This window comes from Talpa occidentalis, unplaced genomic scaffold (assembly GCF_014898055.3).
Source record: "Talpa occidentalis isolate TD23 unplaced genomic scaffold, MPIMG_talOcc4v2.1 talOcc4.4, whole genome shotgun sequence".
Classification (NCBI taxonomy): Eukaryota; Metazoa; Chordata; class Mammalia; order Eulipotyphla; family Talpidae; genus Talpa; species Talpa occidentalis.
In genome coordinates this window covers 137655139-137727227 of record NW_023604295.1, presented here as the reverse complement: position 1 = coordinate 137727227, position 72089 = coordinate 137655139, and the positions used below count along the sequence as shown (strand labels likewise).

At 39.2% G+C, this 72089-nt stretch overlaps 1 protein-coding gene across 1 annotated transcript; it reads left to right on the top strand.

The window, feature by feature from the left end:
- Nucleotides 1-34833: 34833 nt before the first annotated feature.
- Nucleotides 34834-61920, top strand: HPGD (15-hydroxyprostaglandin dehydrogenase). Its single transcript, XM_037526454.2, has 7 exons — nt 34834-34972; nt 35291-35414; nt 38729-38835; nt 42442-42538; nt 56294-56370; nt 58684-58847; nt 59752-61920. The coding sequence occupies exons 1-7, from the start codon at nt 34880-34882 to the stop codon at nt 59888-59890; spliced, it is 801 nt and encodes a 266-aa protein (XP_037382351.1). The 5' UTR covers nt 34834-34879; the 3' UTR covers nt 59891-61920.
- Nucleotides 61921-72089: the final 10169 nt, after the last annotated feature.

Sequence of the window (72089 nt, the reverse complement as noted above, 5' to 3'; positions counted from 1 at the left end):
ACCTTTGGCCTGTGAATGAAAGTGACAAAAGGCCCAGTAACGAGAGAGAAAGCATAATTGTGTTGATGATCTTATTCTATGTGCACAGAAGCTCTGTAGAAAGACGCAAACCTGGAGTTGGTTAGAATCAGGGGTCAATATATTATTGTGGCAAAGGGCAGTAGCTGTGGAGAGGTGACCACACAAAAGAAAAGTATGTGGGCTCCCAGATCTGGAAAAGAGTAACTAGAAAATATTATATGTTAGATAAGGACTGTTTAGTAAGGTGTGTTATGTGGATAAAGGTTGTTCACCTCTTCCTGGTACAGGAAATGTATGTCACCTTTACAAAGGGAAGTTGATGGCTGCTTTGAGCAGAATGAGGGGGGCATAGAGTTTTTCCCATGTCTACTATTTCTCAATGGCCTTCAGTTCAAAGGAATTCTTTTACCAAGTTGGCATATTGTGATAGCCTTCGATGGTAAGTAAGCACGTGACACATGTTCAATACCATTGTAAAAAGGAAAATGCTAATTAAAACCACAATGAGATACTACTGTACACTTACTAGATTAGTTAAAATTTAAAAAGAAAAATTTGAATGGACTATCCCAAGTGTGGGAAAGGGTGTCATACATTGCTAGTAGTATTTAAAATGACACAATCATTCCAGGAAAAAATATATTTTAGCAGTTTATTTAAGAGCATATGCACACTAGAGGGGAAGAAAAATAATTTTTCTCTACTGTTCTAAATTTTTGGCTAAGACTAATGAATGGTAGATTAACAAGAGGGAAACAGACACAATTTTATTAATATACATACCTCATGAATAGAAGGGAAGATTAGTAACTCTGAGGAGGCTTAGAACTCCAGGTTAAATACCATGTTCAGCAAAAATAAATGAATGAGGGCCTCCCCGGTGACGCAGCGGTTGAGCGCTGGGTTGAGAAGCTGCCCGCGGCCTCTGTGGCTCCAGTTCGATCCCTGGCTGCTCCCAGGCCACCGGAGGAGGGTCCCACATGGCGCACAGACCTCTCCTGCCGCCGGCTGCTCCCCTCAGCAGTGTACTTCGGTCCTCCTGCCTGCTCTGCTCCCCGCTCTGGCTCTGGTGAATTCTCTCACCCTCCCGCACTTCTGACTGTACCCAGTGCATGTATAAACAAACAAACAAATAAATAAATAAAAACATGCCTCTATAAAAAAAATAAATAAATGAAAGAAAGGCAGGGGAGAGCAGTTATACAAGAAACTACCAGGAAAAGTATGGTAAACAGGGTCAAGTTTTATTATGCAGATTTAAGTCAGTGCTTCCTCCATTGATAAGATTCTCTGTGATTTCCTGTCATCCATTACTTTCTGAGGAGAAGACATCCTTCCAAATGGAAATCGTCTTTATGAATGTACATTTTCCCTACCAAAGAGTAATTTCCAAACAACTTTCATAGCTTCCACCGTCTATTGCTTCTCAAAATAATCCTTATGCCACAGAGACAAATTTGGGAGTGGTGTATTCTGCTACTCTTCACTGACATATAATATACCCAAGGAGGAAAAAAAGTAGATGTCTACCCAAAGTCTGATATACATCACTGTTCATTGCAGTTTTACTAGTAATGATCAAAAACTGGAACTTTTATCAATAAAAAGAAAGATCTAACATTACCTGTAACAGCATAGATGAGCATCAGAATAATGCTGAATATAAAGCCAGACATTAAAAAGTATATACTTAACAATTCCACTTATACCACACTCTAGAAAATGAAACTAATCAGTAGTGACAGAAAAGATCAGATAAGCCTGTGCCTGGGAAAGAGAGTGGCAGGAATTGCGGAAGGAAGGAATTATTATGAGACTGGAGAACACAATGTGGGTGACGAATAGTTTCACTATCTTGATTGCGGCAATAGTTTCACAGGTGTATATGGTTGGCAAAACAGCAAATTGCATACTTGAGTGTGTGCACTGTATTGCAGGTTGACTATGCCTCAATAAAGCTATTTTGAAAAATAGCACCTCAGGAAAGTTCTACAAATGATTTTTTAAAATGGCCAGTCATACATAATGAAATAATATTATTTCTATTTTTTGAGAATGGTATGAGTTAATATAAATTAAAAATTGAAAGTTTCATTCTCCTGTTGGGGAAACAAAAGGAAGACACATTTCCTCTCTTTTGTTTCAAAAATAAATTCTTTGTCCTTTTCAAATGTCTGTATATCATTATAATAACTAAATAAGTCTTTGCTAGACTCAAACTAGGGAACGATATCTTAGGGTTCTTCAAGCCATCCTTTTGAAATATCAAGGGAGATAAGGCTCCATCTTCTCCTTCCTGGGAAAGGATGAATCTAGCTTCCTAGAGAGGTTTGCTCAAACTTATAATAAAAATGTTTGTTATTCCACTAGATTAGATAAAGCCCACTCAGAGGGTTTCTCCAAGGCTATGATAAAGTTAGGATGAATTCTGATGCCTAAAGGTACTATCAAATCCTCCTGAGGACTAATTGATCTGGAAAACTTATATAGAATGGGTTGTAGCTACTTGGGTGAGGTTCCTTACTGTTTTTACATCTCTTAACAAATGACTTGTGATGTGTATCACATTCTGGTTTAATATTTATTCAAGAATAAAACTAATTTATTTTCTACTACCTTTGTGGAAAGGTTTTCTGGCTTAGATAAGATTCTGCTTTTAGTTCTATTTCCCTAACAGGAGACACATTCACTCTTTTAAGTTTGAATTTTTAGGTTTAACATTTAACTAGAATGAAAGCAAAGTAAATCATTATATGGAACTTGATCAGTTGCCAAACGCGAATCATGACTGTTTTAAAAAGCATGGAAATAGTCTGAAACAAGTATAAGCACATCCCCTTTATCACATATATAACTCTGATCTGATTTCAGCAGTTTTCCCCACTAATGCTAAATCTTGATATATAAACATTTTATAAAAGAAAATACAAGAGAAGTTGAGTAGTTGAGGTTATTTTAGTTTATTTAACCTTTCTGCTTTATTTTCTGTAGAATATATCAGGTTCTGCATAGAACAGTTTTTTTTTTTAACAATGATTATTAGAATGATTGATGTTATACATTAGACACGATGAATTTGCTTGATTTCACACAAAGGCTGTATGTATTTGTATTCCAATTAAATTTTGCCTTAGACTGAGGCCATTGGGAAGTAACTAAACTCATTAAAGTTTGAAATTAATTATTAAAACAAACAATCCCTGTAGCAAATACATGTCAATTTATTTTTAAGCAATCATAATAATAAAGTGGAAGTATAGTCATTTACCTACATATTCAGAAAATAATCTCACCATTCACAGTAATCATCTTCTTGGTTTTCTAGTGGAGATCTGTATCAAGTTCCCACATGATTAAATTCTCTGATAAGATTAGAACCAGGTTGAAAACAGATCACATAAAATAGAATCAATACCAACTCTCTCCTAGTTAGATACAATAGCTAATATCTATGCCAAACAAACAACTGAAAGAGCAATTTTAAAATACAGATTACATGATTCAGAATCAATAGCAACATTTCACAATTAAATAACACAGCTAATACCTGTGCATAAACAACCACCTGAGAAAACAAAACTTCCATTAAACAGTAAGAAAATATCCAGTCTCAATTTTGATGACATTTGAATTTCCTTTAAAATCTAAGAGTCTGATTATTATTATTAATGATATATATACCTAAGAAGTAAAGCATAGAAAAAGTTAAAATCATGTTCCACTATGACAGATTTCATCACAGTTATATTTATTTAACCATGAACTTCCAAAGATTGTCTTGATTATTTACCTTGCATTTTTATTAAATTGGAAATATTTTTCAAAATTCCAGTCAAGAATAATTGGATCATATTTAGAAAAAAAATCATATTTAAACCTTTATCTTCTCTTTGGGCAACAAGCTTAGATTTCATCCATTCCAGTTCTGTTCGCACATAGCCAGTGCTTGACAGATAGGAATGAGCTCCATACTCAGCAGCTCATACTGTCCAAATAAACTAGATCTAAATTAATGATCTTGTTTTCATTAGTTATCATTTCACCATAATGTTTCTTTTCACAAATTTACTTATGATACCTTTGAGTTATTTCTACCAACTAGTATAATAACTTTATGACTTTGCCCTTTCCATTTTCTAGGTTATTATGATGAAAAAGGAAATGTGGGTAGATATCAATGTGGACTAAAGATATTGTCTAAAGAAAAGGCTCAAACACCATTGAGCTTCTCCACTGTCGAAATATATAGTCTATTTTTCATTTTGCACATCTTGAGTCCTGAATCCCAGAACTTTTATTCCCATGGTAAATCTTTATTTAACAAAGTATTAGCAACTTACTGCTATTAATAATTAGATAAACAATAGGAAATGATGTAATTATTGTTAGATAGATCAGCTCAGAACCCACTTAAAATAAAAATGTAATATGAGATAAACTAATTTTTTCCCAAGACTGATTAGGGAATTTTTATTAGATTATCTGCTGCTTTGAGCAGCCATAGAGTGAATTCCTCCTGGAACAGTTGTCCTCCATCAGCAGATGCAATGATTCACATCTTATGTAGGTGGCATCCTCTGCAATTAACCTAGAGACAGAAGTCTCGCACACTGAAAATGACTGAGAATATTCTTCATGGCTCATGAAGTACAATGAACTGTATAAAAATGCCAAAAAGAAGTAGTATACATACACTAAAATATGGAAACTACTAAGTTAGACTAAAGAAGAAAGCTCAAGGAACATCTATAGTGTGTCTATCCATCCTGTTTATTTAACCACTCCTTTTTTTAGATAGCAAGCAAATTCTTAGCAGTGAATTGGAGACAAAGGGGTATAATTTACTCCATTCTGTCTTCACAGTAAACATCATTCATTCCAATAGCTTTGGGGAATTACAAGAGCTGTTGAGGTCACATATATAATTTAGATGAGACACCAGTCAGATTCTAAAGTCAGGGAATCATGAATTGGATAATGTTACAATTTCACTATAATTCTCCTTCGAATGTCACTATTTTATTTACATCTTCTATATGATTTAGTATCGTCTCCCATTTGGTTAATAACATGTGTCCCTACTGTAAATGTGAGAAAGACCCAACATAACTGAGTAACTTACCCACACTGCTTCAGACGCTGTCTTACATAGTTTATCTAAAATAAGATAGTCGGGGGGAAGCAAGGGAAAATCAGTAGGGAATTCACCAAAGAAGGTATAGCAAACATAGGCATAGATTCAAGATCTGCCTTTTCCACTGTAGAGAGGAGACAAAATGTTCTCAGGATATACCTTTCTATATAAAACCTTCAGAATCCTTCTTATGAAACATTTTTTTCAAAAAAAGGGTCATATTTGGGGGTAGTATATTTTTGCTCCCCTATCGTCTTACAAAAAGCCACAATTCAGAAGTTCAGCAGTTTAATATTTTATGTAATCAGATTTTAGTCGTGAGACTAGATCAGTGCAATTTAACAGTTGTGTTCAATTTTTGGAGGCAGTTATATAAGTGAGTCCCAAAGTTAAGCTTAAATTGTTTATGGAAAATAAGAGACATTTCTTTAGAAACAAAATACCAACAAAAGTTAAAGATTGGAGAAGACCAAAGATCCATTTGGGATATTTGAGAGCAGACAGTACATAAGATTTCTAGATGTCTGCTGGGGTCAAAGCATCTTCACATGGGGTGAGGGCAGGAAATGGTGTCTCCATTTTCAGTTGGATGTTCTCAGGTCTTTAGAAAAATAGCAACAGTCCTGAGGATTACACGTGATCTTTTTGAGTCACCTCTGAATAGGCTGGTATCAAGTTGATAGCCACATGTTGCTGTTCAGTGACACACATCTGACTTATATGTAATAATACTATGCTACACCAATGAAAAAATTGAACTAATCAAGGTAACTAGGAAATACAGGTAATCAATGATGTCATGATAACTAACCCTAGTATTTGTTTTTTTGTGTTTTTTTCTTTTTTTTTCTTTTATTTTTATATTCCCCATACAATTGCAACCCCCTTATTTTGACCCCAATCCCCCCTTCCCCGCCCATAGTGTGTCTCTGGTTTATAGTTGTTTGTTGATTTTGATTTTTTTCTTTCTTATAGTTATTCTTTTTCCTGGTCCCTTATTTAGGTTTTCTAGATTACTGCTATGAGTGAGACCATCCGGTATTTTTCTTTTTCTTTCTGACTTATTTCGCTGAGCATGATCCCTTCCAGCTCCATCCATGTTGCTGCAAATTGCATGAGTTTATCTTTTTTGATTGCTGAGTAATATTCCAATGTGTACATGTACCACATCTTCTTGACCCAGTCATCTATTTTTGGGCATTTGGGCTGTTTCCAAAGCTTAGCTATTGTAAATAGTGCTGCTATAAACATAGGGGTGCAGGTGCTCTTTGGAATTAATGTTTCTGTGTCCTTTGACTAATCTTAGTATTTGAAAGCCACAGAGAACTCTGAAAAGGCATAGAAGGAAATATTCTTGGTGATTAAAGATTTGATAAAAAAGAAATAAATGATCTGTTCAATTACAATTTTTCCCCTAGAGGCAAAAAGAGAAGAACCAGCCATATTAGTCAAAAAAAAAATATTGGGTTTCCCTGGTGGTGCAAGGGGTTAAGCATCAGCACTATGAAGCAATCCAAAGCTACTGCAGCATGAGTTTAATCCCCAGCAAGGGAGGTGACCCACATGGCGCAACAGACCTCTCCTGTCTCACCCGCTGCTCCCCTCAGCAGTGTATTTCAGTCATTCTGCCAGTTCTGCTCCCCACTCTGTCTCTGGTGAATCCTCTTATCCCCTGCATCTCTGGCCTGTACCCCAGCTCTTGTATGCATAAATAAATAAATCTTTTTTTTAAAAAATCTGAATATATCAGTAGTGGACTAACGTAACTGAAACCTGAGGACAAATGAGGAAGCAATAATAACTTGCTTGAACGCAGAGTAAAAGGAACACAACTAAAAAGTTAGGATGAATGCCCTGAAGTAACAGTGAGCTTGACAGGAACAGTGTTTGAGGGAATGTGTAAAATCCTTTCCCCTAAGTTCTTCCACTTTCTCTCCCCTTCACTTTGTTTCAGATGTGGTTCTTCCTGAAGGAATGAAGATGAAGCTTCCAGAGCTATCATTCTTTAATGATACTTATCATACATATTAATCCAACTGAGTAAGTTTTCAATGCATATTTGAGATGAAGATAAAAAATTAGTTTTTTGAGAATTTATTCAATGTTTGTTTGCTTTTTGCTTTGCTTTTATCATAATATTTGATACCAAGCAACTTCCTTTACCTTTTTGAGTTCCAAGATTTTGAGCTACTTTAAGCTATGTTCTTCTGGAATTGCTGTCCATTCAGGTTCCATCAGAACCTGAAACAATTTCTCAGTAAATAAGAACTGGGAAGTAGGCCACAGATGCAAGATGAGAGGGTTCACCAGAGGCAGAATGGGGGGCAGAAAAGAAGGATCTACTGAAATACATTGCTGAGTGGGCAGGATGAGAGAGGTCTGCTGTGTGCCATGTGGGTAAGTTCCCTAGCCAGTGTTCGAACGCAAGTTGCAGTGGCTGCAGATAGCTTCCTAGTCCTGAGACTTAACCCCTTGCTCCACCAGGAGATCCTAATACAACTTATTGCAAAACAAAAACCAATGCCTCTCCAAACAAGAAAATCATTTACCAAGCATGACAAATCTCAAGGTCATGGGTCAATTTCAAGAAACTGCAATTAAACACTGGACAACCTCCTGTTATTATTTAAAGGAAATATGAGGTGTCCCACACATGGCACTGAATCCATAACATTTATCTTTCAGTTGTTTCACTGTGATTTAAATGTTTATTTCCTCTTTAAACTATATCATTCATATTTGCAAACAGTGATTAAATTGATATACTAATTTTGCTTATTTTTAAGTAATTATGTTGACTGGATATAGTCATGTTGGTAGTTTTACTGCACTATTTTTATATTAGAATGTTTAATGTACTATAAAATGTTCTGGGAAAAAATATCAATAACTGACCTATAAATACTCACCCTGTAAAATGAAAAAGTACTAATGGAATTTGCCTCTTAACAGTGTAAAAAATACCCAGCTGACACAAATAAAGGCCACTATCATAACATGCTGGACTCAAAAGAAAAGGCTGGTATAAAAAGGATGTGTTTGTTTATTCTCTTAAGAATTTCGATGTTCACTGTAATTGGTCAATCTGAATAGAAAACTAAAATGCATTTATTTCCTTCATAGTGAAAAAGTAGAAGTTAAAGAATCAGGTAATAAAAATCAGGTAATAAAAATCTTACCTGTCTACTATTGACTAAAATATCACTATCAGTTGAGAAGTTAGATTAATAAACATATTATTAAATGACTTATAAACTTGATGTCATTTTGTGGACATGTTATGATTTAGTCTCCATTTTTACTCTTTGTGCACCAAAGTGTCTCAAGTTATTTGTATCTTAGCTTTTTTTCCCCAAGATTGATTGATTGATTGATCGATTGATTGATTGATTGATTTATACAAGCACTGGGTACAGACAGAAGCGCAGGAGGGTGAGAGAATTCACCAGAGCCAGAGCAGGGAGCAGAACAGGTAGAGTGACGAAGTACACTGCTGAGGGGAGCAGCGGGCACAGCAGGAGAGGTCTGCGTGCCATGTGGGACCCTCGCCCGGTGGCCGGGGATCGAACCAGCACTACAGAGGCTGCGGGCAGCTTCTCAGCCCAGCACTCAACCACTGCGCCACCAGGGGAGGCTCTGTATCTTAGCTTTTGTACAGTAAGAGTCTTTGGGTAATTAATCCTGGGGGACTTTGCATAATGGTTTAACATCATCATTCCTGCTTTCATAATTTTTCCACACATCTTTCACACTGTCAGTACCCATCTTATAAGCCTATAGTGAAGGGATTTTTCCAACTGAACCTGAAAAGATTTCTCAATAAATAAGAAAATATGGGGCCTCCCTGGTGGCGCAGTTGTTAAAGACAGCACTGTCAAGCTGTCACCAGCCCTAGCAAGGGGGCCAGGGAGGTGACCCACATGGCGAGGCAGACCTCTCCTTTATCACCTGCTGCTCCCCTCAGCAGTGTATTATGGTAGATCTGCCTGTTCTGCTCCCCTCTCTCTCTGGTGAATCCTCTCGCCCCCTACCCCCTATCTCTGGCTTACTCCCTAGTTCTTGCAATATTACATGTATCATGGCCAGAATGAGATGTATTTATAGGAAATATATATATATAATATTTGGTATGTTAAATATTAACATTTACTAGAAAATGTTATTCATTATGTCATTTTAATAATTGCTATTTCTCTTCTTTTTGTAGTTAAATACTCCAAACTATTTGTATTTGCAAAATGTAAAATGTTTTAAGGTTTGCTAATAGTATGTGAGGTCTAAGTTTATTCTTAAGCTTAAATCACAATATTTCAAGAATATAAAGCAAATTGTCTTTAACTAAAAATCCTATTACGATAAATTTCAAATTCTTAGATGTAACTGTACATCTGTACAATTTTACAGACTTAATATATGTAAAACTTTTATTTTACATGTAAAACATTTTTTACCAATCTCTTCTTTGATAATTTTCATCTAAATTCAGCTATTATTACAATACTGTCTTTATTTGTTATTGGATTTATAATGATATGCTGCTACTAAATATGCATATACATGACAATCCTAATTTATAAAATATAGGGAGAAAAATTCAGAATTATTATTGCATTTTAACATCTTTCTTTCCAATGTCTTTAATATATTTGGTACAATATAAAATTTAACTCAAGCTGTCATCATAGGGTGATTCAAGATTCATTTTAAACTCCCCGAACAGGAAGGCTAAAGTAGAATAAATGAGGAAATCCTCCTTTTTAAGAATATTTATGTAACTCCAAACAAATAGAGTGGCCCTCTCTTCTATCTTTTTGTTAAATAAACAATCTGCCTGGGAAAACCACATCTTAGAGATTGCAGATAAAGCACCTTCTCTCTGTGGAGCTCTGAAGGCAACAGGAAATGAGAACAAATGAGCAATAAGCAGTAACTTCTGGCAGGAAAATGATGTATCCGGATTCAAATTTGCAAGAAGGACAAAGATTAAAAGAAGATAGTCACAGAGCTCCATGTAGCTGAGAACAATACATTATTTTTAATTTAAACCAAACTACAAAGGGGACTCAACATTCAAATAATACCTTTTTCTTAGAAGACATTAACTTTTTAATCTCAGTAAGAAGATATATTCCTGAAGGTTTGTTGCCATTTGACTTTTGTAACTATCTCATTTCAAAAATGCAGAAATTGCCTAGTTAAGAAAATTTTTCCAAACCTTTGTTGTGTATAATATGAGTATAACTTGTATAAGTTTATCTTCACTATCATTTAGAGACAAGCATATGAGAACCATACTTATGTTTTATAGTTAATCATCTACCCCTTGATCTATATTCAGCTCCCTGGCACATATTTAAAAAGCAAGAGTGGGTGATATTCAAAATATTTAAGAACTGGTTTGGCATGGATGTAAGCAAATCAGAACAGACACCAGCCTTAAGCCTACAGCATAGCTTTACCTGTGCATGGTGGGGTAGAGGATACTGAGGTATCCTTTTCAAATGCAAAGGAAAAACATTCCTGTGAGCTGGTCAAGATGGGCTTTTTTATGAAAAATTTGAGGTCTGTAAGTATACTTGGATTGTCAGATTGTATCAACTGTTAGGTTTTATAGGGGTAAAAATAAAATTCAAATATTGACTAAAGAAAAATGCTAAAAAAAATACAACATAAAGAGGTAAGAGAACAATGTACTTGAAAAAATACTAAAAAAATTTATTTAAATGTAAGCATCATAAGAATTCACAATCTGATGGGACTGTCCAGTACTAAAAACACCCAGCACTGGTGTGATTGGAATGCTGTCATCAGTCTGGGACACTGTTTAATTCAAAATGTACCCAGAAAAAAATAATGAGGATTATAAGGAGACTTGAAACCTTGTGATGAACAAACTGCAAATAAATACCTGTGGTGAACACAAGACTATTTAGGTAAAATATCATGGATGCTTGCAAGTATTTGAAAAAATAACATGAAAAGGAGGGAGGAGAGTTGTCTTATTCCTCTCAGAGGATAGAATTAGAACAAAAGATCTTTTTGCGTTTCGTTACCGCTCAGCAAACATAACCTAACAAATAACTTCATAACCGTTAGAGTTATTCAGTAATTAGAACAGACTATCTGGAGTAGGTGGTGAGCTCACATTTGGAAAGGTGTGAAAAGTGAGCTCCTTAGTCTATTGAGGGTCGCTGCCTCAAGGATCAGGCATTGGGCAGATGCCTGCAAGATGGGCGGGTGTGTGAGCCACCATGTCCTTCCACACAAAGACCTTTTGATTCAATCCCAACAAGTCAGACTGAGCTGAGAGCAGATTTGACACTGCAGCTAGTTGACTGGCCTGGAAGTGCTTGTCACCTAATGAAGGTCTCATAAGCCAGGGCTGCCCTGAGTAACCAGCAGGCCCTGTCAGTTCCTTCCTCTGAGGTCCTGCCCAGCCTGTAGCTACACCCATGAAACCATTTTCTGAGCATCTTGCAAAGCCTGTTTAAGGGATTACTAAACAAGAAGCAATGAGACCATAAGAAAGTCACATACACAACAGTTCACAACAACTTGCCCTCGTTCAGAAATAGGTTCTTACACTGAAACTTACCTATACATTCCTCAGAACCACCTTGATAGATTCTAGAAGAAAAGACTATTATTTTGCATTTGGATTTTGTAGTCTTGAGGCGAGCCTCACTCATATCACCTACTTGGAGTTCTCAAAAGTCAAATTTTGGTAGAAAGTCATAGAGGAAGTTTTTTAAACTTTATATTCATTTCTTCATTTTAGAAAGTGTATGTGGGTGTTTCTGTGGTGATCTCGACCCCAAAGAAGTCATGAGTTTGCACTTGGACCAGTGCATAAGAGAAGCCAGAGTTGAACATACCATTAAATTAGTAAGACGGAATCTGACCTCTGTGTTACAGATATAACCCATACAAACAAAAGCTTTTTGGGATGCTCCCTATTTTTAAGAAGGTAAAATTTTGAGACTAGTCATTTTAATAGCTGCATACTATTCTATAGTGTGGGTATGTGATAATTTAGTAAACACATTTTCTGTTATTGGATATTTAGTTACTTCTATTATTTTATAATAAGCCATACTGAAAATTATTTCTTTATTCAGACACCTTTGCACACATTTCTGATATTTTTAAGGTACGTGTATAAAAGTAGAACTACAGAAACAAAAGGTATCCTTATTTTAAGATGAATATACATTTATATAGTTGTTTGTTACAGAAAGCACCCCCACCAGGGGAGGATGAGAATTGCAACCCAGCACAGTGACATTTTTCCACTTACATGCAGTCACTTTGGATTAAAATTCCCAGCATGCCTTGAGCTGAACTGCCTGAATGGGGAGGCAGCTGATATCTAAATAGAGGTAAAACAAGGGAAAAAGAGAGATGTAGAAGAGAGACACTTGGAAAAGAGACACATGGGTGAGATGAGAGCTTTGGCACAAAATACTTAAGAGATAAAAACATAAACTATCAATATTTCTTCTCCCCCCCATAAGAAGGAAAAATATCACATGGCAAACAAGGACTTGGGCTCCCTTTCCATACATCAGATTCAACAAAATATATACTGCGCCCCTCTCTTTAATTTTCTCATCTATTAACCATTTTGTATCTTTTCAGACACATTCCAAACTATGCAGGACTTAAGATTTGCACTACACAGGATGCCACAATAGTCTTAATTTAAGAATGATGCAAACGACAAAAAAAAATACTATTGTCTGCAGAAATTACTTCTTTTTAAACTTTACATATTTCCCAAATCATGTTTCTTTTACATTGCTATTGCATATGTTATCTCCAAACCACTTGCCAATAACTGATTTTCGAGCACATGATTTTTTAAAAAATACAAAGAAACAAATTTTCTCTTTATTTCCATACACTCAACACTCCTGTCTCCCCTACCAAGCATGGTATCTTGTAAGAACTATTTCTAATGCTAGACTGCAATAACTGATTTTCAAATCTATCAAAATGCATAATAAAGAGTAAATAAACTAATTCTTGAAATTCATAAATAATTAAAACTAAATTCCCCGTTGAAAAGCTTCTGCGGCGCCGGTTCGATAAATCCCACATGGCGCGCAGACCTACCCGCTGCTCCCCTCAGCAGTGTACTAATTCTCTCACCCTCCCGTGCTTCTGACTGTACCCAGTGCCTGTATAAATAAATAAATAAAGCATGCCTCTATAAAAAAAAAAAATTAAAAAAAAAACCTAAATGACATGGTAAAATATAATTTTTAACTGTATGCAAAGATATACAATTCTTTAATTTTGCATTTTTTTTAATCAATGGATTGTTTATCGAGCCCTTGGGATGTCAATATGGATGCAAGTTATTTGTCAAAACTATGGCAACTTTTGGAAAAATTTTGATATTGAAATTTGCAGAATTAAAAAAAAAAGACTTAGAGACAAAAAAAAATGAAAAGAAAAAGAATGCAATATCACATAACAGGTAACTTTTGTTCCCAACCTAATGATTTGTGCTGGTGCCTACAAAGAATTGCACTCATGCATTTAAGGCCATAACCTGGGTACAAAGCTAACTTTCTATTAGTATTGACTTCTTTCGCTTACTTCCATTTTCACTTGCAGTTTAAAAATATTTACTTTCTAGTCCAACTCATTTATAATGCAAAGTCAATTTAATGTGTTTCCTTTAAGATTTGATCTTAAGGATTTGCTAGTAGACTCAAGAAATAGAGAGCAGAATAGAGATGTGACAATGGCTCAAGAATTAAGTCATCAGTGCTACAGACGGAAAATGGGGGTTCAATGAATAGTCTCCTAGATGGACAAACACACACACCCCATTTCCTCTTACTGGCTACAATGCAATGTTTCAATCAGGCATTTTGATCATATGAGAAGAAGCTGGAACAGCCATGCTCCAGACTCAGAATAGCACCTGATGACACCTGAATGCCACCTTCTCAAATGCCCAAGAATATCTGTATCACCATTTAACTCATCTCAGAGGAAACTTCATGGATTACAAGGCTATTTGCCTAAAAATGTATTTTAACAAGAGGACCCCAACAAAAGTGAGAACTACAGCAGGGGTCCTGGAAAGATACCCAGTCTTGTATACCAAGGACACTGGACAGTACCGACACCAGGGATTACCGTGCTTTTCCTATGTTGGCCCTGAAGCCTGCAGCAGAGGCATTTCCACCCACAAGGAGTTGTCAGCATCACCCTCTGAGCTAGTCACCTTCTTCCCCAGGCACAGTGAGTCTGTGATGTCCGGAGCCTGTGGATGTCAGCAAACATCTCCTCCTGGCTGATGAGGTAGATAATAATGACTGGCGGGGTTGGGAGAAGTGTTTTGTAGCAAGTGTTTTGTAGTCCCAGGGCATTGGGGTGAGCTCAAAACAGGGGCAAGGAAATCTGGCAAAAAAGGCCAAGAAGTTACTTTTTAACCCCCTATGACTTTTTAGTTAGCTAGTGGACAGCATGTGATTTCTCTTCAACATATAGTTCATTGAGACCAGGAGAGCCATAGGTTTTGTAATCACAGAAACAGCGACAGCTGGGCTTGTTCTGTCTCTCTGGACCTTATCCTGCTCATCTTCCTCAGCCAGAGACAGCAAGAGACGCAGATTTGGGAAGCAATGTGAGAAGAACTGTTACTCTGGGCATGTTTTGTGAGTTCAGATTGTAGGGGAGGAAAAAATAATCTTTTCCCAGGGCCTCCCTGGTAGCACAAGGAGTTAAGTCTCAGCAGCATGAAACTATCCGCAGCCCCTGCAACATAAATTTGATCCCCAGTCAGCCAGGGAGGTGACCCACATGGCGCAGCAGACCTCTCCTGTCTCCCCGCTGGTCCCCTCCACCGTGTATTTCAGTACATCTGCCTGTTCTGCTCCCCACTCTGTCTCTGGTGTGTCCTCTTCCACCCCACACACACCTCTGGCCTGTACCCCAGCTTTTATATGCATAAATAAATATTAAAAAAAAATCTTTTCCCTCTGTCCATGTCCAGATCATTGGCTGGAGTCCTCTAAATTAGACTGACAAATTAGACTTTGCTTTGAGAAAAAAGCAACACAACTGCCAAACATGATCATCGTGCATACACGGGAGAACTCTTGAGACAAGGAACTCAAAGCCATGGATGGAACTGGGGTGGATGTTGCACCTCAACAAAAAGCAAAGCTGTGTAGAGAAGTGGCAAGACAAAGGGAAGAGACTGAGTTTCGATGGCCAGTAAGTTGTGCCAAGGCAGTCTATGGGAAAGTGGTAGATGAGGGTTATTTGTAGTTTTATTATACTTATGCATTGTGCTGGGGCTGTCTCCGGGCCAATAAGGGTCTCCGGGCCAATAAGATTATATCAGATGATCAGCTTGTAGTCTTCCTAGAGAAGCTGGAGAGGGAAATCTTTAAAAGTTTTTGTCCTGTTATAAGGTAAATAGGGGGATGGCAGACAGCTCTTCTCGTATCCACCTTCAGCTCAAAATAATCCTTATGCCAAAGGAGCATTTTTGGGGGTGGTTTACTTCTGTGACACTTTGAGGTAATCACAAGTCTTCTGTATGATGCAATTTGGTACATTTTATTAAGGACTTTGCATGGAGAAAACACAAATTTTATGCTGTAGGTGTTCAGCCCACGTGTTTGGATTTTTCTTTAAGATTTATTTATTATTTATATAAGAACTGGGGTACAGGCCAGATGAGGGTGAGCACCAGAGACAGAGCACGGAGTACAACAGGCAGACTGATGAAATACACTGCTGAGGGGAGCAGCGGACAAGACAGTGAGGTCTGCCGCCCCATGTGGGACCCTTGCCGGCCGGCAGGGATCGAACCGGCGCTGCAGAGGCTGCGGACAGCTTCACAGCGTGGCTCTCAACCTCCTGCGCCACCAGGTGAGGACCTCTACGTGTTTGGATTTGAAGAGAAAAATATGTTTTTCCCAAAGGTGGACACAAAAATAACCTTGCAATGTCATTCAAGTTAAATGGTAAATTCATTTTTCATATATATCTAAGAATTGAAAAATAATAATAATAAACAAGACATCTTGTGGTTAGCATAGGCACCAAGGAAGAGCAGGCGTTGCAAAGCACACTAAGGACCAAAAAAGTGGCAAAGTTGAACACATCAGTTTCAACAACCCTGGAATTCATTTTTGCCAATGATTTTAAGTACAGGAAATGAACCACCCTGTATTTTTTGTAATTTTTATTTAAGGCATGACTAAAGGTTGAGTGTTTATGAAGATGAGGCAAATCATCAATTACAACTCTGGGCTCATCTGCTGGTTTCTCTCTGAGATTACTGTACACAATCCCAAAGAATTATTACTTCAGTCATCTAGAGTAATAGGCTGATGATAAAATCCTCTCATGTTTTCAAAGTTATTTGCCCTGATCCGGAGTAAATGATCTAGATGAGAGGATAAAAATATGTTATTAGGAACAAGAAATTAGAGGAAATACCAAAACATTTTTCAAAAAATACTTACTTTCATATCTTTCATTCTCTGGATTATAAATCATGCAAGTATGCTTGCCCTAACAAATACTTACGAGTGTTTTCATCCAAATACACATTCATAATTATAAATACTCAAAACATACTAAGGGGGTGAGCACAGATAACTTTTAAATAACTTTAAACAAACTATAGTCATTTTAATGTACTCATTTTGCCAGCATAGAAATTTGTCTAAAATTCTGGGCCCCCCCACCCCCGGGTGGTGCAGTGGGTTGAGCGCAGCGCTGTGAAGCTGTCCGCAGCCTCTGCAGTGAGGGTTCGATTCCCAGCTGTCCAGGGAGAGTCCATGTGGGACAATGTGGGTGCAGCAGACCTCTCCTGTCATACCCGCTGCTCTCCTCCACAGTGTATTTCATCAGTCTGCCTGTTCTGCTCCCTGCTCTGTCTCTGGTGAATCCTCTCACCCTCCCCTGCCTCTGGCCTGTACCCTAGCTCTTGTGTAAAAATAAATAAATCTTTAAAAAAAAGAAATTTGTCTAAAATTCAGCAATATTTTTGGACATATCTTGTATATATGTGTATATATAAATATGTAAAAATACTTATATTTGAGCAAATATCCATTAGATCATTCTGGCAGTTTATTCTGGCATAGACCTCAAGATGATATATTTAATTTCAGTATGCCACAGATGACTCTCTTTTACAATCTCTGACACCTTTAATTCCTATTATATGGGTCACAAATTTATCATTTGTGATAAAATTGAAAGAACAAGAAGTGCCACTACCAGCAGATTGGCCCACTACCATCATTTTTTTGCATATAAATAGCCATTGTTTTCAATTATGCTGGCTTATTTCTAATTGTCAAGTGCCCAGGTAGTGTTGCCAATATAATCCTAGGTTGTACCAGGACTATATGGAAGGCGGGTTGGTTTTCAAATGGTCTTAATGTAAGAATGTACTAGTGCAAAATAACCACTAGAATTGTCAAAATAAAGAAACCAGAGAAAGATGGCTCCTTTGTTCTGGCAAAACCTTACATATCTCTCAGAATCCAGCTTAGAAATCATGTAGATAACTGGCTTCTTCTATTATGCTTCCTCTCTATATGCTTTACTAAGACAATTGTACTTCACCCAACCTATTGTAATTTATTTATCTCCATCTTTGCTTGTCCTGTTAGATCCTCAGCTCATGATAGAGATGAATTCTTTTTTCTACATTTTCTAGTTCAGCAATTTTGTACATTGTATTATCAACTGAAAGTATGTTGATACATACTCCTAAGTGAAAGTAACAAGTCTGAAACAGCTACATACTTTATGATGGCAAATATCTGACATTCTGGAAAAGGCAAAACTATACACAATAAACGTTAATAGACTGTTATCAAGGTTTGGGTAGAGGGATGGAGGAATAAATAGGCAGAGCAAAGGGGATTTTTAGAGCAGGAAACTATTCTGAGTGATACTGTCATGGGGACATGATACTCATTTATCAGAACACATAGGATTGTGCAACACAAAAACTGTGTCCCAGTGTAAACTTTACTTTACTTGATGACACTCGATCAATTTTGTATTGTCAAATGCAACAAATGCCATGTTCATGCAAGATAATAGGGGAAAAGAGTAAGAGGGGGTTGGAAGAACAGATGGGGAAGTGAGGAGCCTGCATGGAACTTTATTTTCTGCTCAATTTTTCTATAAACCTAACACTGTTCTTGAAAATAAAATTTATTCACTTAAAAATGTTTTGACTGGGCCTCCCTGGTGGAGCAGGGGGTTAAGCGCAGTGCTGTGAAGCTGTCCACAGCCTCTGCAGTGTCTGTTTGATCCCTGCCAGCCACAGAGATACACACGTGGAGGGGCAGACCTCTCCTGCCTTGCCCGCTGCTCCCCTCAGCAGTGTATTTCAGTCAGTCTGCGTGTTCTGTTCCCCGCTCTGTTTCGGATGAATCCTCTTACCCTCCCACACATCTGGCCTGTACCCTGGTTCTTGCATAAAATTAAAAATAAATCTTTAAAAAAAATGCATTGACTAATAAGATACATTTGGGGTCATGATTTTGTTTCAAGTTACTAATAAGCAGAGTTTAGTTTTCTTCTCACATTTTGCAACTGCCATTAGAATAATTTAAAAACTCTAAAATAAGCATATTATGATTAATTTGCCAAAGTGTAGCTGGGATTTCTCAGATTTTTTACACTTCTGACACATTGCCAATAATAATTACTTGACAAGGCAAGCACCCTCCCCTTAGGGAATCTTCTCTACTTCTAAATACACTTCTGTACTTGTCAGCAGTCATATTCTCTCTCCGCTAATATTTAAGGAATATGTCCATGGAAAGGGTTTCACTTCTAGTGGTGGTCCTGTATTTCCTTGAGGATTCTATGTGGAACTTGTACAGCATGAATTTCTTGCACTAATAGATTATTCCTAGCCTCTATCTACTATCAAGGTAAAAATATAAAATATCACCTTGGTATATGCTTTCAGTTACCATACATGCAACCCTATTAAACTCAAAGATACTGAAATAATTAAACCTTTTAAAATTCCAGCTTCTCTAGAATCTCTTAGCCGTCTAACAATTTTTTTTTAATTACATACTAACTGCCAGACCACACATGAGAAGCTGGGAATAGAAAGAAAAAACTATAAAATAATTCCTACTATTAAGGGGGAACTCTTTCTTGAGTAAAAGGACAAATCAACAATTATATGGCAGTTTTCTTGACAATAACGGGTAAGCTGAAGGTTATTGTAGAGTGAAAAATGTTCACAAAGCTTTTGCTTTTACTCTCAGTCTGGAGATATTGCATAGTAAAAATAGACTAGATAAGAAAAGTGATTTGAAAAGGAAAACAAAGCATAAGGAAATCACCAGGGACTCTGATATGGGAAAGTGGAGAGAAGGTGCCAGAATTTAGAGACATAGAACACTGGAGGAGGATCTGACGCTTGGGCACTTTGTGGGGAGGGGGGTGGGGGCGGGGTGGGGGTGGGAGAGGAAAGTGAGAACTGCAGATGAAATTTCATGTGCAAGATCCAGGCTTTAGGTTTAAAAATAATCTGCATTTAGAAAAAGGTTATGCCACTAGCAAACCTGTGTAACTTGAAACAATAAGAGGGGTCATTTGATTAATAGTTGATGTCAAAAGATTAGCAAATGAGGATGCAGAGAACTCTGGAAAGAATGGAAAAATTCAAAGACAAAAAGCAGAGTGTAAGATTATGAAACTCAAGGCAAGAAAATATTTCAAGAAGCAGGGCCTCCTTGGTGGCCTAGGGGTTAAGTCTCAGTGCTAACACCACTACAGCCTGAGTTCGATCCCCGGCCAGGGAGCTCACCCACATGGTGAGGCAGACCTCTCCTGTCTCACCCGCTGCTCCCCTCAGCAGTGTATTTCAGTAGACCCACCTGTTCTGTTCCCCGCTCTGTCTCTGGTGAATCCTCTCAACCCCCACCTCTGGCCTGTACCCCAGTTCTTCTACACATACATAAAAAAAAAAAGAAAATATTTCAAGAAGAAATAAGATGGTGCAAAAGGTGGTGAAGACCATGTGCCCTGTGTCCTTGGGCCGAACAGAGCTAAGATGGGTCCCTTTCCTCTCCTGCTCCCAGTGCCCCCCCCTTGGTGTCCAGCTTCCATTCACACATTCCAAAAACATTGATTGAGGGTGTGTTCTGTACCAGGAAATTGAGTTCATTAGAAAGAGAAAGTGAATCCTTGCAGGTGCTTGGGACACATCAAAAACAAAATAGACCAAAGTTTAGAACTTGTTCTTATGCATGGTATTAATCTTTCTCTCTCTCTCTCTCTCTCTCTCTCTCTCTCTCTCTCTCTCTCTCTCTCTCTCTCAATTAGGAGTATGGATTTTCAAACTTGAAATTAACTTGATTTTCAAAAGCAACAAAATTATGGTCAATGATTACTTTGTACTAAAGTAGACATTGTATTTAGAAATAGGCATTTCCAAGTATAACGCCTATCACAGAACCAGCCCTTAATGAGTGTTAACTATCATTATCATCGCATTTGTTGGAAACATAAGCAGGGAAGTAATGCACATCTTCTTACCCATGTCAAGTCACTGTGACCTTGAACACCAGAAGACATTATCACTTCCAAATCTAATGTGATGTTTCTGGGTAGCTTTCATTATCTGTAAGCTCCGCTATTGTTCTCTTCAGAAAGATAACCACGTAGCACAGAATGCACTCCCTGAGAACAGTGGATCTAGCTTGGAGTTGTGATCCAATAACAAGAACTATGTGATCTAAGAAAGACACTGAACCTACTCATTTATAAAGGAATCTACTAATCTAATCTACTCATATATAAAGGAATTAGGATAGATAATAAATAGCAAAGACTCTAGTCAAACTAAAGTTCTGAGATTCTTTTTTTTTTTAAGAATTGATGAAGTCTTTTTTTTTTTTAAGATTTATTTATTTATTATTTATACAAGCACTGGGAACAGTCAGAAGCGCGGGAGGGCGAGAGAATTCACCAGAGCCAGAGCGGGGAGCAGAGCAGGCAGAAGGACCGAAGTACACTGCTGAGGGGAGCAGCGGGCGGCAGGAGAGGTCTGCGCGCCAGAGGGTCTGTGGGACCCTCCTCCGGTGGCCGGGGAGCAGCCGGGGAACGAACCGGCGCTGCAGAGGATGCGGGCAGCTTTGCAACCCAGTGCTCAACCGCTGCGTCACTGGGGAGGCCCTGAGATTATTTCTTGATCACTCCATTCTTTGGTAAATAATTAACATCTATGTTAGCAAATAGTAAATTATTATCCAGTTCCAGTTCCCTAAAATGACTTCTACCTCTTTAAGAGAATTATAACATGATTCTAACTAAAAATAACCAGGCACAATGCACTGCTATTCTGCATTCTGGTTAAAAACTAATGACACTCAAATCAATGTAGTGTCCAATAGACATACTAGTGCATCCCTGGAATAAGTAAAGCCACCTGCCATGATCTATTACCTCATTGACCCTGACAGATTGCCTATAAGTTATCTATGTAGAATGTTTGCAGAAGAACAAAAACATTATAGAAAATAAGGATTTTACCTAAAATAACCAATTACATTTAGGGCAGGTCTTGAAGAATAACCTGGATTTCTAAGCTTCCATTCCAGAGTACCTAAAGAGGATGAGACACAGGTAGATAAAGAGATAAGTAATATAGGGAAAGATGGGCCTCTCCTGGTGGCGCAGCGGTTGAGCGCTGGGTTGCAAAGCTGCCTGCAGCCTCTGCAGTGCCGGTTCGATCCCCAGCCACCAGCGAGGGTCCCACATGGTGCGGCAGACCTCTCCTGTCTTGCCAGCTGCTCCCCTCAGCAGTGTGTTTCATCAGTCTGCCTGTTCTGTTCCCCACTCTGGCTCTGGTGAATTCTCTCACCCTCCCGAACTTCTGACTACACCCAGTGCTTGTATAAATAAATAAATAAATCTTTACCCAAAAAAAAAAAAATATATATATGGAAATATGTCATTTTCTGCCCTATTTATTTCTTCACTGCCAGCACTGAACAGGTTAGGTAAAGTACAAGGTGTCTGTCTAGCCTTATGCAAGTGTAGTGATGGTGCTGTTCCCTCTACATAATGAAACTACAAAATGAATTCTTCCTCTGCAGTGGATCACTGAGAAGATCCCAGATCTGATCTGACTGTCAAGCACTTGTCACTGGCCACTGCTCTCTCTACTCAGAGCTGCCCTTCCCAGACTGTCACTATTACAGAGCGGAGGCCCTGAGATTCACAAGCAAGATGCTGGGACTCCCATTCAGGGAAGACTGCTAATCAGTGTTTCCCTCCCTCACTCCCATAAACCTTCCTTTCCGATCTTTTCCTCTCCCAGAATTAGTCTCTGGCTCTATTTCTGGATCTTTTCCTCTTCTCTCTCATACTCTTCCTCAGCCAAACGACTATACCTAACTCCATAAGGTATTTTTTTTAGATTTATGTTATTTATTGATGCATATAGGGCCGGGTGCATACCAGGGGTGCAGGGGGTGGGGGCTGGAAGGGAGAGGAATCAGAGACAGAATGGGGAGCAGAACAGGTGGGTTGACTGAAATACACTGCTGAGGGGAGCAGCAGGCAAGACAGGAGAGGTCTGCTGTGCCATGTGGGTAGCCCCCTGGCTGTGAATTGAAGTCGTGCTGCAGTGACTGCTGATAGCTTCAAAGTGCTGAGACTTAACCTCTTGCACGCCAGGGAGGCCCTCCACAAGTATTTAGATCATTTCTCTAATTACATTGCAAATCCACATAGCCTATCTGCAGGATTTTTCTATCTTTAGCTTGTACCTTATTTCACAGTGCAATATAATTTCTCACCTTTCAAAGGACGACAGCAATTAGGAAAACAAAACTCGAAAGTAGAAAGCAAGCAAGACAGCACACATATACACAAAAGTTAGTCTTTAAAAGACAATTTTAAAATTTGATAGCTTGAGTTACCTAGATTATATCCAAATATATATATAGTGTGTGTGTTTGTGTGTGTGTGTGTGTGTGTGTGTGTGTGTGAGACCCTCGCCGGTGGCCGGGAAACGAACCAGTGCTGCAGAGGCTGGGGGCAGACTCGCAGCCCAGCACTAACCACTGCACCACCAGGGGAGGCCACAAATATATTTTAAATCTAAATAAGATAAAAACCAACATTTTCTAAGGGGATACCTAGAAAAATACACTTGCTTTTAAGGTCTCTGGTTATTTGTGGCTTTTTGTGAATCCAGGAGCAAATGACAAGTTGAAAGATTGCTGTGATCGGATGAAGTTCCAGATGCTTCAGAATGTTCCCTAAACAATGTTAGATGTGCATGAAATGTACTCAACAAATCGTAAAGCACTTAAGAAAAGTTACCTATTAGTTTTAGGTCATCTTGAGGAAGCCAGGTCTTAATAAACACAAGACAGTTCCAGGTCCACGACAACAGCTTGATTACAGTTTTTCAAACTAAAAGTTAAACTAGTTGCCTCTATTTAAAATAAATGTGTCTATTCGTAGATTTTTGACATAAAGATGGCCAGTTCAGGAAGACACACACTGACTTCATTCATATGGTACACAAAGAAACAAAATAAAACAAAACGAACTAAATAAAACAAAATTCAATTTTTAGATCAAATTAGTGGTGCCCAGAAGAGAAAAGGGGAGGAAAGTGGATAGACTGTGACAAAGGGGGTTTACTGTTTGGTAAAGGATTAGATTGGTCTTTCAGTGGTGAACTTGATGCAGCAGATACAGATGTTGATTTTCGGCAATACATCCCTGGTTCTAAAGCAATGTTGCTTTCATAAACATTTTTTAAAAATAGTAATAATAAACATCAATTCCAAAGAGCACCTGCACCCCTATGTTTATAGCAGCACTGTTTACAATAGCTAAGCTTTGGAAACAACCCAAATGCCCAAAAATAGATGACTGGATCAAGAAGATGTGGTACATATACACCATGGAATATTACTCAGCATTCAAAAAAGATAAACACATGCAATTTGCAGCAACATGGATGGCACTGGAAGGGATCATGCTCAGCGAAATAAGCCAAAAAGAAAAAGAAAAATACCGGATGGTCTCACTCATAGCAGGAATCTAGAAAACCTAAATAAGGGACCAGGAAAATGAATAACTATAAGAAAGTGAAAATCAAAATCAACAAAAAACTATGAACCAGAGACACTTTTTGGGGGTGGGGGGCGGGAGGGGAGGGATTGGGGTCAGAATGGGGGGATTGCAATTGTATGGGGAATATAAAAATAAAATTTATTATTTAAAAATAAACTTCAAAATCTTCCAAAAAAATAGTAATAATAAAATGTCTTCATAGTCTGAGAAGTGATTGTCTGAAGCTGTCCTCTGTTATTATTAGGTGTCAAAGAACAAGGGCTCCTTTGTCATCAACAGGAAAATTTCTCCTATCACCAAGGGCACATCAGCCACATATTCATAATCTAGATTCTTTTGATCTTCCCTCCACAGAGGACTTTGGTTGTGTATTTGAGAGCATCGAGACTTATCTAAGTTGTGCTGGGACCCTCTGGACATCTCCTGTCTGATAAGACTAATTGTATAACCAAGAAAGAAGATCATTATTCTCTCCACTGCACGCAAGGATCTAAATATACACAGAATCCCTTAAGTACAAGAAGCTTGCATTTCATTCTTCCCATCATACTGTGAAATTCAAAAAGCTAATCTGATTACTTTTCTCTGACCAAGATAGTTAAATCACCAAACAGAAAAGCAAGTCAATCCTAAAAGATTTTCTAGGACATTATCCAAAAGTTTGGAAAGAATAAATAACCTCCCAAAGATGAAACAGCTCAGCCAAGTACAAAGAAGTTTCCCTCCCCAAATTTAAAAACCAAATACACAGGCTCTAACATTTAGTATTATAAACATTTTTTTTCATCTTTGCGTAGAATACTATAAAGCCAAAACCAGAAAATAAACCAATGAAATGGAAAAGGTGATGATCAGCAGAAATTTCACTGAGATTCTTCCCCTTGATTCTATGCTGTCAAGTCAATTCTTGTGGTTGCATCACGATGGAATCTTCCACCCAGTGCCGCTTGGATCCCTTTGCTGGGCCCACAGCAAGATAAATAGAGTTGATCTGCTCTCCTTGCCCTTGGCTGCAAGTCATTCTTCCAGCACAGCCAAGATAATTTTTCAAATACCCAAATCTAAGAGGTTTCTCTGATGTTTAAAGTCATTCCGTGTCTTGCTATATCTGAGAGTGAAATCTCAAGTTTCTAGCTTAAAAAGTTCTCAGTTGTCTGGCTCTTCCCTTTTCTTACAGTCTTATCTTTGCCACCCCATTATTCCCCCACTGCCATGCCAATCTAATTTTCCTTTTCATCTTTCAAACACACAGTGCTTTCCCTTTCTTCAAGGATCTAGAATCTTCTGATCATTGTTGCACTGTCCTTTCTCCACTTGTCTGAACTACTCCTAAACATGTCAGGCTTCAGAACAAATAGCATGTCCTACATATTTGTTTCTTCCCACCCTCACCCTATGGCATAATTCCCTTTAACGTGTGTCCCATACATCCACCCTTGCTGTCCTCATTATCAAGTCCTTTTCCAGCCAGATTAGGTAGGTTTCTTTTATTTATTGCATGTCCTTATGCCCTAGTGTGAGACATATCTTTTGTACCCAAGAAGTATTTGTTGAAAAAAATCATACACATTATATAAGCATGAGATATTAAGCAGAAGTCAACGTTCGAGCAGTTGATTACAAATGGCGCCAACCAATGTTTGAACTCAGGGTGTAGCAATTATTCAGAGATTCCTCTTCTTTAATTCTCAGGTCATCAGCAAGAGAGGACTTTTTGTCCTTCCCTCCCATCAGAGAGTACAGCCATCTGAACAATGGGTAGTCATAACCTTGACCATTCAATTTTACCCTCATTTCCCTTTGCCCTTCAGTTCATGCCATTCACAGACAAATGTGATGTTTTGTCAATTGTAAGTCACCAGCCTGGCTCAATCCTAAATGCATCTGTAAGGCTCTCCAATACAGTGTGATCAATAAAGAGGGTTCCTTTTCAAAATTACTGTAGAATACCTATCTGAATTGTGCCTCTCCCACACCCACTCCAACCCTATCAAATTTATCTTTGGAGCCACAACCCAGTTCTCCAGAATGTGACTGCATATGGAAATAGGGGCTTTAAAGTGATTGTTAAACTAAAATGAGGCCCTAAATTAAAGTTAGAGGGACTGCAATCTAATCTGACTAGTATCCTTAAAAGAAGAGGAAATTTAATCAGGGAGGGAGATACCGGGGGTTCATGCACGGTGTGAACACCATGTGAAGATACAGCTAGTAGGTGGCCATCTGCAAGCCAAGGAGAGAGATAACAGAAGAAGCCAAACTTGCTGATCTTGGACTTCCAGCCTCCAGAACTGCGAAAAATAAATTTCTATCATTTTAAGCCAGAGTCTGTAGTATTTTGTTAGGGCAAACTTAGCAGACTAATATACTATGAAAAGTTATAAATCCCTCAGCTGTATTCTAAAGATGAAAATCTACTCCTAGCATCATGCATTTCCATTTTAAGTCTTTTTTAAAATCGAGAAATAGATATGGACACTAAATATCTTAGTAATAATCCATCGGCAACCCAATATATGCTGGGAACTATCCTGGGAGCTTCGTGGTAGATGTCATTTTATTCCTTATTCCTGGCTCAAGAAACTTAGGATCACAGAGGTTGAGTACCTAACTCAAGATCATACAATGAACAAAGAGAAAGAGACTCACTTGAACACACATCTGTCTGGGACAACCAGGAGTGGTAGGAAGGCAAAGGCTTTGGAGCTACCTGACTTGGGTGCCAGCCAGGTTTGTTGCTAAATTTCGAGTGTGACTATGGGACAAAACACTTGTCTTTTATGAGACTTCAGCTGTAAAGTGAGAATAATAGTATTTACCTTGAAAGATTGGTAAGAGGATTAAATGAGGTAACATATAGAGGAAGAAAGAGATAGTAGGTATTAAAAAAATAATAGTCCCTGTATGTACCTTGTGGTTGAAAGCCAAGATGAGAATCCTTGAACCTGTTATGTAACAGGATGTATCCCAGGAAAAGGTGAGGTTCCAGGTTCCCTGTCCCACCCAAGGGAGAGACAACAGCAACACAGGTATCAAAACCTGACAGTTACCTCATGCACCATATAGAGTATTTTTCACAACAGACCTTCCTCAGTAGGAAGTAGAATCTTAGAATCATATTGTACACCAGTAATCAAGGAAATCCAGAATCCATATGGCAAACATGCCCAGAACAAATGATGTAGACAAAAATTTCCAGCCGCACATCCCTTCAGACTTAAACAAAATCTCTAATTTTTCTGATCCAGACCTTGCAAAAACCCAAGTTATTGCCAAGAATCCATTAAGGCTACCAATAATTTACCTGTTAGAGCTCAAGGCTTCTTTTTCCTTAGCACTCAGGCATATATTTGCTAATTTAAACCAACACTGCTCCATTGTTGGCTTGCAAAACCCCTCAGGTAGAGATCTGGAGGTGGTTACAATCAAAACCCTTGTAGTAGCAACATATCACTGAAGAACCATCATTGCCTTTAGAAATGTTAATGTGACCTGTAAGAGAGCAGAGATCACTTAGGAAGGTCAAAGTCCACATTCCAGCAACCTAACTTTAGCTAATAAAGGATGACACAAACAGAAAGCAAAAATCTTGGTAGGAAACCAAAAGAATAAAAACTTCCGAGTTTCAGAGCAACCTGCCAAGTGACCTCAGACGCCATCTTTGACCTGGCCACGTGGTCCAACGTACTGCCATCTTTTGAGTAAAACTGCTACACAGAACAATTTCCACAAAATCAAACCTCTCAGCAAGTGGCTACAAGCAAATTGCACACATACACACAGAGTTTCCACAAGGCCCAAGCCAGTTTTTCAACAGCAAATCTACACATATTTGAAACAAATATACTAGAGAAAACAAAAACCACATTTGTGTTATCATAGCCAGTGCCAGGGGGATGCCACTTTTCCCCATAGGGCTGCCTAACCATGGATGGCTCCATCCCACCACAGTCACCAAATATGTTACAGGGAGAGAGAAGCAACCTCAAACCCCCAAACCTGCCGGATCTAAATAGGTTCTGCCATCTGCTGCATCAATACAAAACATATTCTGGTGCACAAGGTCTTCAATGCAAAGGAACTTAATACCATTAGTGTGCAATACAGAAAAGGGAAAGAATATAGTTTCCAAATCAAGTCCCCAAAGTTACCCACCCCCTTGTAAGTAAATGCCCAGCCAAACAGGGCTGGCCGGAAGCAGGGCCTCTGAGGCCTGATAGCCTGCCACGAGCCTAAAGCACCTTCTGGTGGGGACCCATAGAAAAGGGTCCGAAATAACCAGACAAGTCTTGGAGGAAACACGCAAAATCAAAATCAAGTTAACGCTGCTATTGTTCACCTCCCCAGGGGTCACTCACCAGTCCAGGACCAAGAATCAAGTGCAGCTTCTTCACGCATCTCTCTGCTCCATGTGCCTCCTCCAGGTCTCCTTCTGGCTTCCCATTCTGCTTTCTTCCTTCCTCAGTCCCTTCTGCAGCTTCCTCACCTCCTAGAACAGCTCCACCCTCCCTTGGGTGGGGCAAGGAGCCTGGAAACGCCCCTTTCCCTGGGGACCACCCTGTTACAAACCCAGTACTAACAGAAACTTATTACAGTAGGGTTTTTAATTACTGTTTTTTTTAAATATTTATTTCTACATAGAAGAACTGGGGTGTAGGTTAGAGGGGCGGGGGATGAGAGGTTTCGCCAGAGACAGAGTGGGGAGCAGAATGGGCCAATCTACTGAAATACACTGCTGAGGGGAGCAGTGGGGCCAGGCAGGAGAGGTCTGCGGTGCCATGTGGGTCAGCTCCCTGGCCGGGGATAGAACTCAGGACTTGGGGAGCACTCATGGTGATAGCGCTGAGATTTAACCTCTACGCCACTAGGGACACCCAGGTTTTTAGTTTCAATAAAGAAAAAGCCTACTTTGGGATTGATTTATATAAGACTATTTAAAAATTTAACTTAGATAAATAAACCTTTAAAAATCTTTAAAAATATAAAAATTTAACAAGTTCATATCTGTCAGGTGACTGATCTGCCTCTGAGGAGAGCTTGTGACCAGATACATCTTGGGGTATCTGTGCTCATCCCAGAACAGATGAAAGAAAGGCGAGCTAGGCTGGCCTGTCCTAACAGGTCAGGACTGAGCCAGCCAAGACTAGTGCCCATTTGAAAATATATACTTGACTAAGAAATTCTGACTTGAATTTAAGTGTATTTTTTAAGTTTGTGTTTCTTAAAGAAATTTATATTTGATCGTGGCTAAAAGTACTGCACAGCTACAGTTACAATAAATACAATGTTTAGATTAAAAAAAAAACAAAACTGGGGCCTCCCTGGTGGCGCAGGTGGTTGAATGCTACACGGTGAAGCTGTCCGCAGCCTCTGCAGCGCGGGTTCGATCCCGACCAGCAGGAGAGAATCCCACATGGTGAGGGGCAGACCTCTCCTGTCTTGCCCACTGCTCCCCTCATCAGTGTATTTCGCCAGTCTGCCTGTTCTGTTCCCCGCTCTGTCTCTGGAGAATCCTCTCACCCTCCCGCACATCTGGCCTGTACCCGGGTTCTTGTATAAATAAATAAATCTTAAAAAAAAATCACTCAGAAATCAGCCACACCTTGAGTCAAAGCCACCTCCTTCAATTTTCTAGATAAATAACCTTGGCTAAATTCCCTAACCTCCCCAAACCTGTTTTCCTCATCCATAAAATGACCACAATCATAACTACCTCACAGTTTGGTTGTAAATAATAAATGCAATTAAATATGTATAGTGTTTAGTGATAATAACATTTACATAACATTTGTTCTGTGCCAGTCACTGATCTAAACACTTGATTTCTATTTAATTCAGCAGACTTTTCACAAGAACTTTATCAATTAGTTACTATTATCATCCTCACCAGGGAACTGAGATTCAGAGAAGAGAAGTAACTTGCCCAAGGTCACACAGCTAATAGGTAGTAGAGAATTAGATTCAAATCCAGGCAGGCAGTCTGATTCCAGAACTGTTTTTAGCCTTGATGGGATACCTGTCCCCTGAGTAAATGTTCAACACTCAAAATCTTCAATTGCATTTAGAAAAGTATTATTTTAAATTTCACTGTTACTTAATTTTGTATCATTTTCTTTTTCATTTTAAGGGTACTTTACTCAAAAAACTAAGATATAGCTTGTAAATAGAAATGCTATATAATACAGCAAGGCAAATAAGCTGTAAATATTAATGATGTCTTGTTGAAGATTTAACTTAGTTTTAGCAAAGAATTGTGTTTGCTTGTTTGTTTGTTTTGGTAATTTTTTTTTTTTTTACTGTGGTAACATTGGTTTACAACATTGTATACACTTCAGGAATACAGGATCCCACCTCTTTAGGTGTATGTTACCACACCATAAGGAACAATGATTTTAATAATGCAAATCACAATAACAATAGAAATAAAAGCTAACAAAAGAGAAACTGAATAACTTCTATGAATACAGAAGTGAGAAATGTCTATCAAAACCACAGGGTTGTGGGGGGATCTGTTTCCTGGGTAGAAGACATGATTTGGTTTTAGAACAAACTGTTTATAATTCTGGCTACTTTTAAATCAAAATGCATTCTTCACAAAACATGATAAAATAGCAAACCATCCTTCTTCAAAATATCAAACCACTGTATTTTCTTTCAATTTTATTTTAAGTAAGGTATTCATAATATGCGAGAAATTGCACCATCTAGTTCAAATTTTCTTTCTTCTCTTGAACACAGAACTCATATTTATTTGTATTTGTCTTCACAAAGCCTATGTGCAGTACACACTTAGGGCGGCCCAGGGCTGGATGCTGAACTATCTGGAAAAAAACACAGCTCTCCTGGAAGACACTCAGAGTAAGGAAATTATAATAATGCAATTGTAGTTCACTGGTAGAATTTCCATAGCTGGCTGGGAAGACATGTGAGGAAAGAGGGAGGAGAGAGGAAGGATACTAATGACCAATAAGCCCATGGCAAAGGCAGGAGGGCTTGGAGAGGGTGGAGGTTTTAACTGATAGTTTCCAAGCGTGTCAAGGGGGGTTCCAGGAGCGGTATGGGGCATGGGACACCTCCAAACCAATGTCTGAAATTTCAATCGTGTAAGGATATTAGACCTGAGAATATCTAAATATGATCAGAGCTACATTTTAGAACATGTGCTGGGTTTCAGTGTCCAATGCAAAACCACACTTAATTGGATTTAGAAATCTGGGGAAATAAATCAGGATGCCAACTGCTGTTGCTGCCACAGGCGAAGGTATAAGCCTCTGAAAAAAAAGCAATGACAATGGAAACTGAGAGCAAGGAAAGGGAACACATTTTTCTCTGTCTCAGATGTATTATTTATTATTAAACCAGAAATGATCAGTACTAATACAATGCTGTTAGTTTGTGCCAGACACTGAAATAGTGCTTTATATGCATTTAATTAAATCACCATATTCTTACAGAAATCGTTATTTTACTATTAGGGATCTAGAGACACACAGTCACACAACTGCTAGGGTGCAGAGTCAAGACCAAAACCCATTTTATCTGCATCCAAAGTTCTTGATTTATTTTTTTGCAAGGGCGTGGGAAGGGACTAAGCACAGCACTGTGAAGGTATCTGCATCTGCTGCAGCAGGAGTTCGATCCCCAGCCAGGGAGATACAAACATGGTGCAGCAGACCTCTCCTGTCTCACCCCTTTCTCCCCCAAGCAGTGCATTTCAGTAGATCTGCCTGTTCTGCTCCCCACTCTTTCTGGTGAACCTGCTCACCCCCTCCCACACCTCTGGTCTGCACCCCCATTTGTGTATGCATAAATAAATAAATCTTAAAAAAAAGTTATTGCTTTTTTGTGCTGTCTGCCCACCCCCTACAGCTTCCAAGTCTTCTCAATTTCATTGACTCCTGAACTTGTAACTTGAATCAGTCCTCCTGTTCTTTCTTTTATATTATTTATTTTTTAAATGAATAGATTTTATTTTTAAGGCAGTTCTAGAATTCCTCCTCTATCTTCTCCTATTCTGAACATCTTGCATTGAAATGGCTCCATTGTGATGACTGATGAGCTGATACTGATACTTTATGACTAGCTAAGGCACAGTTTACCTTAGAGTTCACGCTGCTGAGCTCTATGATTTTAACAAATGTCTGATAACAGCTGTCCACCATCACCACAGTACCATGCAAAGTAGCATCACTGCCTTAAAAATCCCCTGTCCTCGGGCCTCCCCGGTGGCACAGCGGTTGAGCGCTGGGTTGCGAAGCTGCCCGCCTGCGGCCTCTGTGGCGCCTGTTCGATCCCCAGCTGCTCCGGAGGAGGGTCCCACGTGGCGTGCAGACCTCTCCTGCTGCCCGCTGCTCCCCTCAGCAGTGTACTTCGGTCCTTCTGCCTGCTCTGCTCCCCGCTCTGGCTCTGGTGAATTCTCTCACCCTCCCGCACTTCTGACTGTACCCAGTGCATGTATAAACAAACAAACAAATAAATAAATAAAAACATGCCTCTATTAAAAAAAAAATCCCCTGTCCTCTCCGTATTTGCCCATTCCCGACAATGCCCAATCCCCTCTCCTTTCTTAAAAACAAAACCAATGCCCTCTAATCTTTCCAAACTTTCTCTTTCCATGGAATGTAAGTCTTGAACCCACCAACACCTGTCTTTTCACCAGCTATTTTAACCTTCAATTTCAACCACTGGTTTCTGTGCCTTTGGCGCATTTGCGCCTTTGACATTTATGCACACCAATTATCTCTGGGAAAAATGCAAAGTATCTCTCCATCTTCTTTGACCTTATGCTCATCAGAGTGCTTTGCATTCCTAACCACCCCTTCTTTTTTTTTTTTAAAGATTTATTTATTTATGCATACAAGAGCCAGGGTGCAGGCCAGAGGTGCAGCAGGGGGAGGGAGGGGTGAAAGGATTCACCAGAGACAGAGTGGGGAGCAGAACAGGCAGATCTACTGAAATACACTGCTGAGGGGAGCAGCGGGCAAGACAGGAGAGGTCTGCTGTGCCATGTGGGTCACCTCCCCGGCCTGGGATGGAACTCGTGCTGCAGTAGCTGTGGATAGCTTCACAGAGTTGCGACTTAACCCCTTGCACCACAAGGAATGCTCCTAACCACCCTTTATACAGGCTTCCCCATGTGTGGTACAACTTTGCTCTCTGCAGCTCCTTCTCTGTCTATTTAGTTAGTTATTTTCTGATAAAGAAACTGTTGCTGGGCCTCTCTGACGGCGCAGGAGGTTGAGCGCAGTGCTGTGAAGCTGTCCGCAGCCTCTGCAGCATGGATTTGATCCCGACCAGCAGGGGAGCTACCCATATGGCACAGCAGACCTCTCCTGTCTTGCCTGCTGATCCCCTCAGCAGTGTATTTCAGTCAGTCTGCCTGTTCTGCTCCCTGCTCTGTCTCTGGTGAACCCTCTCCCCCTCCCACACCTCTCGCCTACACCCTAGCTCTTGTATGCATACACAAATAAATTGTTAAAAAAAAAAAAAAGACTTCTGCTTCAATGGCTGACTCACAGGTCTGTTTTACCCAGTCTCCCGAAAAATGCCTTCCCTGTTGAGCCTGTGTCCTTCCCAGGGGAGCAGCTCCTTCTGCAGGCAGCGAGGAAATGCACCAAGGGCTCATTCTGCTGTGAGCTTTGCTCTTTCGCCTGACTTCCATGTCCCCAAGTGCTGCGATTGCTTTGTTCATGAAAATAAATACCAGCTAGGTATTAAATTTACAGAATTAAAACTGAAGCCTGCAAGTGATAATGCAAAAAGAGAGACAGGCAGACAGACAGACAGAAAGACACTAGACAAGACACCAAGCCAGAGGACTATCCCTGGCTGAGTGCATCTGAGCACACAGCTCTTACTCAAGTTCCTGGAGGGCAGGGAGCCTCCAGAGCCTCCAGAGCTCCTATGATTCAACAAATAAGCATTTCATTGAGCCAACAATTCACCAGGCTCCCAGCAACTCCATTAATCCTGTGGAGTCCTTGCTGACAGCTCTCGTCGGGCACTCTCCAGTTGACAAACAACCCATCCTGATAGGAAAGATAAGCGCCAGCAAAGTTCCTACGTCCCAGCCTTGAAATGACAGGCTGCAGAGGGCTCCGGGCAGGGTTCCCTTCTGGTCTCCAGTATCTGCACAAGGTTGTGAAAACCACCACAAAGTGAAAATCACTGGTGTGCCATGCCCCTGCTCCAACCCCCGCTCCGTCCTCAATAGCCAAGACATGGGGATTCAGTTCAAAACTTAGATGCAGAGGAAAAAGCAGCATCCCGTGTGAGTGTGTGTGTGCGTGTGTGTGTGTGTAGGGGAGCCACTGGGAAGGAAGGGGCCATCTGATCTGGAAACAGTCACCTCCCCGCCTGTCACGCCGCCAGAGGTGCTGGAGCAAAGGCTGGACCTGCGCTCGGCTGCTGGCCAGGAAGGCAAAGATCGATCGCGCAGCCGGCGCGCAGCGCGCCCAGCCAGGTGACACAGTCGTGGGTTCCTGGCGCGGCCCTGACAGCCTCATCCCCGCCCACTCGCAGGGCGCCCGCGCGCGCTGGGGGCCATAAAAGCGGCGGCGAGGCCCGGACGCCGACTGCCCACCGCGGAGCGCGGCGACCATGCACGTGAACGGCAAAGTGGCGCTGGTGACCGGCGCGGCGCAGGGCATCGGCAGAGCCTTCGCCGAGGCGCTGCTCAACAAGGGCGCCAAGGTAAGCGCGGCGCCGGGCCGCCCCAACTTGTCTGCCACCCCCCAACCCGACCCCCGAGATGCGCCCCACCGGCGGGGGGGCTCCCGGGGAGAGGGACACGCTGCGCCCCAAGTGCCCACCTTGCCGCTTGCAAAAGCTGCCAGGCAGACGCTCCTGAGCAGACCTGGAAAGCGGCCGGGAGGGAACCCGAACTTTAATTGCGGGATTTCGGGTCCCAGCGAGGAGCGTCGGGTGGGTTATCGTCCGTCTGTCTGTCGGTCTGCTTGTCTGCGTCCCCAGCTGCGCAGGACCTCGATTCCTCTCCTCTTTTGTGTCCAGGTAGCGCTGGTCGACTGGAACTTTGAGGCAGGTGTAAAGTGTAAAGCTAGCCTGGATGAGATGTTTGAGCCTCAGAAAAGTATATTCATCCAGTGCGATGTGGCTGACCAGCAACAGCTGAGAGGTAAGAGAGGGAGGGGGTCGGCCCTGCGGCGCAGAGCGCGCCCCTGGACAGGCGGGGTCCTGGAGGCAGCCCCAGGGCAGGCAGCGGCTGCCCCGCGGGAGCAGCTACCTCTCAGCTCCAAAAGAGAGCTCAGGCTGTTGTTGCTGCTGACATAGAAACTAGGAGATGGGGGAAAGCCAAGGCAGCTTGAGAAATCCTCTTATTTAAGTCTTTTGGCAGCACATAATGTAATCAAAATTCCTTTGTGTGCTCAGAGGCAGCGCTGCTGCAATAATTGTTAAGTGATTGAAAAGGCAGATGGGACTTGCAAAGTTAAGCTGGGTTAAGAGACAGTGACAATTTCTCCCAGAGAACTGGAAGACACGGAGTCAAGGGAAAATCAGCTGGGGCAGGGCTTGACTTTTAAACATACTTGAATGCAAGATCAAGGACCATCATCCCAGACGTGCTGGATGCTTTTAACCAGATGTTCTCTTGACTTGTCCCCTGTGAACTGGTGCTTTAAAAATAATAGCTGTACCGCAGTGTTAGAATAGCAGAAGAAAAGTTTCTATCAGATTTTCCTCCATGCTTTCCTGTTTCCGCCCACTCACTGAAAATAGAGCAACCTACCGGGTGAAATATCAGGGACAATATTGGCAAGGGCAATAGACAGATTTGATTATCTAGAGACCCAGTAGCTTTGAATCAAAAAAATACTTTTTCTGGGAAAAGAGTAGAAAAATAAAATATTTGTATTTCACACAGTTTTGTTGAAAGACTGAGTAAATAATGAGTGTGCACATCTTTAATTAAGGACCACAGGACTTCCATAAAAGTGTCTCTAGTACTTCTGCTCTTAAAAGAACACTGACATGGGAATTTCTTTAAATATTTTGGGACATTCTGTTCAAGAGGGAGAATGGAGCAGTATGTTAGGAAGGAGTGTCCCCCTACAGTGAAGGGAGATTGTTTTAAAGGAAGTTATGTAATTAAAATCTGAAAATGCTAATAAAGACCTGACATGGATTACCAGCATGCGTAGAAGACATGTGTAATCACAGTGCTAATGGAAGATATTTTGCCAGAGGAAAAAGTTGCATGGATGGCACCTGATTTTTTAGATCAAGGATAAAACCATGTCAACCCCCAGCACCCAAGCTGATGAAAGAAGCAGTAGTACAGATCATCTGAAAGATATTTCTGCCTGAATTTATGTCACTTCATATGTGACATTTAACCTTCATTGTTTTGCTTCCCAGTATTTAAAATTAGTACCTTGGCTGTAAACACATTCCTTAAGGATAAGTGATTGTGGAGGAGGAAGCTCAGACACATAATGAGTGACCAGGAGAACGCATGTTGGTCATGAGAAATCCACATGTTGTCTGAACATCAGCAGTTCTTTGCAGGGAAGGAAAACGTGGCATTGATTCTTACAATTTCAGGATGTAATGCTGCCTCCAACTTTTGAAACTGTTTAGACGTGTAGCCAAGGGATGCTTTATTGAAATCATAAAAATACAGAGGTATAAAGGTTCTTGGAGATGACCTAGACATAAGTCACTTTACAAAATGCAACACAGAGAATTTAGGTACAAAGTACCATAGCATATAAATGTTGGTGAGAGCGAGATTTTAAGTCCCTTGAGCCCATAATTCAGTGGTATGTCAGAAAGAAGATGTGTTTTACACAGTGGTGAGGGCAGAGCATAAGGAATGCAGTGGAGACCAGAATGAGGAAAGAAAATTAAAGAAGCAATTAGACATGTTTATTTAACAACCTAATTTCCTATGAGGAACACATTGAAGAGTAGAACATACTTAGGATTGAATGTGAACAAAAAAATAGTAATCCTCAGATGTTTTCTCCTGGAGGACCTTTTCTGGAGTCAATTTGAGATTTTAAGAAGCAGTTTTAAAATCCCATGAAAAACTAAACCATTTTTATTTGTTGTTACTGTTTTCCATTCCATTCCAGTGTGATAAAGTATACTATAAAGAATGCACAATTTTTGACAATTGACTTTCATGCCAGTTCATCCATTTGGGAACTGATTCATCCATGCCCTGCTCAATATGCCTGGGCATTTTTAATAATTACATGACTTTTTTTCCAATCAAAATAAAGGTAGTATGGATCTGCTTTTTTCAAGGGACTCTTTTGTTGACCCTAAGACTTGAGAACATATCTCTGTCATTTGGAAGAAGAACCACTACTGTTGTCTAGAGTCTCAAGTAATAGAATTAGAACCCAGTAAAAAGCCAGGAAAGCATTTTAAATCAATGGAACCATGTAAAAAAGCAGCTTTGAGAAATACTGAGTTTCTCAATACAAAAGTGGTGAAGCCCGGTTTCGGCTGGCGGAAGAGCCTAGGACAGTGGGGGTGGGACAGAGTAATGAGTCACCTGCCAACCTCAGAAGCTATGCAAAGCAGACCCTGGTTGGCACAGCTTTTATACAAACTAAAATACAAAGTAGCAGTAATAATAGAAAGAATGAAATAACAAATATAGACATGACCCTAAGCAAATAAAATCAACTGACTGAAGAGTAGGATCTCAAAGCTCCCTGACATGATCAGAATAGACCTGAATATACAAGGAGTCTTCTGTTTAATATCACACTTGATGAAGACAATATGTTGGTTTTTTTTTACTTTAAGATTTATTTATTTATGCATACAAGAACTGAGCTGTAAGCCAGAGATGGGGGGGGTGAGAGGATTCATCAGAGAGAGCAGAACAGGTGGAGCTACTGAAATGCACTGCTGAAGGGAGTAGTGGGCGAATCATGTGGGTAGCTCCCTGGCTGGCCGGGGATTGAACTCGTGCTGCAGAGGCTGCGGACAGCTTCAGAGTGCTGTGCTTAACCCCTTGAGCCACGAGGGAGGCCCCACTGGTTTATTTAGAAGGGTATTTGTCATCATTTAAGCCTCAGAACTTCTCAGACATCTGCTGACTGCGGAAATTAGTTTCCAAGAGCTCTTAGCTTAGAATGCACAGTTCTTTAAAATTGACGCCTGAAGTTGGGTGTATAGAACTTTAACTGTGTACAAGGCATCTATGGGCCCTACTGAAGTTCAAATTCAGGCTCAGTAGGTCTGTGCTGGCCACAGGTTCTGCATTTCCAACAAGGTCCCAGGTGGGCTACTTGTTTCTCTGGGTCCTCAGACCACACACAGTTTGAGAAGCAAAGCATGAAGTCCCCGTCAAAGAGTGTAATTTGCACTAAGCAGGTGGATAAATGAAAATTCACTTCAGCTTGTTGGATATGATTTACGTGTATATAAAAAGTAAAACTGTATCTGTAATGTCTTTTTTTTTTTAACTAGAAACCTTTAGAAAAGTTGTAGACCACTTTGGAAAATTGGATATTTTGGTCAATAATGCTGGAGTGAATAATGAGAAAAACTGGGAAAAAACTCTGCAAATTAATTTGGTAAGCTCTCTTAGCCATGTTTTTTTTTTTTTTGCCTACAATTATTTAATAAAATGATATTTTTAAAGGAAATAGTGGTTCTTACATTCTTAGTCCCCATGACCTACAATATAGAGAAAAGAAAGCTACAGAGACTGGAAAAAGGAAGAAGCATCTCCTTTAAGCAGTAAGACACTTGAAACTTAATTATCAGAATAAATCTGGCTTAAAATATTAAAAGTAAATGTGAAGGAAAAAAAACATATGATATATTGCTTAACTCTGGACGTGGCAAACTATGACCCATGGGCCTGACTTGCCTGGCACCTACTTTTGAATGACCCACAATCTAAAAATGGGTTTCACATTTTTTCAATGACTGGAAAAAATATAAAAGAATACAAAATATTGAATTTACTCATTCAAATTTCAGGGTGTAAAACCTTATTGGATTATTGTTATTCCTTTACATACTGAGTCTAGGGACTTGCACATTTCAATGGCAGAGGTGAATCTGAGGGAGACACCATGGTGAGCAGTGCCTGAAAGATTTACTACCTCTACCTATATAGAAAAAAATTGCCAACCCTCATTTGCTTTATTTAAAAAATAAATCTTAGTTTTATTTCAGGAATATAGGAGAAATAACTGTCAGTAATTAGTAAGATTCTTATCCTCAAAGTCAGTATGTGTATGTAATTTCCATCGTGTTAGGTGATTATGTAACTCTTGTGTAGATTATAAAAATGCAAAATTAGGAAATAAAGTTGATCTTATACATTGTATCACAGAGTTTAGGGTTATCCCATTTTGTAGACACACTTGACATAAGATTCTGGGGCTCAGTAAAATTCAAATCTCACTAAAGTAAAAGGTCAGGACTGGACTGTGCCTGAGGTCACCCTCAGGCCATCCCCACTAGTCTTGCTAAGCAAGTTTGTGTAAATACAGAGGGGACACTGTGTGTGTGTGTTCTTCCAGGGAGTGACCTCTTACTTCGTGATATCCTCCCAGAAGCTTATAAACTCCTTAAAAACAGGAACCATGCTATGTTCTTTCTTCCTCTCTCAGTAATCAATGCCATATCTTGAAGATAGTGCAGTCAATAAATGATTGACTTTAATCGGCAGTCCCATGAGTCATACCTGTATAAATAACTTGATGTGAATAATGAGAATTATTCTGTCTCATAAAGGAGCAGAATCTGTAAGTGCCACTTTAATAAGGGTACAAAGTTGCTCCCCAAACTTGACAGATGCCTAAAATCCTTTGATCGAGAACAAAAGGTACTATTTTAAAAGTACCTTCTTTGCAGTTCTTTTTGAAATTCATCTCAGCTTTTCCTGGATATCATTATATTTCAAAATAACTCTAAAACCTGTTTGTCAAGCTTCCTTTGAAATCTTCCTGGAGTGTGTGTGTGTGTTTGTGTGTATGTTAGAAAGACCTGCCAAATGCTTTTCCTGAGTTGAGTCAATTCTATGATATTCCTTTACTTTAGACTAGTAATATAGTAAAATATGAATGTAATATATCTGACTGTGAACAACATTTATATCTCTTGGTTGAATGTAAGTTTGCCACTCTATAAAAAAATCTACATTTTCTTCTATCTCCTTTTTTACTATCTACATTTCTACCATCTTGTTTCATTACAAGGTAGGTTCCTCTGCCCTGGTCTACCTACAATGAGGAGTGGAGGAAATGGAAACATTGGTGTCAAATATATTTATAATTTTAACAGCAAAAATTTCATACTATGTTTTTCTAACATTTCTTTTTATATATAATCTGGGATAAGGAAGAGATTGTTACAGTAAAGAGGAAGATGTCATGTATGTAAGGCCAATGCATGAGAGCTTGTCTTGTAGATTTATCCCAAGAATATTTTCATTTGAAAAGTTATTCAGTTTTAATCTGATAATGGATTGGAAAATAATCCTTTGCATTCCTCCAACAAAGACCTGGAAACAAATCTTGCTTTAAAAATAAACGTTCACGTTCCCAAATTTTCTATCTGATTGCATCTTATAGATTTTGAAAACACAAAAATGGGATGTCAGCAAAGTTGTAATACCTGAGAATAAAGCATTGAGCCAATGTGCATGAACAGAAATTCTGTTCAGACACGCTGGAGACTTGGACAGAAACTAAGACTTCAGTAATTTCAGCCATCTACATTTTTTCCTTCTTATATAAACCATTCATGTTTTGTTTTTTTTTTTTTCTTTTTAAAGGAAATCATGTGAAGGTTTTATTCATTTTCCCTAAGCTTACTTAATAACAAATTGGCACTCGCTTAAGCGAATATAATCTCCACTTTTTTTGTTCTAGAACTGCTATTAGGTAGAGAGGCAACTTTGAGAGCTTGTCAAGAAAACTCGAGGAGAATTTTTCTTAAATAAAAATGAGGTAAACACCAACATGTGCCCCAGTGTCAGTCTCATTAATTATCTAGGGTGTCGTTAACTTTGTGGTCTTGTAAAGAATCAAAAAAGTGGGTTTGAAGATGTCCAAAGGAAATTTTCACCTCTTAAAAGTCTGTATTGGAAAGGAAAGGAGTTTCTAAATCAAAAGGAGGAAACAGGGTTTCCAATACAAGTTTCATATCGCCAGTTGGTTTTGGCTGTGGTGAATCCTGAAATGTCAGAATAAAGCAGGAAAACAGTCAACACTTAGAATTGGGTAGTAAAAGAATAAACTAACAAAACTATTCATCACTAGAGTGAGCAATGAGGAACAAATTTCATTGTTTGACATTACTGAAGACCCTGTGTCCAGAAATCTCCCACAGAAAACCCACCATCAAGCTAGGTAAAACAGTTATGTGATCACACACAGCACAGAGTTCAGGATAACTAGATAGGGCAGCTCCATGATATTAGAGCCCAGTTTCTTTTCATTCTCCCACCTGCTATCCTTAAGGGTAGCTTCATCTGAAGATGTTCTGTTAAACCCATGCAAAGCAATATAAAGGGAGGAATCATTTCTTCTCAGCAGCAACTTCTTTCATGAGTCCTCCCGGATACAGACCCCCATCCTCCAGCTGACTGCTCCTCAGGTCTGTGTGGGGAGAAAGGGAACACTTGCTGGCTCCTAACCCTGTTAGTAGGAGAATGAGATTTCTATGACTGAACTAGATGAATCAGTGTCTACACTAAAACTAGGGAGATCAGCTCCCTCTGTATTAATTACATGGGGAAGAGATAATTAAGCAGGCTAAATGCATGTAGAATCATATGCTAAGAAGGGTAAATAAATTTTACCTCCATCTTTTTTAAGAAAACATATAGAGTTCCTGAAGATGCTGGAACTGAGTTACAGCAGTAAAACATATTGACAATTGGAATATCCCCTTTTTCATAAACTCTCTTACTGGTCAACTAAATGAAGTCAAGTTTTGCTGAAATGTGATAAAATCTGCAACTATTACCTAACAAGAGAGAATTTGGGTCAATGACTAGCTTTAAAAAGAATTTCAAAATCTTTTTTATTAATATTTGTAAATGTTGGTAATAGCGCGAAAATCTCCTACAGTGTCTGAAATAACAATGACAGCTTTAGTGTGCGATTATATGATATAGTATAATGTCTAAGTTGCTTTTCCCATTTGTGCCTTTGGATTAGGTGTCTGTTATCAGTGGAACCTATCTTGGTTTGGATTACATGAGTAAACAAAATGGAGGTGAAGGCGGCATCATTATCAATATGTCCTCTCTAGCAGGTGAGAACAATTGTTATGCTATTAATTTCTGGTTGGTAACTTGAGCCACAATAGTCAATCTTCAAAATACTGTTTATTCTCATCTCAGGTTTGAAACTGAAACCGAGTTTAATTTTATTTTTTTTATTTTTGTTTAGTGGTCCTATGGAATGTCCTATTGCATAATATCAAAAAGTTGAACGACACAATTATTTCTATCATTTTAAATTGTGATTTTTAAAACAATCTTGCTGCAGGACAATTTTCAAAAAGTGTTTACATGTTTTCCTAGTGTTTCTGTTTTTCAAAGGTGGTTGTAACATTCCTAAGCAGCAATGTGTGTAAAAGCTGTTTTGACCAAGTAAAAAGTACTAAAACAAAGTAAAGGTATTTCTATTCCCATGTGATTATGATAAGCACCTGTACTTTTAAGATAAGTTGGGATGTGCTGCAAGGAAGCCAAACTTCACCTCTACTCTCTTTCTCCAATGTAAGCTCCTGTGTTTAAAATTGTTATCCTTGTGTGTGGTTTCATGCTGAATTCTGTGTAGTTGATCTATGTGTAGTTTTCATTCCAATGCCAGGCTTTTTATTTTTTTATTTTTTATGAATTATTTTATTTTATATAATTCTTACATCATTTTTCATTTTTGCACAATGTATGCATTTTCATTTTGGTTATAGTCCCTATGCAATTCCCACCCCCTTTTTCTTTTTTTTTTTTTAAAGATTTATTTATTTATTTATTTGTTTCTACAAGATTGATTGATTGATTTATACAAGCACTGGGTACAGTCAGAAGCACGGGAGGGTGAGAGAATTCACCAGAGCCAGAGCAGGGAGCAGAGCAGGCAGAAGGACTGAAGTACACTGCTGAGGGGAGCAGCGGGCGGCAGGAGAGGTCTGCGCGCCATGTGGGACCCTCCTCTGGTGGCCGGGGAGCAGCCAGGGATCGAACCGGCGCCGCAGAGGCCGCGGGCAGCTTTGCAACCGAGCGCTCAACCGCTGCGCCACTGGGGAGGCCCCCACCCCCTTTTTCTGACCCTAATCCCTCTTCTCCTCCCCCTGCACCCCACTGTAGTGTGTCTCTGGCCTATAGTTGCTTGTCGATTTTGATTTTTACTTTGTATTGATTAGTCTTTTTCCTGGTCCCTTATTTAGGTTTTCTAAATTCCTGCTATGAGTGAGACCATCTGGTATTATTCTTTTCCTTTCTGCAATGCCAAGCTTTTTATATTAGTATCACTTTATAGTGTAGTTTGAAGTCATGGAGCATGATACGTCCATTTTTGTTTGTTTTCTCAGGCCTGCTTTTGCTATTTGTGGTCTTTATAGTTCCAAATAAATGCCATGACTTTTGTTCTACTACTCTGAAGAATGTGTAGGGATTTTAATAGGAATTGCATTGAAATTATATGTTGCTTTAGGTGATATAGCCATTTCAATGATGCTAATTCTTCTAATTCATAGATGAAGTACTTTAACAAGACCTATTTGTAGAGTTTTCTCTAGCTTTAACTTGCTGCCTCCAGTGATAAGAATGTTTCCTCCTCGGTTAGAGATGGCACGTTTTACATAGGGGTTTTAGCTCTCCAAGTCAGACTGTGCTTCTTACCTCATCTGTTTTTCTAGTACTGTGGCTCAAAATGATTTCTATGCTGAAGTGATCTATTTTGGTGTGGCCTCTTCTGCTGCTCTTCAAGAGCAAACTGCTAATAGAACCAAACATAATGGCTTAAATAGAGTATTAGCTTACTTGTGATTCATATATTAGCCCCGGGCAAGATTCTTACAGCAGGGAACCTCTTCTGTATGTAGTCACTTGGAAAACCAGACTGGCGGAAGCTCTGTTATCTTCAACATGGTTGAAGATTACCATGACACCAGGTTACCAGGTTACTCTGGCACTGGTGGACTTCTTTCCCTCCAATAGAAAGAGAACATGGAAGAGACATAGCTACTCTTTCAGAGTCCTCAACCCCACAATGACAAACCTCACAGCTTCTCACATTTGATCATGTGGCTCACCTAACTGCTAGGAATTCTGGGAAATGAAATTGAGCTATGTGCTGAAGGAGAGACTTGACTCCAGTGGGCAGTTCATCATCTTTACCAGTTCTTCATCCAACTATGCTTTATACAGGGCAGTAGAACTTAATATCAGATGATAATATATTGCTCAAAAGTAGCTACAAATCTTTGGCAGAAACCTTTGGAGAAATTTAAATGGATTCTTTTTTTTTTTTAAAGATTTATTTATTTATTCATACAAGCACTGGGTACAGTCAGAAGCATGGGAGGGTGAGAGAATTCACCAGAGCCAGGGCGGGGAACAGAACAGGCAGAAGGACCGAAGTACACTGCTGAGGGAAGCAGTGGGTGGCAGGAGAGGTCTGCGTGCCATGTGGGACCCTTGCCGGTGGCCGGGGATCAAACCGGTGCTGCAGAGGCTGCGGGCAGCTTCGCAACCCAGCGCTCAACTGCTGCGCCACCGGGGAGGCCCAAAGAATTTAATCTTTAAATTCTAGAAAAGAAATTGTCAATGGCTCTTGTGAAGTGGCTCAAGTGAAATGATGAAGTTTTAAAAGTCTGATAAACACTGGTAGCAAATCAAAACTATTCGTATCCAAAAATAGTGAGACTTTCTTAAATGATCTGTTGGTGTGATTATTTCAGAATAGGTGTTCTCCATTTCTCACTCTGTCCTCCACCTCCCTGCTCCAGCAGCATTTGAGGAGTCACGATTGGAGGTAACTGTCTCCACACCAATGTCTGATTCTCAGCATTTTTCTTTCTCTTTTGGGAATCATTGTCAGGTCATCCTTAAACCACTGTAAACCTGCCACCAGTGGAGACTTAAAAATCTCCTTCTTTAGAAGTTCTCAAAAATTGACTAGCATCTCGTTTTCTGGACTACTTAAAGATAAAATGACATCCCTGAAAGTATACGAATCTAATCTAATAAGTCATTCAGGGTAATCTGGCTATTTTTCCTAATGTGACATGTGCTTATAAATGATAACATATCATTACCACAAATCATACACTGAAAGATAAAAGTGTAGACAGAAGTTGGAAAACATATTTACCTCCAGAGAGGGTCAAATTATAGATTCTATCAGGCTAAAACCCTGAAAGCAAGTTGTCAGGGCTAAATCTATACTATTTGGAAATAAAAACAGTCAGGAAAAGATGTCTAAATTATTGGCGAATTAAGAAGAAATAGCTAACATTATATCAAAATATAACTTCAAAGAAAATCTAGGGTGGTGATCAAGAGATAATGCCATGGATCCTCTGCTAGTTCTAAAAAACAAGCAAAGTTTTGAGAACCATGTACACTATGTAAATGTCTTGCCTTTCTGCTACTAATGGCACTGAGCCCATTTCATTCTTAAGAAGTCCATGAAATCTGAAGACCTCAGGGTTGGTTGGATTTAGGAGAGAAATTTTGTACTACAAGAGTAGGCTTTCTAGGGCTTCCCTGGTGGCTCAGGGGCTTAGGACACAACCTATGAACCTGACTGCAGCCACTGCAGCAGGAGTTCGCTCCCCGGCCAGGGAGCAACGCACAATGTGCAGCAGACCTCTCCTGGCTTGCCTGCTGCTCCCCTCAGCAGTGTATTTTGTCAGTCTGCCTGTTCTGTTCCCCACTCTCTCTCTCTGGTGAATCCTCTCAACCCCCACACCTCTGGCCTGTACTCCAGCTCTTGTATGCATAAATAAATAAATCTTTAAAAACAAAAAGAGAGAGTAAGATTTCTAGTCTCAAAGATCTTGGGTAGAGAAATGCAATAAAGTATTGATTTTTCTTCAATTGTTTTTAATCGGTAAGGACAAGGAACATTATTGAGCACTCACTATTTTAAGCACTGTATATGCAATAACTCATTGAGTCCTCAAAGCAACCCAGTGAAGCAGATTCTGTTATTTCCATTTTGCAGATGAGGAACCAAGATAGGAAATTTAAGTACTTACACTTATTTTATCTTGCACTTAAACTTACAGCAAGTACGCAACAGAGCTGCAATTTACAAGCTGGCCTCCTGACCCCTTACACCTTAACCACTAGTTATCTAAGAGTTTGTTCTAACCGTGTCTATCTTAAACCTAACTATAAAGTAGAAGAAACTGATTCCCCAGAACTTGATTTAGCAAGTGTAATATGCTAGTATCTTCAGTTCTCATTCCTGGACACTGTTTTAATCTCAAGACAACCTACTAAATTTTCAGTGAAATAAACTTATGCCCCATTTGATTCATGACTAAAGTCCAGAAAACATCTGGGGAGCTTACCAAAGTTACATGTCAAAGATGCTATTGTGAAGAGCAGTTTAGGGATTATAATTAGATGCCCATTTTGCTCTCTTGACAAAGAGTTTCCTTTAGCAGACTCCCCACTCTTAGGTGTTAAGTCTCTTCTTACCTATCTCAAAGCCATGTGCAGCCATATTTGGAAACATGTGCAGCCATATTTGGAACCGTCATGTATATAAAACAATGATTAGATATTAATTTAATGAGATAATCACTTTGGTTTTAAATTATCTTTGCACACTGTTAGTTCAATAATTATGGTAATATCCACTGCTCCTCCACCTGCTGTACCTCCCACAGAATGGGTAACTCTATCATGGCACGTAATTTATATTTGGCATCATTTTCATTATGAAAGGAGGCAGTTCCCCTTCAAAACACCTGATCTTCATATCTGGTCACTTATACTGCCTCCTTGTTACCCCTGGAGCATCTAGACAGATCCTACTACCTCTTCTTGTACCCAAGACTTTGCCACTAAGGTGCCTTCATCTCAGAGAGAATATTAAAATATATTGTCTTATTTTTCATCCACTGATAAAGACTTTTAATTCTTCACATAGTGATATTAGTTAGATAAACAATCAGGATTTTGTAATACAAGAAGATAAATGAGGATCTCTCAGTCTTAACACTTTTCTCAGAATTTTGAACAGTTTCATTCTCCATAGGTCATAGCCTGTTGGTAGAAGACACCAAAAAGTCTTTTTAAACCAGAGTTAAAATGTTCCCTTTTCCCCCAGCTTCATTGAGGTATAATTGACAAGATTGCAGGAAAAGTATTTCCATTGTTTTTTACCTCTATATTTTCTAAGTTTTCCTTCCTCACAAATTACTCTTGTCTGTCCCCCATCTCCATTATTCACTTTATTAAAGGAATACCCATGGTCATATCCAATTGAACCAGAGTTTATTTTTATGCTGTCTCCCATAGATTCAGTTGAGTCCTTCGCTGTCATAGTAAAACCTTAAGTTGACACACTGGTTTGGGCAGAGAAGTTAGTGAGTAATGACCACTGACGCAGTGCAAATATCAAATGCAATTAATGAGTTTAACAACCACAGTAGTTACAGTAGAGTGTGATTCCTCAGCATATTGAGGGAAGGGTGTGTTCGAATCTGGAGCCTCAGAAGCTGTTCTGATCATCATTAACCATTTGGACTCTCCCCTACGAGTGTTTGTTTGTAAACATAACATAAAAACCTGAATTCATTTTGTCACATCCACCCTTAATTATTAAAAAATTAAAAATTAAAAAGAATGGCAGAGATGAGTGAAGTCTAGCTTTATTCAGATAATGAAATAGCTGTCCTCCCATTATATCCCCAAAGAATTGTATGCTTCTTACATGTTTAATTGCTTCAAACAGTGGCAAATGAAAAATAGGTGTCACAGGAAAATGATCTGTCTGCCAGTCCTGCTTCTACCTGGCTGCATACTCGGCTTTTAGTTCTTGGTGTGCATGGGGGACATTCTCTGTGCCTCAAAAACAAGTCCTTCAGTGACTATTTCTGAGACATATCATCAAGGTCTTATTTTTTCTGAGTTGAAAGAGAACCTCAAGAAAGTAAGGGAAAATCGTAGACTTTTTAAGGCATGTTAAATACCCACCCAAAGACATACTAATTTTACATATATACTAAATTTTATCTAAAATAATGTAATTATCTTGAAGTTTCTGTTAAAGCAGAAGGTGCTAAAATTGCCACTTTAACTAGCAAATGCAAGTGAATCAAACTCAAGTTGAAAATTTACAGAAAGGAAATAGAAATGTGAACAAGTAGCTAGGCAAAGTTTCCACCCCAAGGGCTATGTATGTGTATCTCTTATCAACATCTCAAAACTAAGTAAGTAGCATGGACTATTTAAACAGAAATATGACATGGACTTGCAAGGTTCTGGGTCGCCAGGGTCTGACGTATCACACCAGAGCAGAAGTTTTAATCAAGTTAAAATCTTGACCCCCTTTCGACATCTACAGACCACAAGTAAGAAAATCACATGGTGCCACCCTCTGTAAGTCTTCTTGGTATAAAGAATGGAACTGACACATATTGAATGACTGCCCAGCCCAGACATTGTGATAAACAGATCTTTACATAATATCACATTTAACTTTTACAAGTCCCAACAATAGAGATTAATTTAGTTCAGTTTATAGATGAACTAAAATGCAGATGACATAACTTGAAAAACATGTTGAGAATGAGCGGTGACAATGAAAGCAATTTTATTTTGCTATATTTTAGCATATGTCAGAGAATGGAGAAACTACATTATCTGGATCTTCATTCATCAATGCTAACTGTTATGAAAATGTGAACCACCTCTTCTTGTCATCTATTTTTTAAATATTTATTTTATTTATTTATGCATACAAGAACTGGGGTGCAGGCCAGAGGTGTGGGGGGAGGGGGGTGAGAGGATTTACCAGAGGCAGAGTGGGAAGCAGAACAGTTGGACTGTCTTTGTCATCTCTTTTAAAAAGATTAGGAAAACACATCCTAGAAGGAATCCATAGGAAAGATTTAATATTTCTAAATTGGCCTCTTGCTGAATGGCTGAAAGATTGAGTTCCCTAGCTATGGGAAAGAAAGGACTGTTAGAAAATGAATATCTTCTAGAATTTAATGTGCATAGACATTACCTACAGACCAGGTTCACAAGCACACTCCTATTGCAGAGGTCTGGAGTGGGTCCTGATATTCTGTGCCTGAGATTCTGACGCTGGTTCTTGGACCACATACTATGAGGAGTCAGGCTCCCATTTGCAGCGGGAGTCTTTGAATAGCTAAAATGCTCATCATCAAAGTTTGGACTCCTCACATCACAGGCAGTGCCTGAACTTTTAGGAAGGAGGATTTCAGTGGAATATTAGGAGCAGCTTTCTGAAAATTAGCCATCACTGGAAAGTGCCTTTGGAGTTCCCCTTCAGAATAGACTTTTTCTAGAAGTTGCAGTAATTTGATGAAAGCTTATGTCACTTTTATTTTTGTCTTGGCACACTTTAAAACATCACTTACTGATGGCAACATGAGAGTGAGGGGGGAACACAGCATCAGATAAGTTGTTCTATCATGTGGAAAATCCCATAAGAGGAATTTCAGCACTTTCTTCAGTCAGCTTTAACCATGAGCATAGATAAATAGATTTTTACTAGTTCTCCTTTTTCCTCCTGTTAGAGAAGTGATGGTTAAAAACAGAAAGATCAGTTCTTTTTTTAGGGTAAAGAAAACCTGATGGATTCATAGTCCTGCTTTTTGACACAGCGGCTGAGCTTAAGTTTACCATGCCAAGATTAGCATCCTTAGATACTCAATTTATCTTCCTAAATGGAACTTCCTTACCGCTTCAGTACAACTTGCTTTACATGGTTTCTATTCATTTAAAAGAAAATATGGTTGAGGATTCAGTAGAATAACCCCCTCAGAGAACCTTTCATTTTTTTTGCACAAAATCTTTTTTTTTAATTTTTTATACTTATTTTGTTACACTGCTGTTGATTTTTGGACAGTATTTGATTTCTCCCCTCAGGTATAGCCCCCACAGTTCTCCCACCACCACAGCACCCGTGATCCATCACCACATCCCTTGTGCTCTTCCCTCCCCTCTTTTCCCTCCATCCCCCTCCCCTGCTATATGCCTCAGATCTATGGTCAGCTTGCAAATTTTATCTTTTTCCCAATCTTTTGTTTGGTTTCTCAATATTCTGCAAATAAGTGAAACCCTTTAATATTCTTCTTTTTCCTTCTGGCTTATTTTGCTTAGCATAATCCCTTCCAGCTCCATCCATGTTGCTGCAGATTGGATGGATTTGTCTTTTTTGATTGCTGAGTATTCCGTTGTATATAAAATATACCACAGGACCTCCCTGATGGTGGAGGGGTTAAAAACAGAGCTATCAGGCTATAGCCAGCCACTGCAACACGAGTTCAATCCCAATATAAGAAAATTCATGAAGTTTAAGGGGCCTCCCTGGTGGTACAAGGGTTAAGTCTCAGCACTATGAAGCTGTCTATAGCCACTGCAGCATCAGTTCCATCCCCAGCCAGGGAGCTGATCCACATGGCGCAGCAGACCTCCCCTGTCTCACCTACTGCTCCCCTCAGCAGTGTATTTTCAGTAGATCTGACTGTTCTGTTCCCCACTTTGTCTCTGGCAAAACCTCTCACCTCCCGCACCTCTGGCCTGTACCCCAGTTCTTGTATGCATAAATAAATAAATCTTAAACAAAAACAAATAATATATATCACATCATCTCCATCCATTCATGTGTTTTGGGGCATTTAGGTTGTTTCCATATCTTACTGTTATAAATAGTGCTGCAGTCAACATAGGAGTACAGGTTTCCTCTCAAATTAGTGTTTTTGTGTCCTTTAGGTAGATTCCCTTTTGAGCTTTTTACTTCCTGTGAAATATAGAGGTCAAAATTTGCTGTTGTAAATATGGATGGAAAGAATATTAACAATAGAAGAACTAATGTCGTGAGTTCCTTATTTATCTTATAATTACAAATATAATTTTCATGTATTTAAAATATATTTTTCAGACATTTCAATAGAGTACATTTAATGTGCTACTTCATTATACTTTGTACTTGAAAAGTACTAAACAACTAGATTTTAAATGAATGCATTTCTTTAAATCATTTTGAATTAGGATTTGGAAAGTCCAAAGTACCAACATTCAGAAACCAAACCAAATAAGAGACTGTGCCAGATTTGCACATTTTAGCGCAAAAGGTACATTTTCATAAAAGGGAATAATGTTCATAAACAGGTAAGCAAGCTAATAAAACATAACATGAGGTTCCTTCTCTTAAGGGAAATTGCTTATCTTTAGTGTATGTAAAAGTAATAACAAATAGTACTTATTGCATGACACACTGTGTTACGTATTTTATGTAAATTAGTTCTTTCAACAGTCACAGTAGCTAATATTACCACCTGAGTTCACAGAAGAAAAACACTGGCAAACAGCAGCCACCTGCATAAAGGTAACACAGCTGCTCACTGTGCTGAATTCGGGATTTCAGTTCAGCCAGTCCAGCAGCCAAGGTCCAAACCACTATACTATAATCCTGCTCAACAAATTTGATTAAAATTATTTTTTAAGTAGTCAAATATTATAAGAAATGACATTCTGGTAAAACAGTGGCCCTCCCCTTGGTTTTCTATATCCCCACTGATCATATTTAAAACATGTTTTCATTATACTTAACACTTAATTTCCAAAACATGCATTTCTAAACTGAATTCATTTCTTTAAAAACTTTTGAATTGGCATGTACTACCTTTTAAAGAGAAAAAAAAAAAACAGCAATGGAAATATGGCAATAAATGCCCCAAAGAGAAAGAGAGAGAGAATGGAGAGAATGACAATGAAAGGCTGAATTTTCATCTGCAGGAGTGGATAAGGTCACCTAGGGAAAGAAGGCGTATGGAAAAAGACAGAGTGCTGGGAACTCTCTAGAATTCTCCAGGGTATTTAAGGGTCTGGTCATGGAGAAGGTGCTGCTAGTAAGCTTGAGGTAGGACACCAGGATAAAGAGTGTTTCAAAGAGACATGATTAACTGTTGGTTTCTGCTGAGAAATATATAAAGCAAGAAGATGACGGAGATTTAGCCTTTCCAAGAGGTTGGTCACTGGGAGCCTCCATAAGGTCTGTTTGACCGGACTGGTCAATAAGGACCTAAGCAGAGTGCATGGTGGAGCAAATGGAGGAGACCAGAGATCATGTATGTCATAATCCTTTGGAGTCCATTTTGTTGTGAAGAGAAGTGGAGTGGCAGCGAGGAGAGATGGGCGAGAGGCACTATTTTTTAGACACATGATATGGAGACTGGTTCATATCTCATCAAAGAGAATAATTCTCAGAGTTTGTTGACTAGAATCATTCTCTTTGATGAGATGTGAACCAGTCTCCATATCACGTGTCTAAAAAATAGTATAAGGGACCAGGAAAAAGACTAATAAAGTAAAAATCAAAGTCAACAAGCAACTATAAACCAGAGACACACTATGGGAGGGGGGGATTAGGGCCAAAATAAGGGGAGGTGGGAATTATATGGGGACTATAACCAAGATGAAAATGCATACATTGTGGAAAAATGAAAAATGATGTAAAAAATATATAAAATGAAATTAAGGAAAAAGAGAGAGAATGATTCTCATGTGGTGTGACAGTTGATAACAGTAGCTACTCTATAGGCTTCTTAAAAAGGTCTATCTTTGGGCCTCCCTTGTGGTGCAGCGGTTGAGCGCTGGGCTGCAAAGCTGCCCACAGCCTCTGCAGTGCTGGTTCCATCCCTGGCCACTGGGCGAGGATCCCACATGGCATGCAGACCTCTCCTGTTGCCCGCTGCTCCCCTCAGCAGTGTACTTCATCAGTCTGCCTGTTCTGTTCCCCAGTCTGGCTCTGGTGAATTCTCTCACCCTCCTGCACTGAATAAAATAACTGAAAAATAGAATTCTCTTTATTTGTAATACTATGAAACTAAAACAACCCAACTATCTGTCAACAAATGAAGGTGTATACTCTTGATAGGTATTTCCTTACAATAGTGTACTATTCAACAAAACAAAACAAAAAAGGACAGATAAGAAAAGGAAGGAGGGAGGAAGTAAAATGAATTATTGATACATACTACAATATGGTTGAATCTCAAAATGTGGATGAATCTCAAAATAATCATCCTGAGTGAAAGAAGTCAGACAGAGTTTTTACTGTATGGTTACATTTGTAGAAAATTCTAAAAAAAGCAAACTACTCTCTAGTGACACAAAGCAAATGAGCGGTTACCTAGAGAGAATGGAGAAGCAGAAGGAAGGAATGACAGGGGCACAAGGAAATGTTTAGGGTAATGTGTACGCTCTTATCTTGGTTGTGGATATGGTGTGATGGGTGGATTCATATGTCAAAACTTATCAAATCAAACACTTTATATTTATATAATATACTTACTTATATACACTATATACTATATATACTACATATTATAGCATATATATCATATATGTAATATGTATAATATATATACATGTATGCAGTTTACTACCTGTCATGAAGCTATAAAAAAATTAAAGATACTTAATTTCTGAATGTCTGAAATTCTTTATGTGGACTTCCATCTCCTATTAAAATGGGAAAGCTGTATAGACTAGCCATGAAAATGTTGCTAGAATGTTACAAGATTCCTAAAACCTAGTGCCACTTTCAAATGCATATTCTCTCACATTCTGATTGCAATTATAATTTTGCCTTTAAAGGAAAGTATATGTTGTGTGCTGTCTTCTTTAAAACAAAAAAAAAAAGAAAACATAACAGCATTTGATTTATTTCAGTTCTGTGACACTTTGAACTGGCTCAGGTTCAGAAGTTCAGACTGCCACATAGGCAACAAAAATTCATTCCAAATTCATCTTTGACAACATTTATAAACTTGTGCTTTATGTGGCTGTGTCAACTAGCTTATCTCTGGTTAAGGTTCACGCTGCATTTCCTGCAATTTGTGAACACCCTGCTCCAGCCGCTGCCTTTGTGACATAAACATTTAAGGAGCTGGTAAAACAGTCACCAGTTTACAAGAACGAGAAAAGAAGCAGCAGCATTTAGTGGAATCAACTCATTCCCTTTATCCCAAACTCTTGATACGCCTGAGTACCCTGCGGAGGGACTGTAACTGCTTGCTGCCTGGCACTGACAAACTTAATTAACTGTTGCATTTTACTTAACCTAAAAAAAAAAAAAGAAAAGAAAAGAAAAAACCGGCAAAAAGAGAAAACCATGTTACAGGATTTAAGATCACTGGGTGGAAGTCGGCCACGTGATCTACCATCCTTGGGGATTTAAAGTGATTTTTTAAAATTTATTTTTTAGCTTCCAGCTATGGGGAAATTCCCCATAGAATTTCCTCCACCAATTCACCCATGCACCATCGCCACAGTGCGCCCTGCTCCTCCCTCCCTCCTTGCCTTCTGCCAACCCCTCCCCCCAACCCCCCCCCACAGGATGTCTCTGGTTTATAATTGTCTGTTTGCTTTTGCTTTGCTGTGTTGTGTTTTGTATTGTTATTATTTGAAGTGATCTTGAGGGGTCTCCCTGGTGGCACAAGGAGTTAAGTCTCAGCACTATGAAGCCATCCTGCAGCCCCTGCAGCAAAAGTTCAGTCCCCAGCCAGGGCCATAACCCACATGCCACAGCAGACCTCTCCTGTCTTGCCCTCTCACACTCCCGCACCTCTGGCCTGCACCCCAGCTCTTGCATGCATAAATAAATCTTTAAAAAATAATAAAGTGATCTGAGCAAACATACTTCATACACTGAGATGTAGCAGGCACTCAGGGAGTGGGCAAGGTCTGCATTTATTGCTGGACTTTGGCACGACATGTTTGTGCCCTGGGACTAGTTAGCTGGGTAGAGATGAAGTGGGTCCCTCTGCTTTATAGTAATCAGGAGTCCCAGCTTCTTGACTCAGAAATCACAGATTTAAAAAACGTTAAAAATGGAATGATTCAGAAATTGCTCAAAAAAAAAAAAAAGTGGTTTCAGTTACAAATTCCGGTGTTGGTTAGATAGAGAACTGATAATTATGCAAAATAAACTTGATAGGAATAGTTGCTATGGTAAAACCATTTTTCTTGTTTTATTTCCTTTCGGGGAGAGGATGGGAGGCGGTGGTAGGTGGTGGAGATGTTATCACTGAGGTGTTGCACTTTTCCTTCAGACCATGCATGTGATCATATTTTGAACAGTTATATATGTGGAATTAAGCCAGTTCTAAAATTGCTTGAAATTGTTGTTGAGTACATAATTATGAAAGGAAATAAAATAGAGCCATACATTTTTATTTCTGATTTTTCTCTCCCTAAGTCATGGGCCAAGGATATCTAGGCATCTACATCAGAACAACAACAAAAAAGTTACTTTTAATTCTCTTGAACACTTAGCAGCATCTTCACTACATTCAGTGACAGAAAACCGCATGCTAATTTAGAGCAAAGACAATCTCCAAATCCCACTTAAGCAATTTAAACTCCTCTGGCCGTTTGAAAGCCTTCTAAAAAAACATGTAGAAGATACTTTATAAAATTCAAGGCTTAAAAACTGAAAATTAGATGGTAATTTACTGGCTTTAAAGATGATTTCTTTTTCTGTTTTTGACAACATTTCTTCTCAATGGAAGAGGGGAGGCAGAAAATCTTCCCCATCACTGCTGGCTGCGTTACCCCCCAGGCTAGAACGTACCTACCATCAATTCTGGACAGTAACAGAGGTGCTGGGAGGAATAAGCTTTGCTAGCACTAGGGAGTTTCAGAGTTGTCTGGTGCCCGTCATAGTGCATTTGCTAGATTAATCTTAAATTGGAAGTGGTATGAATGATTCCTTTGCAAAGCAACTATTGAGTCCTGTCTGCTTATTTTTTTAGTGACGTGGTTTACATTTTTCTTTGTTCCAGGCCTCATGCCTGTGGCCCAGCAGCCTGTCTACTGCGCTTCAAAGCATGGCATCATCGGATTCACACGCTCAGCGGCGGTGAGGATATGACAGCACCTCTCCTTTTCTCTCTCTCTACAACTAGAAAGCATGAGTCCTAAAACATAGATGGGAATGAATTCTGAAGGCAGGATTTCAGCATAAAAAAAATGGAAGAAGAATAGTATCCATCAATCTTTATTATAAAAATAATTTTCTGATCACATAAAGGACCAGATAAAGAATAGATCATCTTTAAATGAAGTAGATGCTAAATAAAGATGTATTATTAAGAAATACCCTAAGGAAGGGCCTCCCCTGGTGGTGCAGCCGTTGAGCACTGGGCTGCGAGGCTGCCCACAGCCTCTGCAGCGCTGGTTCGATCCCCGGCCACCAGCGAGGGTCCCACCAAAAAAAAAAAAAATAAATACCCTAAGGATAAGTCATGGGAAGATTTTTATATTTAAAATTGACTCCATATTTCAAAAGTTTAACTTCAGGGTTTCTTGATTACACTGTGCAGTATGCTCCAGACATTGCTTGTCACTGGAGAGATGATAAAAGTGAGAGAGAGCAGGGGGCTGCAGGGGAGTGGGCAGGCACTTCCTTTATGCAGTGAGCGGTCAAGGTGGAGGTCTCCATGGAGGCCGAGCGCCAAGTTGTATGGAGCTTAGGAAAGTAGTTTACACCTAACCGACCACTTGCATTGATGGTGTGAAATGAAAGCACTGCCTTTTCATAAAACTGGAAAAAGGCAGCTCACAGGCACGTGACAGCAAGGGAGAGTGTGTGAGGTGTGTCACAAGAGGGAAGCAGAGCCAGACCAGAGTGACTTATGGCCATGGTGATGAGCTGTGTTTTACTGTTAGCACAGCCTTTACACTCACTCCATGGAGTGACAAGATCAGATTTCCAGTGTAAGACCATCTGGCTGCTCTTTCAGAGGACAGGTGCAGAAGAGGGAAGTTCAAAGGTCTCTGCAGTGGTTAGTCTAGGTGAGACAAAGGAAGGGGCTAGTGTAGGAGAGACAAAGGAAGGGGTGTCCTCAGGATAGAGAAAACAGATGTCTGTTCCAAGTTCAATCATAAAAGGAGATTAGCAACCCACGCTCTTAAATCGATTGGAAATTTTTATTTAATTTGCAAAGCCGTAATTTTTAATTCAATGTTCAGTGAGTACCTAAAGCAAATCCAAAGCAAAGTAAATCTGCAAGGCCAGAAATTTCATCTTTAAAATGATAAGACTGGAAAGTCAGATAGTCAGTTCTCATTTTTCGTGGTGTTTTGTCCTGTAAAATCACTGGCAAAGAACCTTTGCTCTTGGGGGTGAAGCAGAGCTGAGTTCCCAAGAATTTCTGGTCACTATGTTTTGATCAACCAGTCCATAAATAGCTTTGTTTTATGTGTCTTTCTGTTTAAAGATACTTTATTTAGTATGTGTTGTGTTAATCGTATTGTATTAACGTTGTCAAAACAAGTACCCTTTGTGCCTAAATGTAGCTTATTATCTAATGCCACTGTTTTTCTGTAAGACCCATCACAGCACAGAAACACTACACCACACTTCAACTCTGAAGACATCTTCAACAGCAAAATCACTGACAAAAAATGACACTAAATCCACCAGACAAAAAAGGGACACTTGTTTATAGTGTAAGAGTTGCATCCAGAAAGCAAAGCGAGGTCTTGTGTGATCTTAGCTGGAACATGCCTTGGGCAACTCAAATTTCTCACATGACCCCAGAAGCTCCAGCAGTATTGATTTCTGGGGTTACACATAGATTTTAGCAAGTATGCAAAAGGAATTCGCAAACCGTGAGGGTTGGCTACATTTTGTTTTACAAATAGGTTCAAATAAATAGATTGAAAATTAAGCCAAAGAATGTGAGTTGGAAATCACTTGAATTATCTTCCAGCTAATGCAGATTACTAAGAAAATCTTTAGGATCACTCAAAGCCCTAAAAATATTTATTTTTTAAGCAGAATTTTTTAAGGAAGTACTTCTGTGTATAGAACACCTATCTCTGGAAGAAAACTTGTTATATTTATTGTAAGTTTCCACTTCTTACCCTTCAGATTCCTACAGATTTAGTAGATCAGAGCAGCTTATGTGATTAAGTATTTTCAGGAGTCTTGCGTCATATAGATTTAAAAAAAAACTTGAGGCTTTCAGGAATTCAATACCTTTGTTAGGTTTTATTTTACTTCCTGCCACCAGTTAACCTTACCATTGTGACTGTTATATAGCTAGAAGGATATCTGACTGGTATTTTTCATGTTAAAGTCTCTTCCATCATTTAAACTATCAGGTTGTCCAATGTGGTACATTTACAAAACTACCAAAACCCACAACCTTCTACTTCTCATTGGCAGATGGCTGCTAATCTTATGAGCAACGGAGTGAGACTGAATGCCATTTGCCCAGGATTTGTGAACACACCCATTCTTGAATCCATTGACAAAGAAGAAAATATGGGACAATATATAGAATATATGGATCAAATCAAGGCTATGATTAAATACTATGGAATTTTGGAGTAAGTAAAACCATTCCTATCTATCGCCTTTTATATCTTGGAGCAAAGTACAATCTAGACATAATAAAAGGGGGAAAAATAAACTTTTAAGTCTTGGAAACTAACGTAAGCTTCAAAGCTTTGGTTTGGCAAACTCTCTAAAGGAAATTTTTTCTGAGTTTCTGAATAGAATGTGTTTATACATGATGAATCCTGCCCTGAGATACAGTGTGTTATTAATATCTTCAGTCATAATCAAAAACTGTTTTTTAAAAAGGTGGTATTTCACTACCTTTGGAAGCAATGATACCTTATCTACCTAAATTCCAAGCAATATTCATATATATACCCTTTGTGAAATTCATATGGCCCCATTTCACCATTGATTTTTCCTAAGAAATAATTGATCAGTTCAGATGGTGAATGACAACTTAAAACAATTGAGTTTTCACAGTAGAGACACAGCTGTCGTGTTGAAGGACTCAGACCTTCCGAGATCAAACCCCACCTCAATCAGTGACCATCAACTTGTCCCCTAGATATATGGAAGGTAGTTAAAACAGCAAGATCTGAACAATAGATGTTCAATTAACGTTAGCTGTAATCATATTTCTACTCTAAAAATACTGTTATCTGATACATTTGAAATCTGCAGATAGGATAGTTAGAAAATAATCTTTTTCTCAATATAAATTAATATAAATTCACAAATCCTGCCTCTCAAAATGACAGGTTAGACAAAGAAATCTACAATAAAATGTCATGTAGTTTCGTTAATATCTAATTGCATAAAAAAATAACATTGTGGTATTTAATTCCCCATTACACATTAAAGGTAGCAGGGTCCTCAGAATTACTCAAGATGAAGTGATAATCATGTCTCATATTTTTAATTGTAAAATGCCAATGTTGCTTTTATTTTTAGCCCATCCGTGATTGCCAATGGATTAATAACACTTATTGAAGATGATACTTTAAATGGCGCTATTATGAAGATCACAACTTCCAAGGGAATTCATTTTCAAGACTATGATACAACTCCATCTCAGGCAAAAGCCCAGTGAACATCTCATACATCAGCCATAACGAAACTAAGCACGGATGGCTTCTATTCAGACCATATCTTCATTTGAATACAGCTTTTGAAATGAAATGCTATTGTTTGAAGCTTTCCTTCATGCACTTGATGTTAAATGTTTCCTAAATGATTTGTTTACTATATGGAAAAAAAAATTATGAACTCTCAGACACGTGATGTGGACCAAAGCTAGATTTTGATCTTTAGAGTCGTGCTAATGATTAAAACAAAGGATATTCAAGGAGTATTCTGCCTTTCAGAAAATGTATTTAAAATTATGGTTCATAAATATTAATGTTTTTCAAAACATCCTTTTAAAGGAGATACTTGAAATATTTAATTCAAACCAGATGTAAAAAGCTCATTTTACTTCCATGTTCGCACTTTAAAAGAGGGAGCTACCTACACTGGCAAATTTTTTGTTACCAATAACTTTCACTCATGTACCATCTTCAGCTGAACATTTCAGTTCTTCAAAGATGTGGCATAGTAGGGGGCCAGTAGTTGAGAAATAAATTATAGAGTGAATATATCAAATGAAAAATCTCATATACAGAATAATGACTACTGGATCCACAGTTCAGCTTCCCATCTAGGAAAGATATTTCCTCATTCTTTGCTTATTTTTAACTTTAATTGACTCCAAAAAAATCTCAGGAATAAAACTTTTCACAGTTATAGTAAAAAAGACAGTGCTCCTGCAATGTTTTATTTACAATATGCTCATTAAGAAAAATTACATGTGTATTTTTTTTTCAGATTGCATCTTTGTTGATTTGTTCCAATTTCACAAGTACATACTTTTCAATAACTCATTTTTTCCCTAATCTCCAGAAGTTACTTGATGTTCTATGCATGACTATTGGGGAAACCAATTTTGTCACAATCTCAACTATAAATATTTTTTGTATACTCAAAGCCATAACAAGAAATAAAATATGATGTTTTGTAGTTTTTTCCTGTCAGCTATTTTAAGGTATTATCATTAAAAGCCCGATTTGCAAGCAATAATTAATGCTAACAGTCAAAGCCCAAGGTTCCCAAATCAATCATTTCCTCATTAAAATGTTGTGTAAGGATTTAGTCTGCCTGCTAAGTCTGCAGTACTCCCAATTTGGGGCAAAGGATTTCCTAGCAATACTGGAATGGTATAATGTCATGTCTTGCTCTGTTTTAATTCTGTCATGGAAGTATTGCCTTCACTTTTAAGGAGTAATTTGAATATGAATAATTGTTGTCTTGTGTTTCACATACTGTGTTTGGAAAACTCCAGAAAATGGACATCAGTGAACACCTAATAGAGATCAGTTATAACTATGCATAAGTTGCTTTTAGCTTGTGGCAGTAACAAAGCAGAAAATAATATAGGTATGTGGAATATCATTTATTTTACATATTTCCCCATGGTAATGCTCAAAGCTGTAGCTTAAACTTTACATATATGGGTAAATTTTTTGTACTGGCAGCCTTTAATATACTTTATGCTTTAAATGAAATTTTTTCGAATTCAGGAACTCTGCAAATATTTAACATCAAAACTGAATGTAACTGAGAAAAAAAATGTGTTATAGTGTTATATATTTTAAAAACTAATTTTACATTAAAGTTGTCTTATAAGTAACTTTAAATAAATCTACTATGTTATGTGACATCTCTATATAATGGGTGAGAAAAAAAATCTTGTATCGGGGGATAGTCATTTCTGTATTTTTCAGTGATAATCAATGTAAATATGTATTTTTTAAATGTATATTTCTTAATAAATGAAATAGCACTTCCAAAACAGCACAACTAAAGATATGTGGACACTGAAAAAGGATGAATAGATTTGGTGATGACACTGACATACCCAATAAATGTAGTTTTCCCATATAAAAATAATTTTAGACACTTGTCTCATTTCAGGTATGTCCTTGTACAATGATTTCTGTTTACTTTCGCTCTCTCTATTCAAAAATGTAGAATACAGAGGCGGTCTGAAAATGTAAATAGTTAATAAAATCCAAGTGACTTCACACACACAATATCTGCCCCTTTTTTTAAAGTTAGAATCTCAGAAAACAGATTTATTGGTGTGCAAGAACAGGTCCCTGGGTCAGGGTCACAAATGAAGTCATTATCTCCCGGGCTCTTCTCTCTTGCTAGTTTCCCTGCTATGCATTTCTCTCCATATGACTTCTCCCAGAATCTACTACACAGCCGGATTCTTGCTAGTTTCCAGGTTGGCAAAACAAGAACTTGTTCTAGAATGACATTCACTGGCCATGCTTCAGTTGTATATCTCTGTGGTCAGAGAGACCTATCACCTCCCCCAGAGCTGATAGAATTACAACTCACTGGAACAGATGAGATGGGCAGGAAATAGATCTGAGTTCTATGGACTAAGATAAGAAGAATGGTTTCCACAAGGAAAAATATGCTGCCATTACCAGAAAGTAGGTTAATCCATACTGAGCTAAAGCAATAAAAGTCACTTATAGTGGAAGTCAAAGAGTGAAGAAGCTATGCCTTCATCCTTTGGAAACATTTGTAAAATGATCATGGTTTCTGTAGCATGCCTCGATCTATGTCTTCAGGCTGTATATGTCACATTGAATAGGATATGATAAAGCAAAAGGGAAGAAAATAAATGGGAAAAACAGCAAGTAGCTCATGCATATATGATTGCGCTCATTCTCAATATAAAATATGTGATTTATTGTGAATCACAGTAAGACAGTTTCCAAATCTGCTTACTTCTATGGTTGCTTCTAGACTTCCTTAATTTTTGAATTTCTGACCATATCACCATGTTAATCCTATGGTTCCATTCACCTTATTAGCACCACTTCCAATTCCAATTTTAAAATCCCATCTTCGGCATATAATGGCACTAAATTTAAATAGGAATTTCCATGTTTAACCATTAAAAAATATGTCCTCCCAATTTTCAAGCAACATTTCCACACATATGTTCACTCATTCAACAAATAAATACTTAAGAGTTATTTGTTGGTAAATTTATATAAACATTTCAATACATCAGGTTCCATGTAGATACTGGTGCAGATATGCATAGATTTTGGTCTGGTCTGAAAAACAGCATTCAAGACCCAAGGAATCTAATATGAGGAACCGGTACAAAGATAATGGAAGAGCTGACGAATCCAAATTGGGATGAGGAAGCAACACAGCAATAGCTGGGAGGCACTCTCACATGTAAACTGGTGGGACTCAGGTAATTACCACACCCAGGAACCAGTTGGGGTGTTGCCAAGCAAAGCTGGGACTCCAGAGACTATAGAGCAGAAGCGAGCTGGTGGGCACCGGAACCCTGGGGAAGGCAGTCACTGCCAGAGATGACATCTTAAAATGGAGGAGGAAGAGAGCTGCTCTGAAATTTCCCACCTGCCTGCCCTTCATTAACCTGTGAGCATGTCAGCGTCTCCTGGCTGGGTAGGAGTCTGGGAAAATGTGATTTGTGGGGTCAGTCCCTTATGATAGCAAGCTGGGCAATATAATGGAAAGGAAACTATATGAGAATAAATAGTGAGTGACAGGCATGACCTGCCTTTGGTGTTTTCTCTGCTACTATCATAGATTTTTTTTAATATTCATTTTTATTTATGCATATAAGAACTGGGGTACAGGCCAGAGTTGCGGGGGGTGAGAGGATTCACCAGAGACAGAGTAGGGAGCAGAATAAGCAGGCCCACTAAAATACACTGCTGAGGGGAGCAGTGGGCAAGACAGGGAAGGTCTGTTGTGCCATGTGGGGTACATGCCAAAAAATGGTCTCTGGGCTTGGTGTTACTAAAATTATTAATATACAGTTGGTCAAAATAACAACTATATTAAAACTTTGTAAATAGTTATTTTTAAATTGACAGCTAAATGTGTCAGAAGTGCATCTTTACTAGCATCAATGGAGTTTTTTTTCCAGTTAATTCATGTATGCAATGATACATAGCTTACTATTTTTCGATACAATGATAAATATCAGTGTCAAATCTATTTGCATAATAGCAAGTTTTGAGAACTTTTGTTTACATGAGTAAGTATCTAGGAATGAAGGTTTCTTTGCAATAGTGTCATTTGGTTCTTTGAATTCCCACTAAACATAAAGACAAATTCATATAGCTTACAAATCACATTCAAAGAAATATAAGCAAGGAGTTTTTCAGGGACCAAATCAAATCTCCAGATAGAGAAAGAGAAATGTAGGAAGGAAAGAATGGTAATGGAAAAAGAAAAAGTGTAAGGAAATAAAAATAAATATTTATATTATTAAGCAATAAAGTAATGATTTCTAGGATTTAAAATATATGAAGCCAAAAAAGCAAAAGTGAGTAAATAGACAAAGTATTTCCGGTTTATATTTCCTGAAATTTGTGGAAAAACCACTAATATGACAAATTTATTTATTTATTTGTTTGTTTGTTTGTTTATTTATTTATTTATAAATCAAAAATGCATGGTGTAATATGTAAGATAACTAATAGGAAAACTCAGAAGAAATTGGGATGATAAAAATTAGTTAATAATTCCCAAGGAAGGAAAGAAGAAAAAAACAGTTCACAGAATCATGGACCCAATATGAAAAAGGCGTGGGGGTGATCGTGGTCAAGTCATGAATTAAATCATCCAACCTTCACTTTACAAACTACAGTGATTTTTCATTGCAGTTAGGAGATAATTTTTACTCTGATCTCACCTGTTTTTTCCCCTTTCTTTTTGATTTCTCTCTAGACTCAGCTGGCTTCTCTGATCCCTGATTTTGTCAAATTGTCTTCCCCCTCAGTGCCCTCAAATTCTTCTGCTAGGTCCCCTCTTCCCATGTATTCTGAAGGTTGACTAGACCCTAATATTACCTCCACCCTATGGCATCCATAACCACTCAGCTATAGCCTGCCACATCACCCTTGATTTTGTTTTTACTTTCATAACCTGTGCATTTATCTTGATCATTTATTCTTATACTTCATTGTACGATTTCTACTATAGCATAACATATACTATAGAAAAAAGGCTGTTATCTGTTTCTGTTCTCCATGTAACCGCAGCATATAAAACAGTGCATGGAACATGGTAAGCATGGTAAGCATTAAGTAAATTTTGTTGGACGGCTGGATGGATGGAATCTCTACTAAATTCCTAAAGCACCTTAGGCTGTCTTAAAAGAAATATACATTCCCAGAAGACACTAAGATAATATTACTCCTTGTCTTTGTATTGATCAAATGACTTCTAGGATATTGTGTCTAAGTACTAAATTTTAAGAGTATTTTGAAAACCTGGAAATTGAAATTTAACTTAAACACAGTGGGAGAAGTACACAAATCTTCAAATTCTTGGAGTTGTCATAAGGAAGATAGAAGAGACATGGTTTTCTCCAGGGAACAGAACTATGACTAAGTGGAGGTAGACGATAAAGTACCATCAAAATTAGAATACTCCAAATGAAATAATCTGCCCTGGCAGCAGGAAATTCATTGATTGTTGATATGGTTGAGGTTGATGCTAGCTAGCCACGTCTTAGAGAGCTTGCACAGCATGTCTGCAGAAGTGGTAAGGTGGATGAAAAATTCTGTCTCTATTCTATAGTACTATATAATGGTCTTTGAAGTTAAGTTTATTTTTTTTAAATATTTATTTATGCATACAAGAGCTGGGGTATAGGCTAGAGTTGTAGGAGACTAGAGGATTCACCAGAGACAGAGTGGGGAGCAGAACAGGCAGATTGACTGAAATCCACTGCTGAGGGGAGTAGCAGGGGGGGACAGGAGAGGTCTGCTGTGCCATGTGGGTAGCTCCCTGGCTGGGGATAGAACTTGTGCTGCAGTAGCTGCGGATTGCTTCATAGTGCTGAGATCTTAACCCCTGCACCACCAGGGAGGCCCCTGCAGTTAAGTTTCTACAAAGTAAGTATTACCACCCATGGCAATACTTCATTATAAGAGGTCTTGTGGTGTTTGCACACTCTTTTGTTTTCTTTTCAACTTTTTGCAATGTCCCTTATTTAATATCTGAGGGTACTAAGACCATACTTGCTGCTTCTGTGGCTGCTACTTATGATCTCTGGCAAGGACTCTTTTCAATGAGTCATGATGGACAACTCATTTTGGATAAACTTATTTTATTTGGATTTTGTGGTAAATGCTTATTATTTGGATTTTGCTTATTTTATTTGGATTTTGTAGTAAAAGGCTTATAAAACACTAAATCAATCACCTACTCCAACTTTTCTGTCCAGGGGGGCTGGAATGGGAGGTTTCCTTGACACAGAAGCTTATTCTAAGCATCAGTTTCTTTAAGTGTTACCAACCTTATGTGATGACTACTAAATTGCTATCACAAGATTTATCCCTCCCACCCCTATCCTATATCCTATCAGTGAGGGATGGTGCAAAGTCATGGGAACACCCACAAACACCTAGGGTTTAGTGGGAATGAACACACTGTCCTCATGTCCTGAATATGAGTCAGAAAGTTGACCTTCCTTTCTAGCCAAGCGAGGATCCTTTCTTTCCCCATCCCTTTCACTCTGACCCATTTCCACAGACCAAAGTCAAGTTCTTATAACATCTTACATGTGCTAACATATTTCCAGTTTTCTTATAACCACTGTGGAACCTCCAGTGTCTGTCCTGGTCAATTAACTGGAAATACTGTGTTGGTGTAATCTAACACCCACGGTAATCAGTCTCTCCCCAGCTCAAAAATTTTAGCTTGTATTTCCAGAGGGATGAAGTGAAGACCTCCAGCCAGACTTCACGTTCTTTCACAATTCACCACCCCTGCCTTATCGGGGCTAACTCCTATCAAGCAACAGCTCCCCTAATCCCACCCCTAGCTTTTCACTTCCTATTCTCATCTATAAATAGTTCTCATATTGAAGAGAGTAGGAGAATGTGCAAAGAGGGAATGGTAGAATAAAACTCCCGCAAATGGAAGAAAATTGAAATGCAGGATGAGAAGGGAAAGGTGGGGGGAGTCTTATGGGGTGAAGATACTAGGAAGACAATTGGATATATTTCAGAGAAACATGTTTTTCATATTTAGCCCAGGACCAAAGCATAAGGAATAGATTTCTGAATTGAATTGTCTGCATACAGATGTTTGTAATCATTGCTGATTCAGATTCAATTGAACAATGAAAAGCTTTTCCTATTATAACCATAACACCTAAGATGGAAAGACAGGCTTTCCACGGCTCCCGCCATCCTGCTGGTACACACTCAGCGCTGCTGCGTGTTGGTTGATTTGACCTGTTTAGCCATGGGGTCATCGGCCATCGCTCATAAGCCAGAGCTGTTCCGCCCATCGCAGGCTTCATCCCAGGCCATTCTTTTCCCTTGTGTTCTAAAACCTCACCAGCCAGGCCCCAGACTGCAGGGTTCTTTGTCTCTCAATTTCGTTTCACACACAGAACACCAGAGAAACGCCTGAGCTCTGCTTTCCATTTTCCTTTTTCATCATCTTACAAGTTACGGTGAGTGACTAATGAGGAATGCTGAAGGCCAAGCAATGCTGTTTTTTGTCATTGCTGTAAAATATTTAAAACGTTAAAAAAAAAACACTAAGCAGAATAACACTGTCTATAGATTCTTCTCACACAAACACACACACACACACACACACACACTCAAATACAGCTTGATAAGAAGAAAGCCAGAAAAGTATAGAAATGGCACTCTCTAGCAAAACTTTCTTTTGCTATCTATCTTCTAGCTAGCTAGCGAGTAGTACTAGGGCTGCTAGTTAGCTAGCTATCCATCTAAATTGATTTTGCATTGAGAGAGTCTGGGTTTACCATCTTAGGAGCACAGGTTGGCACCGCTCCAAATGTTATAGGACAGGGAGAGGGGCAGCCCAAACCCCGCAAACCTGCCTATTCTAAATGGGTTCTGCCATCCGCCGCATCAACACAAAACATAGGAGACTTTAATGGGAAGGAACTTTAATTAAACTAGGAAACAATACAGGTAAGGCAAAGAGTCTAGTTTCTAAATGAAGCACCCAAAGTTACCCATCCCCTCGTGGGTAAAACTCCATCCATATGGGATCGGTCCAGAGCAAGGCCCCAAAGCCTGCCACAAGTCTAAAGCATCTTCCAGTGGGGACCCACAGAAAAGGGTCACAAACAACCGGACAAGCCCGGAAGGAAAAGAGCAAAATCAACATCCAGATAAAAGCTGCCATTGTCACCTCCCCACGGGTCTCACCCACATCTGTGTCACCCAGTCCACGACCAAAAAACAAGCGCAGTTTCTTCACGTGTCTCTAGGCTCCATGTGCCTCCTCCAGGTCTCCTGGCTCCATCCTGCTTCCTTCCTCAGTCTCTTCTTCTGCTTCTCCTCTTCCTGCTCTGCTCCACCCTTCCTTGGGTGGGGCAGGGAAGCTGGAACCTCCCCCTTTCCTGGGGACCACCCTGTTACACAAATGTATGTGACCCCCACCACGATTGCCACCAAAATATCAATAACTATTCAACACAATGTTTTGGATGGCTTCCACCCTTTTCTCCCAGCCCCACCCCACACTCCCACCTCAACCTGCCTCTGATAATCTCAGTTCTGCCCTCAGATTCCAAGTTTGCTCTGGTTTGTTTTGTCTGTTCCTTTGTCTTCCACATATGATTGAATTTAGCTAGCATTTGTCTCTCTCCTTCTGACTTATTTCACATAGCATAATCCCCTCCATGCAAAGGACAAAATTTCACAAAATTTTCCTTTTAAAAAACTAATCATTTTATAGAGCTTTGAAGGCAAATGTCTTTTTTCATTTACTTCTCGTCATGGCTACTTAGCACTTTATGTTAGCGAGGAGGCTGATTCATCCCGGAGTAATTCTCAATCATAAACTTCCCTGAATGCATCCTTATTACTAAGCGCTCTTTAAACACCCCCTTGCTAATTTAAATATCATCCACCAACTCTGTCATTTCTCAGCTTTTCTGTGACAAATCTTACTTTAATGATGTTTTAATCTACATGAAAGAAAGTAACAAAAACTTTTCTATTCTTTCACTCCCTCTTAACCTCAAGTCCCTGGAAATGTTCATTAATGTCCACTAGTTTTTTTAAAGTGTTTTACCTCATCAAATTATTTCTTTTGTAAAAGTCCAGTATTTGTTTTTATCAGTCTGACTTACTTGGCTGCACATAATTCTCTCAAAGTCCCTCTGTCTCAAAGGATGCATTTCATCTTTTCTTAGGGCTGCATATTACTTCGTGGTGTGTATTTACTACATCTTCCTGATCCAGTCATCCATCGATGGCACTTAAACCTTGAGAGATCTTTAAGAGTTCCATAGAAAATGTTCCAGGGAGGGCCTCCCTGGTGGCGCAGCGGTTGAGCGCTGGGTTGCAAAGCTGCCCGCAGACTCTGCAGCGCCAGTTCGATCCCCGGCCACCTGGCGAGGGTCCCACATGGCACACAGACCTCTCCTGCCGCCCACTGCTCCCCTCAGCAGTGTACTTTGGTCCTTCTGCCTGTGCTGCTCCCTGCTCTGCTTCTGGTGAATTCTCTCACCCTCCCACACTTCTGACTGTACCCAGTGCTTGTATAAATAAATAAATCTTTTAAAAAAAAAAAAAGAAAGAAAATGTTCCAGGGAGAGGGAAACAGCATGATCAACTTAACAAACCATCGTCAGTTCCCTATGAGTTTAGCAGAGAACTTGCTGTTGAAAGCAAGTTGAGTCATCTTGTGCATTCTAAGAGGTTTGCACTTTATCTTGCAATAGGTTGCTTTTTGTGGATGTTAATAAGAAGTAAAATGAACAGGTTCGTGCTTGAAATAACGATCCTGAGCTGCAGCATGGAATAGATAAGGTCTGGCCTGAAAGTCTGGATAACGAAGTAGGAAAATATTGCAAAATTCCGTAGAAGGGATGGCAGAGGCCTTAATAAAGATGATACAGGCCTTAATAAGTGCGATAACAAAGGAGGCGAAGAAATAAACACAGACAGGCGCACAACTAGGAATCAGAATCAGCAGTGTCACCTGGGAAGGAGCTGGGAAAAAGAAGAAGACAATTCAGGTTTTCTAGATGCCAAAGTGTAAGAGCAGTATCAGCAGCTTCCCCAGGACTGGTCCAGCATTGACTCTGCTCCTAACATCGTATCAAGCCCTTCCTTTCAAATCTTGTCACAATTCGAAAAAGACATACAGGGCATTATTATCCCAATCAAGTATTATCCCAATAATCCCCAAAGACATCCCAATATAAGAAAATTTATTAAGCTTAAGGGGCCTTCCTGGTGGGACAAGGGGTTAAGTCTCAGCACTTTGAAGCAACTGGCAGCCACTGCCACACGAGTTCAATCCTGGCCAGGAAGCTACCCACATGGCACAGAAGACCTCTCTTGTCTCGCCCGCTATGCCCCTCAGTAGTGCATTTCAGTAGATCTGCCAATTTGTCCCTGGCGATTCCTCTCACCCCCTTCTTCACACCTCTGGCCTGTACTCCAGTTCTTGTATGCATAAATAAATAAAATAAATCTTCAAAAAAATTCATGATGTTTAAACTACACTGGCAAGGTTACTCAACTAGAACTGTAACACTAGCAACCTTGAACTAGAATCATTCTTTTCAACGTATTTTGAAGATTATTATTTATTTTTTCTATATCCACGTGAGGCAGAGGTCCAAAGGTTAAATCCACTTTATTTAAATCTGTGAAGAAATGGACTGATCTGGGGGGAAAAAAGTGATGGCAGTGCAGGAATGAAGCCCTGGGTCTCCTTCTGCTGGAGAGCTTCCTGGTTCTCGGAGATTTACAGTTATTAGAGGAGATGCTATCTCCAGTTTGTATTTTATAAATGACATTTTTGCAGAAGAGTCTTGGAAAATGAGTTCAAGTTCTTGGTTTCAAATAAACCAAAATGTCTTTTTGAACTCAAAGTTAGGACTGCAACGGATGGCAGAAATAACTTGTGAGCCTCCCCAGTGGCTCAGCGGGTTGAGCGCAGCGTTGTGAAGCTGTCCGCAGCCTCTGCAGCACAGGTTCGATTCCCAGCCGGCCAGGGAGATTTCCAGATGGCACAGCAGACCTCTCCTGTCTCGCCCGCTGCTCCCCTTAGCAGTGTCTTTGGTCTGTCTGCCTGTTCGGCTCCCCGCTCTGACTCTGGTGAATTCTCTCACCCTCCCACACCTCTGGCCTGTAACCCCATGCTTGTATAAATAAATAAATCTTTAAAAAAGAAAAAGAAAGAACTTGAATCAGTTTCTCCAAATGAATCAATGCTGTTTCTGTTCTCTAACATGCTTGAAACCCCTCTCTCTCCCTCTGTCTCTCCCCAGCTCTCAACTGTCTTTTGTCAGTGTAAGATTTTATTTTCTCTGATTGCAGTAATGATAGTTATTGAGATTTTCTTACATTAGTATTCAACTTATTCAAGTAAAAATACTACAATTCAGTTTCCTTAAGTTAGCTCTCAATTTTATTTTCTATACGTCATATAATAATATCTATAAATTCAATAAAACTTAACAAGCATTTTGAAATTGGTTTTTAGTTGTGGTTGAGTAACTCACAAAACAACCAGTTTTCTTACAAATTAGTTGATTTAATTGCCTTCAACATTTTAGACAGCATTTATAAAATCAATGTAAAATTATTACCTTATCTGACAAGTGAAATTTTTCTAAGTATTTAAACTACTCTAATAAACCTAACAAACTAAATGCATACAGACAGTAAATCTCAAGTTCTTTTAAGCATTTCAATAAATTTTACAGTCTTAAAAAATATTTCTTCTCTTTTTCTTTTTTTTTTTTTTAAAGATTTATTTATTTATACAAGCACCGGGTACAGTCAGAAGCGCGGGAGGGTGAGAGAATTCACCAGAGCCAGAGCAGGGAACAGAACAGGCAGACTGACGAAATACACTGCTGAGGGGAGCAGCGGGCGGCAGGAGAGGTCTGCGTGCCTTGTGGGACCCTTGCCGGTGGCCAGGGATCGAACCTGCGCTGCAAAGGCTGCGGGCAGCTTCGCCATCCAGCATTCAACCTCTGCGCCACCGGGGAGGCCCTCTTTTTCTTTTTTTTTTTTAAATATTTATTTATTTATGCATACAAGAACTGAGATACAGGCCAAAGGCGTGGGGGGTGAGAGGATCCATCAGAGACAGAGTGGGAAACAGGACGGGCAGATTGACTGAGGTACACTGCTGAGGGGAGCAGCAGGAGAGACAGGAAA

Excerpts from the sequence above, each read along its gene's own strand:
- HPGD (XM_037526454.2), top strand. The coding sequence starts at position 34,880 with ATGCACGTGAACGGCAAAGTGGCGCTGGTGACCGGCGCGGCGCAGGGC. Across the intron at positions 35,415-38,728 it reads TGACCAGCAACAGCTGAGAG|AAACCTTTAGAAAAGTTGTA; the intron begins GTAAGAGAGGGA and ends TTTTTTAACTAG. Across the intron at positions 58,848-59,751 it reads AAATACTATGGAATTTTGGA|CCCATCCGTGATTGCCAATG; the intron begins GTAAGTAAAACC and ends TTTTATTTTTAG.